The following is a 61,934-nucleotide window of genomic DNA, read 5'->3' as shown; positions in this document are numbered from 1 at the left end:
GCATGCTTTTGATTCTAAGGCGCTTACCTGGCATAATCACATTGAAAAGGTAGCGCTAACAAGTGTAAAAAAAAATCTTATTAATGTAATTAGGTGCTTCGTGTAATAAGGGAGTGGGGAGATATGACTCAAAGAAAAGATTATATGTGGGATTAATTAGGATCCATTGTTGATTTAGGGTGCGTGGCTTATGGGTCTGCTGCAAAGTCTGAATTGAAGAAGCTTGATGTGTTACTCAGAGTTCAACCCTCGGATATGTTCAGGGAGCCATGAGAACCCCCCCCTATATCAAAGCCTTCAGGTTGGAAGTAAAGGAAATGCCATTTGAGTTGAGACGACTGTAAAAATGGCACCATCATATCTTTGTTCATCTAAAAGGACACACGGAAGCACCATCAAACTAAAAGTGTCCCCATTTCAACACTGGGAGTTGAAATGTTAGGGTTAGGCAGGCAAAAAAGGAAAAACAGAGAGTGTAGTGCAAGTATACATGAAAAAGGTAAAGGAGCGGCTGTAGAACATTTCACAACTTCATCCACTTGAAGTCTATCCATCGCACCCGCCGTGGCTGCTACACTGTAAAATATTACAGACCCATTAGTTATTCCACTTCATTCTTATTTTTAACTGAACGAGCTTATAGCAAGTTGTGATTTTGAACCCAACTTTGTGAGTTTTTGAAAGTTAAACTTGCATTTATTCGATAAGTTGACCATTTAAAAAATGTATGGTTGGATTGAACTTAGTGGGTTAAGATATCAACCAACTGGTAGTCAGACTGCAACTGGTTCATTGGCGGCCAGTTCCCAGATGAACGGAAATGAAGTTTTGTTGGAAAATTTGTTGAAAACGTGTAGTTTGTTCGAAATACAAAGTAACTTTATGAATAAGTTTATTAAAATGTGTTGTAGGAATGTAGGTGTGTGGATTATCATGTGGGGTACAGTAACAAGAGTTAGGTACGACATTTGATAAGAAGAGCTGAGCATTACAGTGTTAGACATTGAGCAGTAAAGGGTTTCTTCAGCCATTAATCTGTGGCGTGTCACTTCAACTAGGGGCCACTTTGACGTCAAGTGACACAAGATCAGCAGAGAGGTTGTTATTTTGCATCGGGTCGTAAGGGCCCACCCACGGTATCTCTGCTATAGATGGTTGATGTTGTTTTAACTTGAAAGTGGAGCTTGAAATAAAGAAGAAAGGTATGTCTGTTATACTTAGGCAAGGAAGATTTCCTTGCATTATTAAAGAAAATAAATGATTTTGTTGAACTTAAAGTATGAAGTTAAACCAAGTAATAACAAAGTTAAATCAACTAAAAGAACAACTTTAACAAAACTAGAATCACTGTAGTTACATCAACTTCATTAACTTTAATTTCTAAGTTGAAACAAAGGCAGTCTTCAAGTTGGAGGAATCCTTGCATTATCAAGGAGCAAGGGAACTTGCATTTCAGTTAAACTAACATGAAATTTATTCCAGATGCTGGATATAACTTTGCATGAAAAGATAAAAAATTATATGGGAAGGGGATAAAATGGGTATGAGGTATGTGAATAACTATAGGTATAGTGTGCAATCCTTACTGATGGGTCAAAGCAACCAGATACAGGGGAAAAGTGGTTAATTGAGGAGTTGAAGCTATTGTGATGGCATTGCAGGGGTAGAGCAAAGCTAAACCGCTAAGAGTAGCTATATGCTCAGACTCGCTTGTCAGCCTTAGAACATTTTTGAAATCAGGTAACTCATGTGAAAGGTCTGATATTGTGTGTGAGATATTAAGGTTGCTGCATAGTATTCAAATGGGGACGTATGTAAAGTTTGTTTGGGTCCCGCCTCATGTAGGTATGGGTTGGTAATGAGTTGGGAGACAAAAGTTTGCTAAACAGGCTTTTGAAAAGCCGGCTAAATACATCTATCCAGTGTAAAATATCAAAATCAGAGGCTAAGTCAATGATTAAAAACATGTTAAAAAGTTGTGGGCAAGATATAAAATGGGACAGGAAGATAAAGGAGTGGATTTTGCACATTGTAAATCCAGAGGTTCGGTAGGGTCGCCGTAGTATTAAGGTGTCGAAAAAGAAGAGGGAATTTCTATAGCGGAATGAGACTAGGGGGATACCTAGACTAAACAAAACATTACAGTTAATAGGAAAAGAACATAACTCAGGAAATTGTGAGATTTTGTAACGCACAGAAAGAGGGAAACATGTCTCTTTACTGATATGGGAAAATTTAATAGAGAAAAGGGTTTTTCGGCAAAAGGAAAATAGGAGGGCAGGGGGGGAAAGTTTATCCTTAGAGATCTTTTGTTCAAGGGTCCCATCATAGAGTAATAAAGCATATGATTGAATTTTTAAAGAACACTGGACTCATTGACAGAATATAGGCTTTTATTTGTATTTATTTTGTTCTTTGTTTGTTTGGTTTGTTTATTTTTGTAGCTTGCAGGCTACTAGCATTCTCAAGAGGGCTTTAGCAGTGATGATCATGCGCAATTTATCTGGAGGGTGGCGGTAGTGCGCTAAGTTAGTCCGGCATCCGCCGTTAAACAAGCAACTGGAAGAAGAAGAAATGTTTGAACGGCAGAGGCGGCGGCGCGGTCTTCTCTCTCTTCTCCCGCTGACGTTACAGCCCCACGCATCGCGGGCGTAAGTGAAGAGGCGAAGATGATGGCGGTGGTGCTGGAGCGAAGCTTCATTGAGATCTGCGGATTCGAGAGGGAAACTCTCCACCGGTTCAGAGACGTTTTCATATGCAGGACCTCGGTAAGAGATCCGCCTCCGTTTGCAGCGCTCTGCTCTCCGCCTCCTCTGCTTTATTTCTATATCTAACAATGGTTTATACGCTTGTGGTTAGCAATAATAAGCTTAACAAACAGCTAGCACGCTGTTTGACGTTAGCGGTGTTTAGCTAATGTAGCTAATGTACCTGCCAACGCTGTCATTAAAACATCCAGTGGTGGAAGAAGTATTCAGATTACTTTTACTGCGTAAAAGTTCTAATACGCACACTGTACGAAACACTCAGTTACAGTAAAGTTCAGTCTCATTTCTGATAAAACATCAGATGTAATAAAATACATGCGTGTTTAGGGTTTAGTAAATCTTAATGTGTAAAGTAATCCAAAGTAACTAAAGCTGCAGAGTAAGTAGTGAGGGAAGAACAAACGAGATCGCTTAATGTCCAAAATATCACACTACAAGTTAACCTTAAACGATCCTAAATGGATCTCTGGATCTCTGTGTCCACAACTCTCTCGTCCGTCTGTCGTCGTCTGTGTGTGTGTGTGTGTGTGTGGTGGGTATTTATCTGGGTCGTGCACGCATTACAGAAGTCTTTTCTGTCCAGTGAAACCTCATGCAAAGGTGTTTTCTCGTCTAGTGAAACATCATAAAGTATGGCTTCGTCTTCAGTGAAACATCATAAGGTGTGTTGTCTAATGAAACATCATAAAGTGTGTTTTCTGTCTAAGAAACATCATAAGGTGTGTTTTCGTCTAATGAAACATCATAAAGTGTGTTTCTGTCTAGTGAAACCTCATAAAGTGTGTTTTCGTCTAGTGAAACCTCATAAAGAAAAGTGGTTTTCGTGGTTTAGGTAAAACATCATAAGGTGTGTTTTCTGTCTATGAAACATCATAAGGTGTGTTTTCGTCTATGAAACATCATAAGGTGTGTTTTCTGTGTACAGGTGTGAGTGCTCTCCTGGCGGAGTAAAAGTTTCCGACAGCGGTACCCAGACATGGCTAGAAGTGGAAGCTGCTGTCTGTCACCAGCAACACATTAATTCACTGGTCAGTCACACCTCCTCTAATACACACTGGAAACACCTAACCCTAACCCCCCTAACCCTAACCCTCCTCTATCACACAATTGGAAACACATGGAGTCCTCTAATACACACTGGAAACACTTGGAGTCCCTCTAATGCACACTGAAACACATTAGGGAGTCCCTAATACACACTGAAAACACATGGAGTCCCTTCATCACACACTGGAAACACATGGAGTCCCCTAATGCAATAATTATAAAACACATAGGAGTCCTTATACACACTATAAACACATGGAGTCCCTCTAATACACTATAAACACATGGAGTCCCTCTATACACACTATAAAACACATGGAGTCCTCTTATACACACTATAAACACACATGGAGTCCTCTTTTATACACACTATAAACACATGGAGTCCTCTTATACACACTATAAAACACATGGAGTCCTCTTTATATACAATAATATAAACACATGGAGTCCTCTTTATACAATAATTATAAACACATGGAGTCCTTTAATACACACTGGAAACACATGGAGTCCTCTTTATACACACTCATGCAAACACATGGAGTCCTCTTAATACACACTGGAAACACATGGAGTCCCTAATGCACACTATAAACACATGGGAGTCCTCTTATACACACTATAAAAACACATGGAGTCCTCTAATACACACTCGGAAACACATGGAGTCCTCTAACACAAACTATAAACACATGGAGTCCCTCTATAATACACACTATAAAACACATGGAGTCCCTCTAATACACACTGGAAACACATGGAGTCCCTCTTAATGCACACTATAAAACACATGGAGTCCCTTAATGCACACTATAAACACATGGAGTCCCTAATACTAGATACACTAATAAACACATGGAGTCCTCTACACACACTATAAACACATGGACTCCACTACCGGCCAACACAGACATTCCTTTCTTTACGTCAACATTTATCACATGGAACACAAACTGCATTTAAAATCTGTCTGTCTGTCGGTCTGTCTGTCTGTGTGTCTGTCTGTAGGTGTACGTCCGGGACTCGGTGCAGCTGGTGGAGAGTCTCTGACACCAACCTGCTGAACAATGCGTGAGATCCTCGCTGAGTCACTGCAGTAGTTCTGCCCGAGGAGTCCACATCCAGGAGACGCCAACAATGTGGTCATCCTCATCTCCACCAATCAGAGCGTCCACAGGCTGCTGCTGCCGCACCCGTCACGCATGTACCGCAGCGTGAGTAAACATGAACCCAAACTCAGTCTGTGGATGCTTTTACAGTCTCCAGCAGTGAGATGAGTTTGAGTTGGAGACGCGTTAACATTTAAGTTTTTAATTTGTTGAAAATCTGCAGAAATCTGAAAACTCGCGAAAAGCAGCAGCTGCAGTCCTCCTTTAAATAACGCTGGCTCTAACCGGTTCTTCCGCTGGTTCCAGGATCTGGTGACGGAGTTGCACATGCAGTCGGCTTCAATCGAGCTTATGTTGAGCCTGCAGGACGCTGCTCACAGCGCCGTCATCCCCGGCTCGCTGAGTCCGACCACCGGCACCGCCTGGCTCAGTCTATCTGGAGAGGCTCACTACGCCCTGGCTGCACCGGCCGGAGGCATCGTGGTGCTCTCTCTGCCGCCGTACGGCACGCAAGGTACACACCGGCTAATGTCTGAATATCTGCCACCGCAAGGTACGCAAGGTACAAAACCGGCTAAGTCTCAATATCTGCCACCGCAAGGTACGCAAGGTACAGACCGGCTAATGTCTGAATCTCTGCCACCGCACGGCACGCAAGGTACAGACCGGCTAATGTCTGAGTCTCTGCCACCGCAAGGCACGCAAGGTACAGACCGGCTAATGTCTGAATCTCTGCCACCGTACGGCACACAAGGTACAGACCGGCTAATGTCTGAATCTCTGCCACCGCACGGCACGCAAGGTACAGACCGGCTAATGTCTGAATCTCTGCCACCGTACGATAATAAGGTACAGACCGGCTAATGTCTGAGTCTCTACACCGCAAGGTACGGCGGTACAGACCGCTAATGTCTGAGTTCTCTGCCACCCACGCAGCAAGGTACAGACCGCTAATGTCTTGAAATCCCGCCACCGTACGGCACGCAAGGTACAGACCGGCTAATGTCTGAGTCTCTGCCACCGCACGGCACGCAAGGTACAGACCGGCTAATGTCTGAGTCTCTGCCACCGCACGGCACGCAAGGTACAGACCGGCTAATGTCTGAGTCTCTGCCACCGCACGGCACGCAAGGTACAGACCGGCTAATGTCTGAGTCTCTGCCACCGCACGGCACGCAAGGTACAGACCGGCTAATGTCTGAGTCTCTGCCACCGCGACGCACGCAAGGTACAGACCGCTAATGTCTGAGTCTCTGCCACCGCATCGCACGCAAGGTACAGACCGCTAATGTCTGAATCTCCCCCACCATTCGCACACAAGGGACAGACCGGCAACGTCTGAGTCTCTGCCACCGCAACGGCACAAGGGACAGACCGCTAATGTCTGATGTCTACGCCTGCCGCCCATTAATACCTGGCATGGACACTGCCGGGTATTAACTTTACTGTTGGACCGGTCCAATACATGTTGGACCAGTCCAATATGACTGTCAGTTGAAATAAACCTTTTGTTGTAAGAAAATGATGAATCTATTTTGATGCGTTTTCCTGTAACTTTTGTAATTTTACATGTGTTTAAAAATTGTGTGTGTGTGTGTGTGTGTGTGTGTGTGTGTGTGTCTCTTTCTGTCTCTCTCTGTGTTCAGGCAGCGTGTCGGTGGTGGAGCTGAAGAGGAGCTCCATGATGCGGAGGTTTTCCGGCTGGATGCCGACAGCGATCCGTGGAGACCAGAGTCCGTCTGACCGAGCGCTGAGTCTGGCTGTCAGAGAGCTGGAGGAAGACTGTTATCTTCGCTTGTGTCAGGGACCTGCACAAGCTGCGCGATGTGGTCCTTCACGGTGAGAAACTCCACGAAGCTTCATACCGCATATAGACCGAACATACCGGTTCTCCACAGGGCTTCTGCACTCGTAACAGGTCTAAAGTAGTCTAAAAGTCCAAAATCAAAGTTTCAAATCAAAATGTTTGACAGCTGGCTTACTAACTAACCCTAGAACTACCCCTAACCGCTTGACATGAAACGATACTGAAGAATTTTACCACAATTGAATTTTGTTTCTTGTTGTAGTTTCGAAACATTGATGTAATTGATTGCTGAGTGTTAATATTCTGAGTACTGCAGCATTCATGAAACTAGTTTTTAGATGCTTTGAAGCTTTTGGCTTATTTTTTGACATCTTTTTGTTTTGAGTTTTTTTATGTTGAAACATAAGACTTTGTAACTTATAAAAGGCTGAGAGGGCGGTCTGGTGTCTGCCGCTCGGTCTTTTCTCTTGTTGTCTTGATGGTTTTTTTCTCTTTTTCAAGGTGTTTTGTGATTATTTTTCAACAATTTTGCAGTTTTTTCCAGCAATTGTTGTGTTGTAATCGGCCTAGGGCTGGGTACACCGAACGCTGATACTTTTATGGTATCGGAAAAATACTCCAATCCTACGATGTATCGAAAAAACCTTTTATCTTTCGTGCCAAATTTCAGTTCCAAAGCGTCTGAGCCGTAAGCGAAAGTTTATCTGTCCTCTCTGCATATTCAATACAGAGCAGAGCTCGACCGACGCAAACGGAGAGGTGGTGGACGGAGTAAACTCGTTTGCAGTTTTGTTGAAGTCTCCAGAGAGTTCTCGGTTGGTTTCGGAGTGTGGTTACAGTTTTTAAAACTTCACGCAGACAGCGTTTGCTGCGATGTGATATTAATGGCGAGGTGATATTAATGGCGAGGTGAAAGCGGTCGCGGTGCTGCTGACGTTACACTTCCTCTTACAAGCAGCCACAACGGTGGTTTCTTCTTCCCTGATGACTGACTGACAGGCTGAGCTTGCAAGGCACTTTTATTAATGTTACTGAGTGAGCAGTTTTACCAGAATTTTTTAATTTTGATAACGGGTTTTGATTTGACAATTAAGGTGGAAAATAAAAAGCTTTTGTGTTTAATGTATTTTTGTTGATGTTGGAAATGGATTTTAAAACATATGGTATCGAAATAAGTATCGTTAGGAATCGGTATTGAAACTGAGGTATCAAAATTGGCACCGGATCGAAAGATTCTGAACGATACCCAGCCCTAAATCGGCCTCTTGTGATTCTTGTTACTGCAGCGTTATTGTGTGTGTGTGTGTGTGTGTGTGTGTGTGTGTGTGTGTGTGTGTGTGTGTGTGTGTGTGTGTGTGTGTGTGTGTGTGTGTGTGTGTGTGGAGCAGGCTATATGTGTTAGAGGCCAAGATGTTGGACATATGTAGATATTATTATTATTATTATTATTATTATTATTATTATTATAATAATAAATAATATATATAATAATATAAGTTTTCTGTGTGTGTTTGTGTGCTGGAGGCTGACATGTTGGACTACATGTAGATATAATTATTATTATTATTATCAATAAATAATATAAGTTTTGTGTGTGTTTAGGAGCAGGCGTAGTGCTGGAGGCCGATATGTTGGACTACATGCCGCCTGTAAAGGCGCTGAAGCGAACCCTGGTAACGCCAACGGCGCGCCTGGCGCTCTCCCCAACATCGGTCTGTGTCTCTGCGTCTACCTCGCCGCCCTCAGAGGGGACAGTTCAGATGCTGCAACTGGTCACCGCAACCAGCTACAGCCTCAACACATCTCCTCCCTCTTCACCACACAGGTAGTGGTGTCACTTCCTGTCTCTCATCTAGCCTTAAAACACCTCCACATACACAACATTAAATATCTGATCAGATTATCACCAAGGATTTACTGAATCAATTCTGTGTTCCCTGAAAAATGTTAAACTCTTTTTTATTTTTTTTTTATTTTTTTTTTTTCTTCAGCAAAATATTTGACTTTTTCCTTAAAAAATATTGGCCTTTTCAACCAGCACCAGAACCTGGACCAGGCCTCTGTTCTGACTCTCGGTTGTTTTATGAGATAAACCGCTTTTAATGACTTTGTCAATAGGAGACTCTTGGTGGATTTCTCTCTGGCCCCCGGACAGACATCTGGGGTGTCTGGTGGACAAATCCAACACCGCCAGCTGCCAAATACATCAACTTTGAGGAGTGAGTCTCAGAGTTTATGTCTGTCATCATTACAGCTTTTACATCTGGGCGAAGTTTATCCGGGCTCTCTACTTTAAAATACAAGTTCAAGCAGAGGTTTCCCTGGTGTCTGTCTAGTTTTGTAGTGTTTGACGCCTCCAGGAAGTTTGCTAAAGATATTTGTCTAAATGTAGTATTGTAGTCTCAGTATACAGAGTTGTGCAGTGTGAAGGCTCAGTATACAGAGTTGTGCAGTGTGTGAAGCTCAGTGTGTGAAGCTCAGTATACAGAGTTGTGCAGTGTAGAAGCTCCAGTATAACGGAGTTGTGCAGTGTGTGAAGCTCAGTATACGGGAGTTGTGCAGTGTGTGGGAGACATCTCTCAGCTGATTGGATCAGAATGAGAAGCAGAACATGCCGACCTTCTGACTCTCTGATGATCATTATGGGCTCTGATCCTGGTTCTGTGTTTCAGTAACTCGGCAGGTCAGTGGAACCAGGTGTTTGTTCAGCCTCCGCCTGAAGAAGAAGTTCACATCGGAGCAGACCAGGACCCCAGAGTAAGACCTGATACTCTGAACCCCTAACCCTCTGACTATAAGATACACATACTCAATATACAAGAAATAATAAATACAAGAGAATACAATAAAAACTATTCAAAAATATACACTGGAACCAATGTACAAACATAAATACAGGTGGCGCACACATGCACGCTCACACAGACAGAGACACACACCCACACACACACACACCAAGACACGCACACTGAGACACACACACACACACACACACACACACGTGTGCTGTTTGGATTAATAACTGACAGAGAAACTGTTTAAATAAAGGTCTGTTTGTGCGTTAACAGGAAACGTACCTGGAGGTTCTCTCTCCGGCCCGGCCACAGCTTCAGCCATCGTTAAAGCTCTACAGGTGAGAAACTAACGCTGTAGTTAGAGCTCTACAGGTGAGAAACTAACGGTGTAGTTAGAGCTCTACAGGTGATAAACTAACGCTGTAGTTAGAGCTCTACAGGTGAGAAACTAACGCTGTAGTTAAAGCTCTACAGGTGATAAACTAAAGCTGTAGTTAGAGCTCTACAGGTGAGAAACTAACGCTGTAGTTAAAGCTCTACAGGTGATAAACTAACGCTGTAGTTAGAGCTCTACAGGTGATAAACTATAGCTGTGGTTAGAGCTCTACAGGTGATAAACTAACGCTGTGGTTAGAGCTCTACAGGTGAGAAACTAACGCTGTGGTTAGAGCTCTACAGGTGAGAAACTAATGCTGTAGTTAGAGCTCTACAGGTGAGAAACTAACGCTGTGGTTAGGGCTCTACAGGTGATAAACTAACGCTGTAGTTAGAGCTCTACAGGTGATAAACTAACGCTGTAGTTAGAGCTCTACAGGTGATAAACTAACGCTGTAGTTAGAGCTCTACAGGTGAGAAACTAACGCTGTGGTTAGAGCTCTACAGGTGAGAAACTAATGCTGTAGTTAGAGCTCTACAGGTGAGAAACTAACGCTGTGGTTAGGGCTCTACAGGTGATAAACTAACGCTGTAGTTAGAGCTCTACAGGTGATAAACTAACGCTGTAGTTAGAGCTCTACAGGTGATAAACTAACGCTGTAGTTAGAGCTCTACAGGTGATAAACTAACGCTGTAGTTAACGCTCTACAGGTGAGAAACTAACGCTGTAGTTAGAGCTCTACAGGTGATAAACTAACGCTGTAGTTAACGCTCTACAGGTGAGAAACTAACGCTGTGGTTAGAGCTCTACAGGTAAAGTTGGTTGTATCTGAAGAAGTGTGTGTGTTTCAGATCTTCCGGCGAGGCTCGGAGAGGATCTCTGATCTGTCCTGGGACAGTCTGAAGAAGGAGGTGACTGTTGCCGTGGAGACCGAGGTAATTTACTGTCTGTTGAAATATAAATACGCTCTGTCTGATCTCGGATCCTGTGCTGGGTGATAGGATATACGGTATAAGAGACGGTATGATAACCTTCAGCCAAAACATCACTTTGTGTCGTTGCTGACTCATAAGAACAGCTCCTACCCCAGGAACTGACCCTAAAGTCTGAAGCCCCGTTTACACGAAGGGAAGACGCAGATATTTTCCTGCGGTTTGGCCTCTCATTTACACAAAAACACAGTTTTTATATCACAGAAAACGATTATTTCTAAAAACTCCGGCCAAAGTGGAGATTTTGGAAAACCTCGTTTTCACGTTTGCATGTAAACTGAGACAAACCGCTGAGAGACAGAAAGAGGTAGTGATTGGTTGCTGTAGTTGCTATTGTCGGGATTCTGATTGGCTAACGTGGGCTTGAGCTTCTCGTTACACCGCCACCTACAGGTGCTACGTGCTCTTAACTGCATTGACGGCATTTATACACGGGTACATATAAACGAACACTTTTCTGAAAACGGAGAGGTTGAAATGTCCGTTTATGAAAATAGCCGGCCACGTGTAAACGTAGCATGATTCATGGATCAGGGGAGGCTCCACGCAGAGCTCTCGCCGTAGTGGCCTGAATTAAAATTACAGAACACGACAGACCTGTTATACTCCAGTGTGTGTGTGTGTGTGTGTGGTAGAGCGAGTGAGAGAGTGGTTATCTTCAGAGTGAGTAGTGACTCTAGAGTCATAGTGAGAGAACCAAAGAGTCTCCCCTGTTCTTTCTGACCAGGAGAAGTTACCCCTCTCCTTGATCTCATGGTGTTGATGGAGAAGGAGAACCAGGAGAAGTTAACCCTCTCCTTGATCTCATGGTGCTATGGAGAAGGAGAACCAGGAAATGAGTCATGTAGTTAAATGTTTCCAGGGGTGAGGTCAGGCTACGGCGTAGGGTCGGGATCTCGTACCTACGCACCGTGGCCATGATTTAACACCAAAGCATAAATCACGCTTAACCCTGTAGAGCTTTAGAAAGGGTCCGATTAGGTCAGACCAGACGGTGACCGTGGCTTCATTTGGTTACATTCAGACCTGGCTAACCAAACCAAAACCAGATAAATGGGTTAGGGTCATTCAGACCTGGCTAACCAAACCAAAACCAGATAAATGGGTTAGGGTCATTCAGACCTGGCTAACCAAACTAAAACCAGATAAATGGGTTAGGGTCATTCAGACCTGGCTAACCAAACCAAAACCAGATAAATGGGTTAGGGTCATTCAGACCTGGCTAACCAAACTAAAACCAGATAAATGCTTTTAAAACATGACTTAATCATCTTAATCAATCTACTTTCTGTTTCCTCTCCTCCTTTCTTTCTTCCCGTTGCAATAGGAAACGTTGATGTGGACTTCATCTTTGAAACATTCTTGATATCGAGATATTTTTGTGCTGTGATTTAAAATATTTCAGTCTGTTAAACAAGGACAGAGCAGATGGTAATGTTTCTTTCTCTCTCCCTCTGTTCTTCCCCCTCTTTTAGCTGCAGAGCAGCGTTACAGAGTTTGAGTTTTCTCAGGAGGATTACCGCCAGCTGCAGGTGGAGTTCTGGTCCCGGTTCTACGCCTGCTGTCTGCAGTACCAGGAGTCTCTGTCAGAACCGCTGGGTCTCACTGTCAGCCCAAACACACACATGGCCTGTCTGCTGAAGAAGGTTAGGCTCTTATTCTGAAAATATTCACACACATGGCCTGTCTGCTGAAGAAGGTTAGGCTCTTATTCTGAAAATATTCACACACATGGCCTGTCTGCTGAAGAAGGTTAGGCTCTTATTCTGAAAATATTCACACACATGGCCTGTCTGCTGAAGGTTAGGCTCTTATTCCTTAACTCTTCATAGATTAGTTTGAATCAGCAAATCAATGTTTTTAACGGAGTCCTGGTGTGGAAACAGACAACTAGAGCCCAAACTAAGGAAATAAGAAACTTAGTTGGTGTGTTTGTGTTTCAGGGCTTTGTGTCGTTCCTGCTGCCTTGTTTTGCTGTGGATCACCTGTACCTGTCCTATGACGAGTACCTGTTCTCAGAGGAGGAGACGCCGCTCACCGAAGGTAACTACACCTTTAACCAACCGACCCCAAACTTTAGCTGTACCTTTTAATCTTTAACCAACCGACCCCAAACTTTACCTGTACCTTTAAGCAACTGACCCCAAACTTTAGCTGTACCATTAAGCTTCATACATTGGATGCCGACTTTAACTTTGCTTTTTCTGCGCTTTTGACCTGATTTTTTTTGTGCTTTTTCTGAAGTTTTTGACCCATTTAGACAGACAGCTGACAGGGTTTCTGTGTTCTTATGTTCCTAGACCCTGAGGTTGGGCGGGACGTCCTGCAGCTGGTGCAGTGCCTGCGTCTGGTCAGTGATGCTGTTTCTGGAGAGATGGCATACGAGATGGAGAAAGCTCTGGAACACCTTCAGTCACCGGAGAGGGCGGCAGAACTCGTCCTGGAGAACATGCTGTCCAACGACAGGTATGTCACGCTTAACGCCATTCATATTATATTATTATGTGAGCTTTTATTAAGCTAAGAGGGAATATACAGTGGTGCTCATACATGACCCCATGCTAAAGTTGACTAAAAAGAGGAATAAAAAAATCATCTTTTGGAAATTGATCTTAATGCCTTAATTAAAAAATGAGGGAAAATACAACCTTTTAAGGTCACCAATTTCTTAGTGAATGAATAATGTATCATAAATAAATAAATGTTCTTCCCTAAAATACAGGGGGCATGAGTCAGTACCCCCCTATGTTAGATTCCCATAGAGGCAGCAGATGGTTATTATAAAGGCCCCCCATCATCGCATACCCTTCACCATACCCCCCATCATCGATACCTTCACCATACCCCCATCATCACATACTTTTCACCATAACCCCACACATCACATACCTTCACCATACCCCCATCATCCATACCCTTCACCATACCCCCACATCACATACCCTCTACCATACCCCACACATAACTTCACCATAACCCCCACACACAAACCTTCAAACCCCCACACAAACTCACCATACCCATCACACAACCTTCACCAAACCCCACAAACCCTTCACCATACCCCCCACACACAACTTCACCAACCCCCACACATCACATACCTTCACCAACCCCCACACACACAACCCTTCACCATACCCCCACATCATCACATACCCTTCACCATACCCCCACATCACATACCCTTCACTATACCCCCATCATCACATACCCTTTCACCATACCCCCACACATCACATACCCTTCACCATACCCCCACATCATCACATACCCTTCACCAACCCCACACACATACCCCACCATACCCCCACACATCACATACCCTTCACCATACCCCCACATCATCACATACCCCTCTCATCATACCCCACACACACAACCTTCTACCACCCCCACACATCACACAACCCTTCACCATACCCCCCCACAACTTTCACCAACCCCCCATCACACAACCCCACCATACCCCCCACCACAACCTCACCACCCCACACACCTCCCCCACACACACACACAACTTCACCAACCCCCACACACACAACTCACCAACCCCCACAACCAACCCTTCACCAACCCCCACACACACATACCCTTACCATACCCCCACATCATCACATACCCTTCACATACCCCATACATCACATACCCTTCACCATACCCCCACACATCATCACATACCTCAACCATACCCACACACATCACATACCTTCACCTACCCCCACATCACATACCCTTCACCACCCCACATCACATACCCTACCATACCCCACACACACATACCCTTCACCATACCCCCCACATCACATACCCTTCACCATACCCCCATCACACATACCCTTACCATACCCCCACCACACAACCACCATACCCCCCACACATCACAACCCTACTACCCCACACATCACAAACCCTTCACCATACCCACACACACATACCCTTCACCAACCCACACACACAACCACCCCACATCACAACTCACCAACAAACACCACACCCACATCACACATACCCTACCATACCCCCCACATACAACCCTTCACCATACCCCACACACATCACATACCCCCACATACCCACATCATCACATACCCTTACCATACCCCCACAACATCACATACCCTTACCTACCCCCACATCATCACATACCCTACCATACCCCCACATCACATACCCTTACCATACCCACAACACACTCCACCCACACACACATACCCTTCACCATACCCCCCACATCACATACCCTTCACCATACCCACCACATCACATACCCTTCACCATACCCCACCACATACCCACACCCAACATCACATACCCTTCACCATACCCCACAACATACCTACCATACACCACCACATACCCACCATACCCCACACATACCCTTACCATACCCCCATCACACAACCTTACCAACCCCCCAACACAACCCTCACCATACCCACACACAACCCTCACCTACCCCACACACAACCACCAACCCCCCACATCACAAACCTTCACCAACCCCCCACACACACATACCCTTCACCAACCCCCACACACACATCCCTTCACCATACCCCCCACATCACATACCCTTCACCAACCCCATCATCACATACCTTCACCATACCCCCCTACACATCACATACCCTTCACCATACCCCCATCAACACATACCCTTACCATACCCCCACCATCACATACCCTTCACCATACCCCCCACACATCACATACCCCTCACCAACCCCCATCACACATACCCTTCACCATACCCCCACATCATCACATACCTTCAACCTACCCCACCATCACATACCTTCACCAACCCCCACATCATCACATACCCCCTTCACCATACCCCCACACATCACAACCCTTCACCATAACCCCCCACATCACATACCCTTCACTACCCCACACATCACATACCCTTCACCATACCCCACACATCACATAACCTTCACTATACCCCCCACATCACATACCCTTCACAACCCCCCACATCACATACCCTTCATCATACCCCCACATCATCACACAACCTCCACCATACCCCCACATCATCACATACCCTCACATACCCCCTACATCATCACATACCCTTTCACCATACCCCCACATCATCACATACCCTTCACCATACCCCCACACATCACATACCCTTTACCATACCCCCATCATCACATACCCTTTCACATACCCCCACATCACATACCCCCACAACCCCACACATCACAACCCACCACCCCCACACACACATACCCTTCACCAACCCCCATCATCACACATACCCTTCACCAACCCCCCCACATCATCACATACCCTTCACCAACCCCCACAATTAACCCCCACACACATACCCAACCCACCCACCCCTCACCATACCCCCCACACATCACATACCCTCACCATACCCCACACACATAACCTACCATACCCCCACATCACAAACCCTTTCACCAACCCCCCCATCACATCACATACCCTTCACCATACCCCACACATCACATACCCTTCACCATACCCCCATCATCACATACCCTTCAACTATACCCCCATCATCACATACCCTTCACCATACCCCCATCATCACATACCCTTCACCATATACCCCCATCATCACACATACCCTTCACCATACCCCATCATCACATACCCCTTTACCATACCCCCATCATCACATACCCCTTCACCATACCCCCATCATCACATACCCTTCACCATACCCCACATCATCACATACCCTTCACCATACCCACATCATCACATACCCTTCACCTATACCCCCACACATCACATACCCTTCACCATACCCCCATCATCATCACATACCTCTTCAACCATACCCCCATATCACATACCCTCACCATACCCCCAAATCATCACATACCCTTCACCATACCCCCACATCATCATCACATACCCTTCACCATACCCCCCAGATCACATACCCTTCACCATAACCCCCATCATCACATACCCTTCACTATACCCCCACATCATCACATACTCTTCACCATACCCCCAAATCATCACATACCCTTCACCATACCCCCAGATCACATACCCTTCACCATAACCCCCATCATCACATACCCCTTCACTATACCCCCCATCATCACAACCCACACATACCCCCACATCACACATACCCTCACCATACCCCCACATCATCACATACCCCTTCACCATACTCCCCATCATCACATACCCTTCACCATAACCCCCATCATCACATACCCTTCAGATACCCCCACATCATCACATACCCCACCATACACCCCATCATCACATACCCTTCACCATACCCCCACATCATCACATACCCTTCACCATACTCCCCCATCATCACATACCCTTCACCATACCCCCCCATCATCACATACCCTTCACCATACAAACAACTCACAACACACACACACACACAGTAGCCTAAGAACAGAATAGCTTACTTATTATTATTTTTATTATGATCATTTCTCGTGCGCCCTGCTTTATTTCCCTATCCAAGTAATGGTCTTTATAACGTGGATCAAGTACAGTCGCGATGAAGTGCAGAGGATCCGAATAGATCTCACTGAAACGTGTGCGGACAGACTTTAAGAGCACTTTTCATTGTTTTCACTCCGTGGTCCGTCTCAACCTCGTTGCCTAGGAGACGCTCTGCAGGTGGACCGGATTGGGTACGGACACACGTGCAGGTCGCGGTTTCTGTTTGCATCATCACAACATTTCGGCCGTATTGTTTCGGTGATAAAAGTATTCTGGCCGAAAACCGAAAATGCCCTTTTGGGCCATTTCATTTTCGGTGGCCGAATATTCGGTGCATCCCTAATGAAGTTGAATGACTCTGAGAGAGGGAATGTGTTCTGCAGTGATAATGTGATCGAGGACATCCAGAACAAACTGCAGGACATCCGTAACCCGCTGGCAGCCATGATGGTTCTGCTGAGAGAGATGGACCTGGAGACGGACTCGGAGGTCGGAGGAGACGCACACCTCACACCTGGTGGGGAGAGAAACAAGAACACACACACACACACACTGTCCTGGTTCTGATACGTAGACCCAGGAAATATTAGGTCCTTTTTCTTGAAATATTACAAATTGTATTTGCCTATGTGGACTCTTGTTTTTGACCCTTCCTGATTTTTTGTGTGTGTGTCTGGCAGGTGCGAGTGTGAACACGAGGATCAGCCTGTCTCAGCTGTACGGCAGCAGCTCGGCTGTTTCTGTCGTCTGTCAGGCCGTCTGTCACATGACCATGACCAGAGCGCTGTTCTGCAGAGACCTGCTGATCCTGCAGAAACTCTACCTGCGCTTCGGAGACAACGTACTCTCTCACTCACACACACACACACGCAGAGACACATACAGACACACACAAGCTGATATACATACACACACACACACGCAGTGACACATATACACACACTCACGCAGAGACATATACACTCACACACAGAGACACATACACACATACACACACACACACACACACACACACACAGAGACCCATACAGACACACACACACGCAGAGACACATACAGACGCATACATTAGAGCTGGGCAATATATCAATATCTATCGATATCGTGATATGAGACTAGACATCGTCTTAGATTTTGGATATCGTAATATCATAATATGACATAAGTGTCTGTTCCTGGTTGTAAAGGCTGCTTTACAGTAAAGTGATGTCATGTTCTGACTAGGGGTGGGAATCACCACAGGCCTCACGATACGATATCATCACGATACTTATGTCACGATACAATATTATTGCGATTTTAAACATATTGCAATATTCTGCGATATATTGCAATTTACCTTTTTTTCCAACTCTAAAGGACAATTTTGTCAACATTTGTTTTATCTAAAAAGATAAATTTCTCTGTTTGTTCCTCTCACTTCAATTTTATTGCTGCAGACTGACCAACACATATATCATAAAAGATCGATACTTGGCGTCTGTGTATCGATACAGTATTGCCACGAAAAATATCGCGATACTATGCTGTATCGATATTTTTCCCCCACCCCTAGTTCTGACCTTACCAGACTGTCGTAGCTGTTCTATTATTCACCTTTACCCACTTAGTCATTATATCCACATTACTGGTGATTATTTATCTAAACTCTCATTGTGTAAATATTTTGTGAAAGCACCGATGGTCAACTCTACAATATCGTTACGGTATCGATATCGAGGTCATTGGTCAAAAATATCATGGTATTTGATTTTCTCCGTATCGCCCAGCCCTAACACACATATACACTCAACTAAAGGATTATTAGGAACACCCTACTAATACCGTGTTTGACCCCCTTTCTCCTTCAGAACTGCCTTAATTCTTGGTGGCATTGATTCAACAAGGTGCTGGAAGCATTCTTTAGAAATGTTGGCCCATATTGAGAGGATGGCATCTTGCAGTTGATGGAGATTTTGGGGAGGCACATCCAGGGCACAAAGCTCCCGTTCCACAACATCCCAAAGATGTTCTATTGGGTTGAGATCTGGTGACTGTGGGGGCCATTTTAGTACAGTGAACTCATTGTCATGTTCAATAAACCAATTTGAAATGATTGGAGCTTTGTGACATGGTGCATTATCCTGCTGGAAGTAGCCATCAGAGGATGGGTACATGGTGGTCATAAAGGGATGGACGTGGTCAGAAACAATGCTCAGGTAGGCTGGGGCATTTAAATGATGCCCAATTGGTATTAAGGGGCTTAAAGTGTGCCAAGAAAAACATCCACCACACCATTACACCACCACCAGGATTGCAGCATACTGATGTTTTTCCTTTTTCAGACCATTCTTTGTAAACCCTAGAAATGGTTGGTGGGTGAGAATCCCAGTAACTGAGCAGACCAGCCCGCTCTGGCAGCAACAACCATGCCATGCTCAAAGTTGCTTAGATCACCTTCTTTCCCATTCTGACATTCAGTTTGGAGTTCAGGAGATTGTCTTAGACCTGGACCACACCCCTAAATGCATTGAAGCAGCTGCCATGTGATTGGCTGATTAGGTAATTGCATTAACGTAAAAATCTTACAGGTGTTCCTAATAATCCTTTAGGTGAGTGTATACCCAGATTGTTCGCCATGATGTAAAGTTGAAGATAAGTGCACCCTCTGCTGGACTTCATGTTAAACTACTTCAAAGACTGAAGGAGGGATTCACCACACTTACTCCTGATTTCCACTAGATGCATAACGTTGATCGGCCTCGGCCATGCTGTTCGCTGCTCGTCCCGCCCATCCAACACCCACCAGGTCCGATTTGTCGCAATTCACATAAGAATAGAAACCACCAAACCACCAGCAGTTAGTTTCCATCCAGAGGAGGAGAGGGGGAACAGCTCTGTACTAGGTGTAGTGCAGGGAGATATGATCCAATCGCGGAGCACGCTGGATTTTATTTAGAAAATTAACCGGATGTTTTATTTTGCTTCTGTGCTCCACTTCCTGTCCTGCGTTGATTGCCGCGGAGCTCTCTGGAGTCCCGCAAAATAGAAGCTCTGCCTATCTGTTCCAGAGGGCCGCGGACCGGAGCAGTGCTGGAGTCGGAACGCAGCCGCTATGCAGCCAGTGGAAATGCACACATTATACACACAATGCACAATAACTAACCCTAACCCTACCGTATAGTACCCTGTAAGTGTTAACTCTGTACCCTGTTAGTGTTAACGCTTCGGTAACGCTGAATACAGTTAGTGTTAACGCTTGCCCCGTTAGTGTTAACGCTGTACCCTGTTAGTGTTAACGCTGTACCTCGTTAGTGTTAACGGTGTACCCCCCGCTAGTGTTAACACTGTACCGTTAGTGTTAACGCTGTACCCCGTTAGTGTTAACGCTATACCCTTAAGTGTTAACTCTGTACCCTGTTAGTGTTAACGCTTGTAACCTGTTAGTGTTAACTCTGTACCCGTTAGTGTTAACGCTGTACCTCGCTAGTGTTAAGCCTAAACCCTGTTAGTGTTAACTCTGTACCCTGTATGTTAACGCTGTAAAAACTCGTTAGTGTTAACGCTTACCCGTAGTGTTAACGCTGTACCCGTTAGTGTTAAGCTGTACCCTCGTAGTGTTAACGTGTACCGTAAGTGTTAACACTGTACCTGTTAGTGTTAACACTGTACCCCTGTTAGTGTTAACGCTGTACCCTGGTGTAACACTGTACCCGTTAGGTTAACGCTGTCCCGTTAGTGTTAATCTATACCCGTTAGTGTTAACCTGTACCCGTTAGTGTTAACGCTTATACCCCTGTTAGTGTTAACTGTACCTCGATAGTGTTAACGTAACCCTGTTAGTGTTAACGCTGTACCCTGTTAGTGTTAACACTGTACCCTGTTAGTGTTAACGCGTACCCGAGCTGTACCCGTTAGTGTAACGTAAACCCCACCTGTACCCTTTAGTGTTAACACTGTACCCGTTAGTGTTAACGTAATTCCCGTAAGTGTTAACGTGTAAACCCTGTTAGTTTTGAGTGTACCCTGTTAGTGTTAAACCCTGTTAGTGTTAACCTAAAACTCGTTAGTGTTAAGTGTCCGTGTTAACTATACCCTGTTAGTGAATGTACCCTGTTAGTGTAAACCCGTTAGATACCTAAGTGTAATTACCCTTTAGTGTTAACTAATGATGTACCGTTAGTGTTAATCCCGTTAGTGTTAACCTGTACCCGTTAGTGTTAACGCTGTACCCCGTTATGTAACCAATAGTTAACTCTGTACCCTGTTAGTGTTAACGCTGTACCCCGTTAGTGTTAACGCTGAACAATCTAGTTAAGCTACACCCGCTAGTGTTAACGCTGTACCTGTAGGTGTTAACGCTTGCACTCGTTAGTGTTAACGGTGTACCCCGTTAGTGTTAACACTGTACCCTGTTAGTGTTAACGCTGTACCCTGTTAGTGTTAACGCTATACCCTGTAAGTGTTAACGCTGTACCCTGTTAGTGTTAACGCTGTACCCTGTTAGTGTTAACTCTGTACCCCGTTAGTGTTAACGCTGTACCCGTTAGTGTTAACGCTGTACCCTGTTAGTGTTAACTCTGTACCCCGTTAGTGTTAACGCTGTACCCTGTTAGTGTTAACGCTGTACCCTGTTAGTGTTAACGCTGTACCCCGTTAGTGTTAACGCTGTACCCTGTTAGTGTTAACGCTATACCCTGTTAGTGTTAACTGTACCCTGTTAGTGTTAACGCTGTACCCTGTTACTGTTAACGCTATACCCTGTTAGTGTTAACGCTGTACCCTGTTAGTGTTAACGCTATACCCTGTTAGTGTTAACGCTGTACCCTGTTAGTGTTAACGCTGTACCCTCTTAGTATAACGCTTATACCCTGTTAGTGTTAACTCTATACCCTGTTAGTGTTAACTCTGTACCCTGTTAGTGTTAACACTGTACCCTGTTAGTGTTAACTGTACCCCGTTAGTGTTAACGCTGTACCCTGTTAGTGTTAACGCTATACCCTGTTAGTGTTAACGCTGTACCCTGTTAGTGTTAACGCTATACCCTGTTAGTGTTAACTCTATACCCTGTTAGTGTTAACTCTGTACCCTGTTAGTGTTAACTGTACCCTGTTAGTGTTAACGCTTACCCCGTTAGTGTTAACCTTATACCCTGTTAGTGTTAACTGTACCCCTAAGTGTTAAGCTTGTACCCTGTTAGTGTTATGTAACCGTTAGTGTTAAGCTTGTACCCTGTTAGTGTTAACGCTATACCCTGTAAGTGTTAACTCTGTACCCTTTAGTGTTAACGCTGTACCCTGTTAGTGTTAACTCTTTACCCCGTTAGTGTTAACGCTTGCACCCGTTAGTGTTAACGCAAACCCTGTAGTGTTAACTCTGTACCCCGTTAGTGTTAACTCTGTACCCGTTAGTGTTAACTGTACCCCGTTAGTGTTAACGCTTGTACCCTGTTAGTGTTAACGCTTATACCCTGTTAGTGTTAAGCTTACACTGCTTAGTGTTTACCTGTACCCTGTTAGTGTAACCTGTACCCTGTTAGTGTTAACTGTACCCGTTAGTGTTAACGCTGTACCCCGTTAGTGTTAACGCTTACAACCGTATTAGTGTTAACGTGTACCCTGTTAGTGTTAAGCTTGTACCCTGTTAGTGTTAACGTATACCCTCTGTGTTAACTCTATACCCCGTTAGTGTTAATCTGTACCCTGTTAGTGTTAACTGTACCCCGTTAGTGTTAACGGTACCCCGTTAGTGTTTAGCTTGTACCCGTTAGTGTTAACGTAAACCTAGTGTTAACGTTAAACCCGTTAGTGTATGTACCCTGTTAGTGTTAACGCTGTACCCTGTTAGTGTTAACGCTTATACCCCGTAAGTGTTAACTCTGCAACCTTTAGGTTACGCTGTACCCTGTTAGTGTTAATTACCCTTAGTGTTAAGCTGTACCTAGTGTTAAGCTTAAACCCTGTTAGTGTTTACTCTGTACCCCGTTAGTGTTAACGCTGCACTCCGAGTTAACGCGAACCCGCTAGTTTAACGACCCGTTAGTGTCAACGCTGTACCCTGTAAGTGTTAAGCTTACCCTCGCTAGTGTTAACGTGTACCCTAGTGTTAACACTGTACCCTGTTAGTGTTAACTTCCCGTAGTGTTAACATACCCTGTAAGTGTTAACTCTGTACCCTGTTAGTGTTAAGCTTAACTCCTGTTAGTGTTAACTCTGTACTCGTTAGTGTTAACGCTGTACCTCGTTAGTGTTAACGCTGTACCCTGTTAGTGTTAACTCTGTACCCTTTAGTGTTAACGTTACCCTGTTAGTGTTAACCTGTACCCTGTTAGTGTTAACTGATACCCCGTTAGTGTTAACTTGTACCCCGTTAGTGTAACCTGTACCCCGTTAGTGTTAACACCCTGTTAGGTTAACTGTAACCCCGTTAGTGTTAACGTTACCCGTTACTGTTAACCTTATACCCGATTAGTGTTAACGCTGTACCCTGTTAGTGTTAACGCTTATACCCTGTTAGTGTTAACGCTGTACCCTGTTAGTGTTAACGCGCAACCCTGTTAGTGTTAACGCTTACCCGTTAGTGTTAATTATACCTTTAGACTTGTACCCTGAGTGTTAACTGTACCCCGTTAGTGTTAACTTACCCTGTTATGTTAACGCTGTCCCGTTAGTGCATACCCTGTTAGTGTTAACGTTGTACCCTGTTAGTGTTAATCTTTGTACTCCGTTAGGTAACGCTTATACCCCGTAGTGTTAACTCTATACCCTGTTAGTGTTAACTCTGTACCCTGTTAGTGTTAACTGTACCGTTAGTGTTAACGCACCCTGTTAGTGTTAACGCTTATACCCTGTTAGTGTTAACCACCCGTAGTGTTAACGCTGTTAGAACCCTGTTAGTGTTAAGCTGTACCCGTTATGTTAATATACCCTGTAAGGAATGACCTTTCTCCTAGTTAACTCTGTAAAATTAGTGTTAACGCTTACACCTTAGTGTTAAGCTGTACCCTGTTAGTGTTTACTCTGTACCCCTGTTAGTGTTAAGCTTGTACCCCGCTAGTGTTAACGCTGAACCCTAACTAACGTGCCCCTAGTGTTAACGCTGAACTGTTAGTGAACGCCACCCCGTTAGTGTTAACGCTGTACCACGTAGGTTAACACTGTACCCGTTAGTGTTAACGCTGTACTCCGTTAGTGTTAACGCTTATACCCTGTAAGTGTTAACTCTGTACCCTGTTAGTGTTAACGCTGCCCTGTTAGTGTTAACCTGTACCCCGTTAGTGTTAACACGTACCCTGTTAGTGTTAACGCTAAAACCCCGTTAGTGTTAACGCTATACCCTGTAAGTGTTAACTCTGTACCCTGTTAGTGTTAACGCTGTAAACCCTGTTAGTGTTAACTCTGTACCTCGTTAGTGTTAACGCTGTACCCTTCGCGTTAACGCTTGTACCCTGTTAGTGTTAACGCTTGTACCCCGTTAGTGTTAACTATACCCTGTTAGTGTTAACTCTGAACCCTGTTAGTGTTAACTGTACCCCGTTAGTGTTAAAACCCTGTTAGTAAACGCTTCACCCTGTTAGTGTTAACGCTATACCCTGTTAGTGTTAACGCTGTACCCTGTTAGTGTTAACGCTGTACCCCGTTAGTGTTAACTCTATACCCTGTTAGTGTTAACTCTGTACCCCGTTAGTGTTAACTGTACCCTGTTAGTGTTAACGCTTGTACCCTGTTAGTGTTAACGCCATACCCCGTTAGTGTTAACGCTTGTACCTAGTGGCAACCACCCTGTTAGTGTTGAAAATCCCTGTTAGTGTTAAGCGAACCCTGTTAGTGTTAACGTATACCCCGTAAGTGTTAACCCTGTACCCTTTTAGTGTTAACGCTGTACCCCGTTAGTGTTAACCTGTACCCGTTAGTGTTAACGCTGCACTCGTTAGTGTTAACGCTATACCCTGTTAGTGTTACACTGTACCCGTTAGTGTTAACGCTTATACCCGTTAGTGTTAACGAACCCTTAGTGTTAACGTGCACCGCTTAGTGTTAACGCGCACCCTGTAAGTGTTAACGGTTCCCCGCAGTTAACGTGTACCCCGTTAGTGTTAACACTGTACCCATTAGTGTTAACGCTGCACTCGCTAGTGTTAACGTTGACCCGTAGTGTTAACGCTGTACCCCGTTAGTGTTAACGCTGTACCCTGTAAGTGTTAACGCTGTACCCCGTTAGTGTTAACGGTGTACCCCGTTAGTGTTAACACTGTACCCCATTAGTGTTAACGCTGTACCCCGTTAGTGTTAACGCTGTACCCCGTAAGTGTTAACACTGTACCCCGTTAGTGTTAACGCTGTACCCTGTTAGTGTTAACACTGTACCCTGTTAGTGTTAACGCTGTACCCTGTTAGTGTTAACTCTATACCCTGTTAGTGTTAACTCTGTACCCTGTTAGTGTTAACGCTGTACCCTGTTACTGTTAACGCTATACCCTGTTAGTGTTAACGCTGTACCCTGTTAGTGTTAACGCTGTACCCTGTTAGTGTTAACGCTGTACCCTGTTAGTGTTAACTGTACCCTGTTAGTGTTAACGCTGTACCCTGTTAGTGTTAACGCTATACCCTGTTAGTGTTAACGCTGTACCCTGTTAGTGTTAACGCTGTACCCTGTTAGTGTTAACGCTATACCCTGTTAGTGTTAACTCTATACCCTGTTAGTGTTAACTCTGTACCCTGTTAGTGTTAACTGTACCCTGTTAGTGTTAACGCTGTACCCTGTTAGTGTTAACGCTATACCCTGTTAGTGTTAACGCTGTACCCCGTAAGTGTTAACGCTGTACCCTGTTAGTGTTAAGTGTACCCTGTTAGTGTTAACGCTGTACCCTGTTAGTGTTAACGCTATACCCTGTTAGTGTTAACTCTGTACCCTTTAGTGTTAACGCTGTACCCCTGTTACGTTAACGCTATACCCTGTTAGTGTTAACGCTATACCCCGTTAGTGTTAACGCTTATACCCTGAGTGTTAACGCTGTACCCCGTTAGTGTTAACGCTGTATCCCGTTAGTGTTAACGCTGTACCCCGTTAGTGTTAACTCTATACCCTGTTAGTGTTAACTCTGTACCCTGTTAGTGTTAACTGTACCCCGTTAGTGTTAACTGTACCCTGTTAGTGTTAACGCTTGTACCCGTTAGTGTTAACGCTATACCCTGTTAGTGTTAACGCTGTACCCTGTTAGTGACCCTGTACCCTGTTAGTGTTAACGCTATACCCTGTTAGTGTTAACTCTATACCCTGTTAGTGTTAACTCTGTACCCTGTTAGTGTTAACTGTACCCTGTTAGTGTTAACGCTGTACCCTGTTAGTGTTAACGCTATACCCTGTTAGTGTTAACGCTGTACCCCGTAAGTGTTAACGTTGTACCCTGTTAGTGTTAAGTGTACCCTGTTAGTGTTAACGCTGTACCCTGTTAGTGTTAACGCTATACCCTGTAAGTGTTAACTCTGTACCCTTTAGTGTTAACGCTGTACCCTGTTAGTGTTAACTCTGTACCCCGTTAGTGTTAACGCTGTACCCCGTTAGTGTTAACGCTGTACCCTGTTAGTGTTTACTCTGTACCCTGTTAGTGTTAACGCTGTACCCCGTTAGTGTTAACGCTGAACCCCGTTAGTGTTAACGCTGTACCCCGTTAGTGTTAACACTGTACCCTGTAAGTGTTAACGCTGTACCCCGTTAGTGTTAACGCTGTACCCCGTTAGTGTTAACACTGTACCCTGTTAGTGTTAACGCTGTACCCTGTTAGTGTTAACACTGTACCCTGTTAGTGTTAACGCTGTACCCTGTTAGTGTTAACTCTATACCCTGTTAGTGTTAACTCTGTACCCTGTTAGTGTTAACGCTATACCCTGTTAGTGTTAACTGTACCCCGTTAGTGTTAACGCTGTACCCTGTTAGTGTTAACTCTGTACCCTGTTAGTGTTAACACTGTACCCCGTTAGTGTTAACGCTTGCACTCGTAAGTGTTAACGTGTACCCGTTAGTTTTGAGTGTACCCTGTTAGTGTTAACGCTTGTACCCTTTAGTGTTAACGCTTATACCCTGTAAGTGTAACTCTGTACCCCGTTAGTGTTAACGCTTATACCTTTAGTGTTAACGCTAAAACTCGTTAGTGTTAACGCTGAACCCTCAAGTATGTTAACGCTGTACCCCGCTAGTGTTAACGCTGTACCCTGTAAGTAAACACCTGTACCCTCGTTAGTGTTAACGGTATACCTCGCTAGTGTTAACACTGTACCCCGTTAGTGTTAACGCTGTACCCTGTTAGTGTTAACGCTGTGAAACCCTGTTAGTGTTAACGCTTATACCCTGTTAGTAGGCTCGCTCGAGATGAACCGCCCTGTAAAGTAAGAGTGCGCAGCAGCCGGGCGGGACAAAAGTCCGCCCAAGTCGGACAGTTTTCCAGTTGACTCCAGCAGCCTTCAGGCTGAACAAGAAGTGACACAAACACTGGGAAACCGCTCCGGGTCCGATTCCGATTTAATAAAATGTTATCAGACCCATATATCAGCTCCTACACAGTCTCCAGTTGGTTTTATTATGACAGAGTAGCTGTCAGAATGCTCTACATGCGATCTGTTGCTGATTTTAATTAACAGACTGTAGATGATCTGTAATCTGAACAGATTCAGTCTCTCTGACTTCTAAACATCACTATCAGCCTCACAACATGTGTTCTGTTCAGAATAAGCCTTAAAATCAGACAAATAGCAGTTAAAACTCTCCTCGACCAAAAATCAAAAAAAGTTTATATAAAACGCCATCATGTTGAGTCGATTCTGAACCAATCAGCTGTTCGAACAGCTGAGAGGTCCGCGCTTCCCAGCATGCACTGGGTCCACCTAGCGCCCTTCGGCTCTTGCAGTTGGAGAAAGCAACCGCGCTTCGCTCGGGCCCTCAGAACTGCGTCGCCTTGGTCTCGCTGGAGATTATCGCGCTCACGCAGTGCATGACGCCAGAGCAAGTCGACAAAAGTCGGACACAAATCTAACCAGCATGCATTGGGCCAACGCCGGTGATCGATTCTGCAGATCTGGCTCATCTCGAACGTAGCCTAGTGTTAACGCTTATACCCTGTTAGTGTTAACGCTGTACCCTGTTAGTGTTAACGCTTATACCCCCGTTAGTGTTAACGCTTATACCCTGTTAGTGTTAACTCTGTACCCTGTTAGTGTTAACGCTTGTACCCTGTTAGTGTTAACTCTGTACCCTGTTAGTGTTAACTCTAGAACCCCTAGTGTTACGCAACTTGTACCCTGTTAGTGTTAACTCTGGTACCCCGTTAGTGTTAACTCTGTACCCTGTTAGTGTTAACGCTTAGCCCTGTTAGTGTTAACTCTGTACCCTGTTAGTGTTAACGCTTGTACCCTGTTAGTGTTAACGCTAACACCCCATTAGTGTTAACTTGTACCCTTTAGTGTTAACTGTACCCCTGTTAGTGTTAACTCTGTACCCTGTTAGTGTTAACGCTAGCACCCTGTTAGTGTTAACGCTTGTAACCCTGTTAGTGTTAACGCTTATACCCATAGTGTTAACTCTATAACTCCTTAGTGTTAACTCTGTACCCTGTTAGTGTTAACTGTACCCCGTTAGTGTTAACGCTTATACCCTGTTAGTGTTAACTGTACCCCGCTAGTGTTAACGTGCACTTCGTAGCGTTAACACTGTACCCCGCGTTAACGCTGTACCCTGTTAGTGTTAACGCTGTACCCTGTTAGTGTTAACTCTATACCCTGTTAGTGTTAACTCTGTATTCCCGTTAGTGTTAACACTGTACCCTGTTAGTGTTAACTGTACCCTGTTAGTAACGCTATACCCTGTTATGTTAACTGTACCCGTTAGTGTTAACGCTGTACCCCGTTAGTGTTAACGCTGTACCCTGTTAGTGTTAACTCTGTACCCTGTTAGTGTTAACGCTGTACCCTGTTAGTGTTAACTCTGTACCCGTTAGTGTTAACGCTGTACCCTGTTAGTGTTAACTCTGTACCCGTTAGTGTTAACACTGTACCCCGTTAGTGTTAACGCTGTACCCTGTTAGTGTTAACGCTGTACCCTGTTAGTGTTAACTCTGTACCCCGTTAGTGTTAACGCTGTACCCTGTTAGTGTTAACACTGTACCCTGTTAGTGTTAACTCTGTACCCTGTTAGTGTTAACGCTATACCCTGTTAGTGTTAACTCTGTACCCTGTTAGTGTTAACTCTGTACCCTGTTAGTGTTAACGCTGTACCCTGTTAGTGTTAACTCTGTACCCTGTTAGTGTTAACGCTGTACCCTGTTAGTGTTAACGCTGTACCCCGTTAGTGTTAACGCTGTACCCCGTTAGTGTTAACGCTGTACCCCGTTAGTGTTAACTCTGTACCCTGTTAGTGTTAACGCTGTACCCTGTTAGTGTTAACGCTATACCCAGTTAGTGTTAACTCTATACCCTGTTAGTGTTAACTCTGTACCCTGTTAGTGTTAACTGTACCCTGTTAGTGTTAACGCTATACCCTGTTAGTGTTAACTGTACCCCGTTAGTGTTAACGCTGTACCCCGTAAGTGTTAACACTGTACCCTGTAAGTGTTAACGCTGTACCCTGTTAGTGTTAACGCTGTACCCTGTTAGTGTTAACTCTATACCCTGTTAGTGTTAACTCTGTACCCTGTTAGTGTTAACGCTGTACCCTGTTAGTGTTAACTCTGTACCCTGTTAGTGTTAACACTGTACCCTGTTAGTGTTAACGCTGTACCCTGTTAGTGTTAACTCTGTACCCTGTTAGTGTTAATGCTGTACCCCGTTAGTGTTTCACATACAAAGATTTCATCTGATTCCTCAGAGGTGGAACCGCTCAGATGTAATGTTATTCACTGTCAAAGTGACGCCAGAATGAATGGCAGTCAATGGGATGCTAACGGGAGGTGATAGCTTGTTAGAACAAATCTCCCGTGGAGGTACACTTTCTGAGGCCGCTGACCCCTTGGTCTGAACACACATGCTGTTGGTGGTCATAGTATAATACTATGCTGGGTCATAGATATATATCTATGGTGGCGGGTAACAAGTGTGTCCGTCTCTTAAATGTAGAACTGACTTTTTCTGTTGAGTTCAAAATCTGATAACGCCAGAAAAGGAAAAGGAAGGTCAATTATGGATCCAGTTATTAAATTGAGAGTGATATAAGAAAGTTCCAAGTGGTAAAGAAGTAGTAGCTGCTATATTTTTGATATGGAAAAACCATATGATATGCTTTGAAAGGATGGTGTGTTAATTAAAATTCGAAGCCTTGGAATACATGGGAAAATGTATTGCTGGATTAAAGAATTTTAAGCAATAGGCAAATTCAGGTGAGGATAAATAGTAGCTTCTCTGATTGTGTTTTTGTGGAAAAACGGTGAACCCCAAGGAAGTGTTATTTCAACCAATTTTGTTCTCTATTATGATAAATGATATATATGATACACTTGATTATGGTATAGGTAAATCATATGTTTGCAGAGACGGCGCTTCTGGAAAAGGGGTAAAAATGTTCAATTCATTGTTAAAAATTTGCAAAAAGCTATCGACTGTGTAGAAGAATGGGCTGGGAAATGGGGATTCAGGTTCTCTGTTGAGAAAACCAAGGTAGTGTTTTTCTTGTTTAAAAAAATTGAAGAAAGGTTTACATTGCAATTGTATGGTAGAGATTTAGAAAGAGTAAAATGTGTGAGATCTTTAGGTATGCTTTTTGATTCTAAGCTTACCTGGCATAATCACATTGAAAAGGTAGTTAACAAGTGTAAAAAATTCATTAATGTAATTAGGTGCTTGTGTAATAAGGAGTGGGGAGATATGACTTCAAAGAAAAGATTATATGTGGGATTAATTAGATCTATTGTTGATTTAGGGTGCGTGGCTTATGGGTCTGCTGCAAAGTCTGAATTAAAGAAGCTTGATGTTATTCAGAGTTCAGCCCTCCGGATATGTTCAGGAGCCATGAGAACCTCCCCTATATCAGCGCTTCAGGTTGAAGTAGGGGAAATGCCATTTGAGTTGAGACGACTGCAAATGGCACTATCATATTTTGTTCATCTAAAAGGACACATGGAAGACCATCAAACTAAAAGTGTCCTCATTTCAACATGGGAGCAGCGTTAGGGTTAGGCAGGCAAAAAGTAAAACAGAGACGTTTAGTGCAAGTATACATGAAAAGGTAAAGCGAGCGGCTGTAGAACATTTCAAATTTGGTCCATCTGTAGTCTATCCATCGCACCCGCCGTGGCTGCTACACTGTAAAATATTACAGACCCATTTAGTTATGTCCACTTATTTCTTATTTTTAACTGAACGAGCTTATACAAGTTGTCGATTTTGAACTCAACTTTATGAGTTTTTGAAAGTTAAACTTGCATTTATTCGTTGGGTTGACTATTTAAAAAAATGTATGCGTTGATTGAACTTAGGTATGTAAGTTAAGATATCAACCAATTGCAGTCAGGACTGCAACTGGTTCATTGGCTGGCCAGTTCCCATGATGCAAGGCGGTAAATCGAGTTTTGTTAAAATTTGTTGAAAACTTTGCAGTTTGTTCGAAATACAAATGTAACTTTATGAATTAAGTTTATTAAACGTGTGTTTAGAATGTAGTGTTTTGTTGCCTGGTAATTATCATTGTTGTGCTGGTTTACATTTGTAACCATGAGTTAAGTGACTGTTACATTTGATAAGAAGAGCTGGAGTATTACAGTGTTAGACATTGAGCAGTAAAGGGCTTCCTTCAGCCATTAATCTGTGGCGTGTCACTTCACTAGTGGCCATTTTATGTCAAGTGACACAAGATCAGCAGAGAGGCTGCTATTTTGCACGGGGCCCTGGGGTGGCCCCACCCACGGTATCTCTGCTATAGATGTGGTTATGTTGTTTTAACTTGAAAGTGTGAGTTGAAATAAAGAAGAAAGGTATGTCTGTTATACTAGGCAAGGAAGATTTCTTGCATTATTAAAGAAAATAAATGATTTGTTTGAACTTAAAGTATGAAGTTAAACCAAGTAATACAAAGTTAAATCAACTAAAAGAACAACTTTAACAAAACTAGAACACTGTAGTTACATCAACTTCATTAACTTTAATTTCTAAGTTGAAACAAAGGCAGTCTTCAAGTTGAGTGAACTTCGATTATCAAGGCAGCAAGGGAACTTGCATTTCCAAGTTAAACGAACATGAAATTTATTCCAGATGCTGATATAACTTTGCATGAAAAGATAAAAAATTATAAGGGGGATAGTGGACAAATGGCTATGAGGTATGTGGATAACTATTATGGGTATGTGCAAATCTTTACTGATGGGTCAAAGCAACCAGATACAGGGAAAGTGGCAATTGAGAGTTGATAGCTATTGTGATGGCATTGCAGTGGGTAGAGCAAAGTAAACCGCTAAGAGTAGCTATATGCTCAGACTCGTTGTCAGCCTTAGAACATTTTAAATCAGGTAACTCATGTGAAAGGTCTGATATTGTGTGTGAGATATTGACGTTGCTGCATAGTATTCAAATGGGGGGACGCATGTAAAGTTTGTTTGGGTTCCGCTCATGTAGGTATGGTTGGTAATGAGTTGGGAGACAAGTTTGCAAACAGGCTTTGAAAGCCACAAATATATCTATTCAGTGTAAAATATCAAAATCAGAGGCTAAGTCAATGATTAAAAACATGTTAAAAAGTTGTGGCAAGATAAATGGGACAGGGAAGATAAAGGGAGGGATTTTTACATTGTAAATCCAGAGGTTGGTCAGGGTCGCTAGTATTAAGGTGTCGGAAAAGAAGAGGGAATTTATAATGCAGAATGAGACTAGGGCATACCAGACTAAACAAAAACATTACAGTTAATAGGAAAACATAATTCAGGAAATTGTGAGATTTGTAACGTGCCACAAAGAGTGGAACATGCTTCATGATATGTGAGGAAATTTAATAGAGAAAGGGGTTTTATGAAAAGGAAAATAGAGGGTAGGGGGGAAAGTTTTATCCTTAGAGATCTCTTTGTTAATAACCGCATCATAGAGTAATAAAGTATATGATTGAATTTTTTTAAAGAACACTGGACTCATTGACAGAATATAGTTTTTATTTGTATTTATTTTGTTTTGTTTTGTTTGTTTGTTTATTTTTGTAGCTTGCAGGCTACAGTATTCTCAAGGATGTGCTTCATAGTGATGATCATGCGCAATTTATCTGGAGGGGGTAGTGCGCTAAGTTAGTCCGCATCCGCCGTTAAACAAGCAACTGAAGAAGAAGAAATGTTTGAACGGGCAGCGCGGTGGCGGCGCGGCCTCTTCTCCCGCTGACGTCACAGCCCCATGCAGCGGGGTGAAGACGGCGAAGATGGCGGCGGCGGTGCTGGAGCGAAGCTTCATTGAGATCTGCGGATTCGAGAGGGAAACTCTCCACCGGTTCAGAGACGTTACAGTAGACCTCGGTAAGAGATCCGCCCGTTACAGCGCTCTGCTCTCCGCCTTCTCTGCTTTATATTTCCTATATCTATCATGGTTTATACGCTTTGTGGTTAGCACACCGCTTAACAACAGCTAGCATCGCTGTTTGACGTTAGCGGTGTTTAGCTAATGAAGCTAATGTACCTGCTAACGCTGTCATTAAAACATCCAGTGGTGGAAGAAGTATTCAGATTACTTTACTGCAGTAAAAGTTCTAATAGCACACTGTAGAAATACTCAGTTACAGTAAAAGTTCAGTTTCATTTCTGATAAAACATCAGATGTAATAAAATACATGTGTTTAGTGTTTAGTAATCTTAATGTGTAAAGTAACTAAAGTAACTAAAGCTGTCAGAGTAATGTAGTGGAGGAAGAATCAGATCGCTTAATGTCCAAAATACTAATAATTACAAGTTAACTTTAAACGATCTAAATGGATTCTGGGATCTCTGTGTCCACAACTCTTCGTCCGTCTGTCTGTCTGTCTGTGTGTGTGTGTGTGTGTGTGTGTGTGTGTGTGTGTCTGTGTCACGCATTACAGTGTCTTTTCTGTCTAGTGAAACCTCATAAAGTGTGTTTTCTGTCTAGTGAAACATCATAAAGTGTGTTTTCTGTCTAGTGAAACATCATAAGGTGTGTTTTCTGTCTAATGAAACATCATAAAGTGTGTTTTCTGTCTAGTGAAACATCATAAGGTGTGTTTTCTGTCTAATGAAACATCATAAAGTGTGTTTTCTGTCTAGTGAAACCTCATAAAGTGTGTTTTCTGTCTAGTGAAACCTCATAAAGTGTGTTTTCTGTCTAGTGAAACATCATAAGGTGTGTTTTCTGTCTATGAAACATCATAAGGTGTGTTTTCTGTCTATGAAACATCATAAGGTGTGTTTTCTGTGTACAGGTGTGAGTGCTCTCCCTGGCGGAGTAAAGCTTCCCGACAGCCGAGCATTCCATTATGGCGAGAGCGTGGAAGCTGCTGTCTGTCACCAGCAACCGATAATTCACTGGTCAGTCACATCCTCCTCTAATACACACTGGAAACACCTAACCCAACCCCAACCCTTAACCCTCCCTCTAATACAAACGGAAACACATGGAGTCCTCTAATACACACTGGAAACACTTGGAGTCCCCTAATGCACACTGGAAACAACATGGAGTCCCTAATACACACTGAAAAACACATGGAGTCCCTAATACACACTGGAAACACATGGAGTCCCCCTAATGCACACCATATAAACACATGGAGTCCTCTTTATACACACTATAAACACATGGAGTCCCTCTAATACACACTATAAAACACATGGAGTCCCTCTTTATACACACACTATAAACACATGGAGTCCCTTTATACACACTATAAACACATGGAGTCCCTCTTTATACACACTATAAAACACATGGAGTCCTCTTTATACACACTATAAACACATGGAGTCCCTCTTTATACACACTATAAACACATGGAGTCCTCTTTTATACACACTATAAACACATGGAGTCCTTTAATACACATTGGAAACACATGGAGTCCTCTTTATACACACTATAAAACACATGGAGTCCCTCTAATACACACTGGAAACACATGGAGTCCCTCTAATGCACACTATAAAACACATGGAGTCCCTCTTATACACACTATAAACACATGGAGTCCTCTAATACACACTGGAAACACATGGAGTCCCTCTAATACAAACTATAAAACACATGGAGTCCTCTAATACACACTATAAAACACATGGAGTCCCTCTAATACACACTGGAAACACATGGAGTCCTTCTAATGCACACTATAAACACATGGAGTCCTCTAATACACACTATAAACACATGGAGTCCCTCTAATACACACTATAAACACATGGACTCCACTACCGTCAACACAAGACTTTCTTTACTGTCAACATTTATCACATTATGACACAAACTGCATTTAAAATCTGTCTGTCTGTCGGTCTGTCTGTCTGTGTGTCTGTCTGTAGGTGTACGTCCGGGGACTCGGTGCAGCTGGTGGAGCAGTCTCTGGACACCAACCTGCTGAACAATGCGGTGAGACTTCGGCTGAGTCACTGCAGTGTTCTGCCCGGAGGAGTCCACATCCAGGAGACGCTCAACAATGTGGTCATCCTCATCTCCACCAATCAGAGCGTCCACAGGCTGCTGCTGCCGCACCCGTCACGCATGTACCGCAGCGTGAGTAAACATGAACCCAAACTCAGTCTGTGGATGCTTTTACAGTCTCCAGCAGTGAGATGAGTTTGAGTTGGAGACGTGTTAACATTTAAGTTTTTAATTTGTTGAAAATCTGCAGAAATCTGAAAACTCGCGAAAAGCAGCAGCTGCAGTCCTCCTTTAAATAACGTTTGCTCTAACCGTGTCTTCCCGTTGGTTCCAGGATCTGGTGACGGAGCTGCACATGCAGTCGGTCTTGACCGACGTTGGCAAGCTGAGCCTGCAGGACGCTGCTCACAGCGCCGTCATCCCCGGCTCGCTGAGTCCGACCACCGGCACCGCCTGGCTCAGTCTATCTGGAGAGGCTCACTACGCCCTGGCTGCACCGGCCGGAGGCATCGTGGTGCTCTCTCTGCCGCCGTACGGCACGCAAGGTACACACCGGCTAATGTCTGAATATCTGCCACCGCAAGGTACGCAAGGTACACACCGGCTAATGTCTGAATATCTGCCACCGCAAGGTACGCAAGGTACAGACCGGCTAATGTCTGAATCTCTGCCACCGCACGGCACGCAAGGTACAGACCGGCTAATGTCTGAGTCTCTGCCACCGCAAGGTACGCAAGGTACAGACCGGCTAATGTCTGAATCTCTGCCACCGTATCGTACACACAAGGTACAGACCGGCCAATGTCTGAATCTCTGCCACCGCGATGGCACGCAAGGTACAGACCGCTAATGTCTGAATCTCTGCCACCTACGGCACACAAGGTACAGACCGTTAATGTCTGAGTCTCTGCCACCGCAAGGTACGCAAGGTACAGACCGCTAATGTCTGAGTTTCTGCCACCGCGACGGCACGCAAGGTACAGACCGCTAATGTCTGAATCTCTGCCACCGTAACGTACGCAAGGTACAGAGTAATGTGAGTCTGCCACCATCGCAGCAAAAGGTAACGTCTGAGTCTCTGCCACCGCACGGCACGCAGGTACAGACCGCTAACGTCTGAGTCTCTGCCACCGCAACGCACGCAAGGACAGACCGAAGTCTGAGTCTTCCGCACCCCGCACGCAAGGTACAGACCGTTAATGTCTGAGTCTCTGCCACCGCACGCACGCAAGGTACAGACCGCTAATGTCTGAGTCTCTGCCACCGCGACGCACGCAAGGTACAGACCGGGCTAATGTCTGAATCTCTGCCACCGCAACGGCACGCGCGTACAGACCGCTAATGTCTGAATCTCTGCCACCATTCGCACACAAGGGACAGACCGTTAATGTCTGAGTCTCTGCCACCGCGGCGCACACAAGGGACAGACCGCTAATGTCTGATCTGGTTCACGCCCGCCGTCCATTAATACCTGGCGATGGACCCTCGCCCGGCATTAACTCCTATATGTTGGACCGTCCAATACATGTTGACGAGTCCAATATGACTGTCAGTTGAAATAAACCTTTTGTTGTAAGAAAATGATGAATCTATTTTGATGCGCTTCCTGTAACTTTTGTAATTTTACATGTGTTTAAAAATTGTGTGTGTGGGTCTCTTTCGTCTCTCTCTGTGTTCAGGCAGCGCGGTCGGTGGTGGAGCTGAAGAGGAGCTCCATGATGCGGAGGTTTTCCGCTGGATGCCGATAGCGCATCCGTGGAGACCAGAGTCCGGCCTGACCGAAGCGCTGAGTCTGGCTGTCAGAGAGCTGGAGGAAGACTGCTTCATCTTCGCTTTGTGTCAGGGACCACACGCTGCCATGTGGTCCTTCACGGTGAGAAACTCCACGAAGCTTCACATCGCATATGAGACCGAACATACCGTTCTCCACAGGGCTTCTGCACTCGTGAATAGGTCTAAAGTAGTCTAAAAGTCCAAAATCAAAGTTTCAAATCAAAATGTTTGACAGCTGGCTTAAACTAACTAACCCTAGAACTACCCCTAACCGCTTGACATGAAACGATACTGAAGATTTTACCACAATTGAATTTGTTTCTTGTTGCAGTTTTCGAAGTCATTGATGTAATTGATTGCTCGGAGTGTTAATACTCTGAGTACCCGCAGCATTCATGAAACTAGTTTTTAGATGCTTTTGAAGCTTTTTGCTTATTTTTTGACATCTTTTTGTTTTGAGTTTTTTTATGTTGAACATAAGACTTTGTAACTTATAAAAGGCTGAGAGGGCGGTCTGGCGTTTGGCTTGCCCTGGGTCTTCTTCTCTTGTTGTCTTGATGGTTTTTTCTTTTTCAGGTTTTGTGGGCTATTTTTCCAACAATTTTGCAGTTTTTTCCAGCAATTGTTGTGTTGTAATCGGCCTAGGGCTGGGTACCGAACGCTGATACTTTATGGTATCGAAAAAATACTCCAATCCTACGAGTATCAAAAATTCCTTTATCTTTCGGTGCCAAATTTCAGTCCCAAAGCGTCTGAGCGCTGTAGGCGCAAGCTTATCTGTCCCTCTGCATATTCATACAGAGCAGAGTCTGGACCGACGCACACGGAGAGGTGCGGACGGAGTAAACTGGTTTGCAGTTTTGTTGAAGTCTCAGAGAGTCTCGGTTGGTTTCCAAGTGTGGTTACAGTTTTTTAAAACTTCACGCAGACAGCGTTTGCTGCGATGTGATATTAATGGCGAGGTGATATTAATGGCGAGGTGAAAGCGGTCGCGGTGCTGCTTGACGTTAACACTTCCTCTTACAAGCAGCCACAACGGTGGTTTCTCTTCCCTGATGACTGACTGACAGGCTGAGCTTGCAAGGCACTTTTATTAATGTTACTGAGTGAGCAGTTTTACCAGAATTTTTTAATTTTGATAACGGTTTTGATTTGACAATTAAGGTGGAAAATAAAAGCTTTTGTGTTTAATGTATTTTTGTTGATGTTGAAATGGATTTTAAAACATATGGTATCGAAATAAGTATCGTTAGGAATCGGTATTGAAACTGAGGTATCGAAATTGGCACCGGATCGAAAGATTCTGAACGATACCCAGCCCTAAATCGGCCTCTTGTGATTCTTGTTACTGCAGCGTTATTTGTGTGTGTGTGTGTGTGTGTGTGTGTGTGTGTGTGTGTGTGTGTGTGTGTGTGTGTGTGTGTGTGTGTGAGCAGGCATATGTGTTAGAGGCCAAGATGTTGGACTATATGTAGATATTATTATTATTATTATTATTATTATTATTATTATTATAATAATAAATAATATATATAATAATATAAGTTTTCTGTGTGTGTTTGTGTGCTGGAGGCTGACATGTTGGACTACATGTAGATATAATTTATTATTATTATCATCACTAATAATATAAGTTTTGTGTGTGTTTAGGAGCAGGCGTGTGTGCTGGAGGCCCATATGTTGGACTACATGCCGCCTGTAAAGGCGCAGCGTGAACTCCTGGTAACGCCACCGGCGGCGCTTCTGGCGTCTCCCCAACATCGGTCTGTGTCTCTGCGGCCTACCTCGGCCAGTCCCCTCAGAGGGGACAGTTCACAGTGCTGCAACTGGTCGCCGCGCAACCAGCTTACAGCCTCAACACATCTCCTCCCTCTCACCACACACAGGTAGTGGTGTCACTTCCTGTCTCTCATCTAGCCTAAAAACACCTCGACATAACGACACATTAAATATCTGATCAGATTATCACCAAGGATTTACTGAATCAATTCTGTGTTCTCCCTGAAAATGTTAAACTTTTTTATTTTTTTTTATTTATTTTTTTTTCTTCAGCAAAATATTTGACTTTTTCCTTAAAAATATTAGCCTTTTCAACCAGCACCAGAACCTGACCAGGCCTCTGTTCTGACTCGTGTTGTTTTATGAGATAAACCGCTTTAATGACTTTGTCAATAGGAGACTCCTGGTGGATTTCTCTCTGACCCCGACAGACATCTGGGGTGTCTGGGTGGATGTAATCCAACGCCCCGCCAAATACATCAACTTTGAGGAGTGAGTCTCTAGAGTTTATGTCTGTCATCATTACAGCTTTACATCTGCGAAGTTTATCCGCTCTCTTTACTTTAAATACAAGTTCAAGCAGAGGTTTCCCTGGTGTCTGTCTAGTTTTGTAGTGTTTGACGCCCCCAGGAAGTTTGCTAAAGATATTTGTCTAAATGTAGCATTGTAGTCTCAGTATACAGAGTTGTGCAGTGTGTGAAGCTCAGTATACAGAGTTGTGCAGTGTGTGAAGCTCAGTGTGTGAAGCTCAGTATACAGAGTTGTGCAGTGTGTAGAGCTCAGTATACGGAGTTGTGCAGTGTGTGAAGCTCAGTATACGGAGTTGTGCAGTGTGTGGAGACATCTCTCAGCTGATTGGATCAGAATGAGAAGCAGAACATGCCGACCTTCTGACTCTCTGATGATCATTATGGGCTCTGATCCTGGTTCTGTGTTTCAGTAACTCGGCAGGTCAGTGGAACCAGGTGTTTGTTCAGCCTCCGCCTGAAGAAGAAGTTCACATCGGAGCAGACCAGGACCCCAGAGTAAGACCTGATACTCTGAACCCCTAACCCTCTGACTATAAGATACACATACTCAATATACAAGAAATAATAAATACAAGAGAATACAATAAAAACTATTCAAAAATATACACTGGAACCAATGTACAAACATAAATACAGGTGGCGCACACATGCACGCTCACACAGACAGAGACACACACCCACACACACACACACCAAGACACGCACACTGAGACACACACACACACACACACACACACACGTGTGCTGTTTGGATTAATAACTGACAGAGAAACTGTTTAAATAAAGGTCTGTTTGTGCTAACAGGAAACGCATCTGGAGGTTCTCTCTCCGCCTCCGCTTCACAGCCTTCAACCACGCAAAGCTCACAGGTGAGAAACTAACGCTGCAGTTAGAGCTCTACAGGTGAGAAACTAAGCGTGTAGTTAGAGCTCTACAGGTGATAAACTAACGCTGTAGTTAGAGCTCTACAGGTGAGAAAACTAACGCTGTAGTTAAAGCTCTACAGGTGATAAACTAAAGCTGTAGTTAGAGCTCTACAGGTGAGAAACAACGCTGTAGTTAAAGCTCTACAGGTGATAAACTAACGCCGTAGTTAGAGCCTACAGGTGATAAACTATAGCTGTAGAGCTGAGCTACAGGTGATAAACTAACGCTGTGGTTAGAGCCTACAGGTGAGAAACTAACGCCGTGGTTAGAGCTCTACAGGTGAGAAACTAATGCCGAAGTTAGAGCTCTACAGGTGAGAAACTAACGCTGTGGTTAGGGCTCTACAGGTGATAAACTAACGGTAGTTAGAGCTCTACAGGTGATAAACTAACGCTGTAGTTAGAGCTCTACAGGTGATAAACTAACGCTGTAGTTAGAGCCTACAGTGAGAAACTAACGCTGTGGTTAGAGCTACAGGTGGAGAAACTAACGCTGTAGTTAGAGCTCTTACAGGTGAGAAACTAACGCCTGTGGTTAGGGCTCTACAGGTGATAAACTAACGCTTGTAGTTAGAGCTCTACAGGTGATAAACTAACGCTTCGTAGTTAGAGCTCTACAGGTGATAAACTAACGCTCGTAGTTAGAGCTCTACAGGTGATAAACTAACGCTGTAGTTAACGCCACAGGTGAGAAACTAACGCCAGTTAGAGCTCTACAGGTGATAAACTAACGCTCGTAGTTAACGCCTCACAGGTGAGAAACTAACGCTGTGGTTAGAGCCTTACAGGTAAAGTTGGTTGTATCTGAAGAAGTGTGTGTGTTTCAGATCTTCCCGGCAGGCTCGAGAGGATCTCTGATCTGTCCTGGGACAAAGGTCTGAAGAAGGAGGTGACTGCTGCCGTGGAGACCGAGGTAATTTACTGTCTGTTGAAATATAAATACGCTTCTGTCTGATCTCGGATCCTGTGCTGGGTGTGATAAAGTGGATAAGAGAGGTATGATAACCTTCAGCCAAAACATCACTTTGTGTCGCTAAGTTGACTCATAAGAACAGCTCCTACCCCAGAACTGACCCTAAAGTCTGAAGCCCCGCTTAACGGGGGGAAGAGCGAGATTTTCCGCGGCTGGCCTCTCATTTACACAAAAACACAGTTTTAATATCACAGAAAACGCATTATTTCTAAAACCCGCCAAAGTGGGAGATTTTGAAACCCTCGCTTTCACGCTTGCATGTAAACTGAGACAAACCGCTGAGAGAAAGAAAGAGGTAGTGATTGGTTGCTGTAGTTGCTATCGGGATTCTGATTGGCTAACGGGCTTGAGCTTCTCGCTACACCGCCACCTACAGGTGCTACGTGCTCTTAACTGCATTGACGGCATTTATACACGGGCGGTATTATAAACGCAACACTTTTCTGAAAACGGAGAGGTTGAAATGTCCGCTATGAAAATAGCCGCCATCGGTAAACGAAAGCATGATTCATGGATCAGGGAGGCTCCACAGAGCTCTCACTGTAGTGGCCTGGAATTAAAATTTACAAGAACACCTACAGACCTGTTATACCCAGTGTGTGTGTGTGTGTGTGTGGTAGAGCGAAAGTGAGAGAGTGGTTATCTTCAGAGTGAGTAGTGACTCTAGAGCAATAGTGAGAGAACCAAAGAGTCTCCCCTGTTCTTCTGACCAGGAGAAGTTACTCCCTCTCCTTAATCTCATGGTGTTGATGGAGAAGGAGAACCAGGAGAAGTTAACCCTCTCCTTGATCTCATGGTGCTAGTGGAGAAGGAGAACCAGGAAATGAGTCATGTAGTTAAATGTTTCCAGGGGTGAGGTCAGGCTACGGCAGTAGGGTCGGGATCTCGCATCTACGCACGGAGGGCCATGATTTAACACCAAAAGCATAAATCACGCTTAACCCTGTAGAGCTTTAGAAAGGGTCCGATTAGGTCAGACTCAGACGCTGACCGGTGGGCTTCATTTGGTTACATTCAGACCTGGCTAACCAAACCAAAACCAGATAAATGGGTTAGGGTCATTCAGACCTGGCTAACCAAACCAAAACTAGATAAATGGGTTAGGGTCATTCAGACCTGGCTAACCAAAACTAAAAACCAGATAAATGGGTTAGGGTCATTCAGACCTGGCTAACCAAACCAAAACCAGATAAATGGGTTAGGTCATTCAGACTGGCATAACCAAACTAAAACCAGATAAATGCTTTTAAAACATGACTTAATCATCTTAATCAATCTACTTTCTGCTTCCTCTCCTCCCTTTCTTTCTTCCAGCAGTAATAGGGAAACGCGATATGGACTTCATCTTTGAAACATTCTTGATATCGGAGATATTTTGTGCTGTGATTTAAAAATATTTCAGCTCCGTTAAACAAGGACAGAGCAGATGGTAATGTTCTCTCCCTTTCTTCCCCTCTTTAGCTGCAGAGCAGCCGCTACAGAGTTTGAGTTTTCAGGAGGATACCGCCAGCCGCAGGTGGAGCCCTGGTCCCGCTCCCACGCCTTGCTGTCTGCAAAGTACCAGAGCCTCGTCAGAACCGCTGGGTCTCACTGTCATTCAAACACACACATGGCCTGTCTGCTGAAGAAGGTTAGGCTCTTATTCTGAAAAATATTCACCACACATGGCCTGGTCTGCTGAAGAAGGTTAGGCTTCATTCTGAAAATATTCTCACACATGGCCTGTCTGCTGAAGAAGGCTGGGGCTCTTATTCTGAAAATATTCACACATGGCCTGTCTGCTGAAGGTTAGCTCTTATTCCTCCTTAACTCTTCATAGATTAGTTTGAATCAGCAAATCACTTTTAACGAGTCCTGGTGTGGAAAACAGACAACTAGAGCTCCAAACTAAGGAAATAAGAAATCCATTGGTGTTTGTGTTTCAGGCTTTGTGTCGCTTCCTGCTGCCTTTGTTTTAAGTTGTGGATCACCCCGTACCGTCCCATGACGAAGTACCTGTTCTCAGAGGAGGAGACGCCACAATCGGGCTAAATTAATCTTTAACCAACCGAATCTCCAAACTTTAGCTGTACCTTAATTTTTAACCAACCGGGTGGCTACGTAATATAGACAGGCCATGTGTGTGTTGGGCTGACAGTGAGACCCAGCGGTTCTGACAGAGACTCTGGTACCGGAGACAGCAGGCGAGAACCGGGACCAGAACTCCACCTGCAGCTGGCGGTAATCCTCCTGAGAAAAACTCAACTTCTGTAACGCTGCTCTGCAGCTAAAAAGAGAGGGGAAAAAAACAGAGGGAGAGAGAAAGAAAACATTACCATCTGCTCTGTCCTTGTTTAACAGACTGGAAATATTTTAAATCACAGCACAAAAATATCTCGCATATCAAGAATGTTTCAAAGATGAAGTCCACATCAACGCTTTCTATTGCAAACGGGAAGAAAGAAAGGAGGAGAGGGAAACAGAAAGTAGATTGATTAAGATGATTAAGTCATGTTTTAAAAGCATTTATCTGGTTTTAGTTTGGTTAGCCAGGTCTGAAATGACCCTAACCCATTTATCTGGTTTTGGTTTGGTTAGCCAGGTCTGAATGACCCTAACCCATTTATCTGGTTTTAGTTTGGTTAGCCAGGTCTGAATGACCCTAACCCATTTATCTGGTTTTGGTTTTGGTTAGCCAGGTCTGAATGACCCTAACCCATTTATCTGGTTTCCGGGGTTTGGTAGCCAGGTCTGAATGTAACCAAATGAAGCCACGGTCACCGCCTGGTCTGACCTAATCGGACCCCTTTCTAAAGCTCTACAGGGTTAAGCTGCGATTTATGCTTTGGCTAAATCATACACGTGTGCGTAGGTAATGATCCCGAATCTCTACGCCGTAGCCTGACCTCACCCCTGGAAACATTTAACTACATGACTCATTTCCTGGTTCTCCTTCTCCATACACACCATGAGATCAAGGGAGAGGGTTAACTTCTCCTGGTTCTCCTTCTCTCCATCAACACCATGAGATCAAGGAGAGGGGTAAATTCTCCTGGTCAGAAAGAACAGGGGAGACTCTTTGGTTCTCTCTTACTATGACTCTAGAGTCACTACTCACCTTGAAGATAACCACTCTCTCACTCGCTTCTACCACACACACAACAACACACACACACTGGAGTATAACAGGTCTGTCGTGTTCTGTAATTTTAATTCAGGCCACTCAACGGCGTAGAGCTCTGCGTGGAGCCTCCCCTGATCCATGAATCATGCTACGCTTACATCGCGGTCGCTATTTTCATAAACGGACATTTCAACCCTTCCGCTTTCAGAAAAGTGTTCGTTTATATGTACCCGCGTATAAATGCCGCCAATGCAGTTAAGAGCACGTAAGCACCTGTAGGTGGCGGTGTAACGGAAGCTCAAGCCCACGCTAGCCAATCAGAACTCCGACAATAGCAACTACAGCAACCAATCACTACTCTCTTCTGTCTCTCAGCGGTTTGTCTCAGTTTACATACAAACGTGAAACGTAGGTTTTCCAAAAATCTCCACTTTGGCCGGAGTTTTAGAAATAATCGCTTTTCTGTGATATAAAAACTGTGTTTTTGTGTAAATGAGAGGCCAAACCGCAGGAAAATAACTCGCGCTTCCCTTCGTGTAAACGGGCTTCAGACTTTAGGGTCAGTTCCTGGGTAGGAGCTGTTCTGTTGAGTCAGCAACGACATAAAGTGATGTTTTGGCTGAAGGTTATCATAACCGCTCTCTTATACCGTATATCCTATCACCCAGCACAGGATCCGAGATCAGACAGAGCCGCATTTATATTTCCAACAGACAGTAAATTACCTCGGTCTCCACGGCAACAGTCACCTCCTTCTTCAGACTGTCCCAGGACAGATCAAGAGATCCTCTCCGAGCTCTCGGCCGGAAGATCTGAAACACACACACTTCTTCAGATACAACCAACTTTACCTGTAGAGCTCTAACCACAGCGTGCTAGTTTCTCACCTGTAGAGCTGCTAACTACAGCTGCTAGTTTATCACCTGTAGAGCTCTAACTACAGCGGCTAGTTTCTCACCCGTAGAGCTGCTAACTACAGCTGCTAGTTTATCACCTGTAGAGCTCTCTAACTACAGCGTTAGTTTATCACCTGTAGAGCTCTAACTACGCGGCTAGTTTATCACCTGTAGAGCTCTAACTACAGCTTAGTTTATCACCTGTAGAGCCCTAACCACAGCTGCTAGTTTCTCACCTGTAGAGCTCTAACTACAGCATTAGTTTCTCACCTGTAGAGCTCTAACCACAGCTGCTAGTTTCTCACCTGTAGAGCTCTCTTAACTACAGCGTAGTTTATCACCTTGTAGAGCTCTTAACTACAGCTGCTAGTTTATCACCTGTAGAGCTCTAACTACAGCTCTAGTTTATCACCTGTAGAGCCCTAACCACAGCGTCTAGTTTCTCACCTGTAGAGCCCTCTAACTACAGCATTAGTTTCTCACCTGTAGAGCTCTTAACCACAGCAGCTAGTTTCTCACCTGTAGAGCTCTAACCACAGCGTTAGTTTATCACCTGTAGAGCTCTAACCACAGCTATAGTTTATCACCTGTAGAGCTCTAACTACAGCTGCTAGTTTATCACCTGTAGAGCTTTAACTACAGCTGCTAGTTTCTCACCCGTAGAGCTCTAACTACAGCTTTAGTTTATCACCTGTAGAGCTTTAACTACAGCGTTAGTTTCTCACCTGTAGAGCTCTAACTACAGCGTTAGTTTATCACCTGTAGAGCTCTAACTACACCGCTAGTTTCTCACCTGTAGAGCTCTAACTACAGCGTTAGTTTCTCACCTGTAGAGCTTTAACGATGGCTGAAGCTGTGAAGCGGAGCGGAGAGAAGAGAACCTCCAGGTACGTTTCCTGTTAACGCACAAACAGACCTTTATTTAAACAGTTTCTCTGTCAGTTATTAATCCAAACAGCACACGTGTGTGTGTGTGTGTGTGTGTGTGTGTGTGCCCCAGTGTGCGGTCTTGGTGTGTGTGTGTGTGTGTGGGTGTGTGTCTCTGTCTGTGTGAGCGCATGTGTGCCACCTCGTATTTATGTTTGTACATTGGTTCCAGTGTATATTTTGAATAGTTTTTATTGTATTCTCTGTATTTATTATTTCTTGTATATTGAGTATGTGTATCTTATAGTCAGAGGGTTAGGGTTCAGAGTATCAGGTCTTACTCTGGGGTCCTGGTCTGCCCGGATGTGAACTTCTTCAGCGCGGAGGCTGAACAAACACCTGGTTCCACTGACCTGCCGAGTTACTGAAACACAGAACCAGGATCAGAGCCCATAATGATCATCAGAGAGTCAGAAGGTCGGCATGTTCTGCTTCTCATTCTGATCCAATCAGCTGAGAGATGTCTCCACACACTGCACAACTCCGTATACTGAGCTCTACACACTGCACAACTCCGTATACTGAGCTTCACACACTGCACAACTCTGCACAACTCTGTATACTGAGACTACAATGCTACATTTAGACAAATATCTTTAGCAAACTTCCTGGGGGCGTCAAACACTACAAAACTAGACAGACACCAGGGAAACCTCTGCTTGAACTTGTATTTAAAGTAAGAGACGGATAAACTCGCAGATGTAAAAGCTGTAATGATGACAGACATAAACTCTGAGACTCACTCCTCAAAGTTGATGTATTTGACGACGGCGGCGTTGGATTCGTCCACCCAGACACCCCAGATGTCTGTCGGGGTCAGAGAGAAATCCACCAGAGTCTCCTATTGACAAAGTCATTAAAACGGTTTATCTCATAAAACAACACGAGTCAGAACAGAGGCCTGGTCCAGGTTCTGGTGCTGGTTGAAAAGGCTAATATTTTTAAGGAAAAAAGTCAAATATTTTGCTGAAGAAAAAAAAAAAAAAAGAGTTTAACATTTTCAGGGAGAACACAGAATTGATTCAGTAAATCCTTGGTGATAATCTGATCAGATATTTAATGTGTCGTTATGTCGAGGTGTTTTTAGGCTAGATGAGAGACAGGAAGTGACACCACTACCTGTGTGGTGAAGAGGGAGGAGATGTGTTCGAGGCTGTAGCGCTGGTTGCCGGCGGCGACCAGTTGCAGCACTGTGAACTGTCCCCTCTGAGGGACGGCGAGGTAGACGCAGAGACACAGACCCGTGTTCGGGGAGAACGCCAGGCGCAGCCGGTGGCCGTTACCAGGGTTACGCTTCACGCCTTTACAGGCCGGCATGTAGTCCAACATATCGGCCTCCAGCACACACGCCTGCTCCTAAACACACACAAAACTTATATTAATAATGATGATAATAATAATAATAATTATATCTACATGTAGTCCAACATGTCAGCCTCCAGCACACAAACACACACAGAAAACTTATATTATTATATATATTATTTATTATTATAATAATAATAATAATAATAATAATAATAATAATAATATCTACATATAGTCCAACATCTTGGCCTCTAACAACATATGCCTGCTCCCACACATAATACACACACACACACACAATAATACACACACACACACACACACACACACACACACACACACAATAACGCTTGCAGTAACAAGAATCACAAGAGGCCGATTTAGGGCTGGGATCGCTCAGAATCTTCGATCCGGTGCCAATTTCGATACCCTGTTTCAATACCGATTCCTAACGATACTTATTTCGATACCATATGTTTTAAAATCCATTTCAACATCAACAAAAATACATTAAACACAAAAGCTTTTATTTTCCACCTTAATTGTCAAATCAAAACCGTTATCAAAATTAAAAAATTCTGGTAAAACTGCTCACTCAGTAACATTAATAAAAGTGCCTTGCAAGCTCAGCCTGTCAGTCAGTCATCAGGGAAGAGAAACCACCGTTGTGGCTGCTTGTAAGAGGAAGTGTAACGTCAGCAGCACCGCGACCGCTTTCACCTCGCCATTAATATCACCTCGCCATTAATATCACATCGCAGCAAACGCTGTCTGCGTGAAGTTTTAAAAAACTGTAACCACACTTGAAACCAACCGAGACTCTCTGAGACTTCAACAAAACTGCAAACAGTTTACTCCGTCCGCACCTCTCCGTGTGCGTCGGTCGGAGCTCTGCTCTGTGTGAATATGCAGAGAGGACAGATAAGCTTGCGCTTACGCGCTCAGACGCTTTTGGAACTGAAATTTGGCACCGAAAGATAAAGAATTTTTCGATACTCGTAGGATTGGAGTATTTTTTCCGATACCATAAAAGTATCAACGTTCGGTACCCAGCCCTAGGCCGATTACAACACAACAATTGCTGGAAAAAAACTGCAAAATTGTTGAAAAATAGCCACAAAAACCTTGAAAAAGAGAAAAAAAACCATCAAGACAACAAGAGAAGAAGACCGAGCCGGCAAACACCAGACCGCCCTCTCAGCCTTTTATAAGTTACAAAGTCTTATGTTCAACATAAAAAAAACTCAAAACAAAAAGATGTCAAAAAAAATTAGCAAAAAGCTTCAAAAGCATCTAAAAAACTAGTTTCATGAATGCTGCAGTACTCAGAATATTAACACTCAGCAATCAATTACATCAATGACTCGAAAACTGCAACAAGAAACAAATTCAATTGTGGTAAAATCTTCAGTATGCGTTTCATGTCAAACGGTTAGGGGTAGTTCTAGGGTTAGTTAGTAAGCCAGCTGTCAAACATTTTGATTTGAAACTTTGATTTTGGACTTTTAGACTACTTTAGACCTGTTACGAGTGCAGAAGCCCTGTGGAGAACCGGTATGTTCCGGTCTCATGTACGTGTGAAGCTCGTGGAGTTTCTCACCGTGAAGGACCACATGCGCAGCTTGTGGTCCTGACACAGAGCGAAGATGAAGCAGTCTTCCTCCAGCTCTCTGACAGCCAGACTCAGCGCTCGGTCAGACGGACTCTGGTCTCCACGGATCGCTGTCGGCATCCAGCCGGAAAACCTCCGCATCATGGAGCTCCTCTTCAGCTCCACCACCGACACGCTGCCTGAACACAGAGAGAGACAGAAAGAGACACACACACAATTTTTAAACACATGTAAAATTACAAAAGTTACAGGAAAACGCATCAAAATAGATTCATCATTTTCTTACAACAAAAGGTTTATTTCAACTGACAGTCATATTGACTGGTCCAACATGTATTGGACCGGTCCAACATGTAAGGGTTAATGCCCGACGAGGTGTCCATCGCCAGGTATTAATGGACGACGGCGAGGCGTGAACCAGATCCAGACATTAGCCGGTCTGTCCCTTGTGTGCCGTGCGGTGGCAGAGACTCAGACATTAGCCGGTCTGTCCCTTGTGTGCCGTGCGGTGGCAGAGATCAGACATTAGCCGGTCTGTACCTTGCGTGCCGTGCGGTGGCAGAGACTCAGACATTAGCCGGTCTGTACCTTGCGCGTACGTGGCCGTGGCAGAGACTCAGACATTAGCCGGTCTGTACCTTGCGTGCCGTGCGGTGGCAGAGACTCAGACATTAGCCGGTCTGTACCTTGCGCGTCGCGGCGGTGGTAGAGACTCAGACATTAGCCGGGTCTGTACCTTTGCGTGCGTAGCGTGGCAGAGACTCAGACATTAGCCGGTCTGTACCTTGCGTGCCGTGCGGTGGCAGAGACTCAGACATTAGCCGGTCTGTACCTTGCGTGCCGTGCGGTGGCAGAGACTCAGACATTAGCCGGTCTGTACCTTGCGTGCCGTACGGTGGCAGAGATTCAGACATTAGCCGGTCTGTACCTTGCGTACGCGCGTGGTAGGCGAGACTCGACATTAGCCGGGTCTGTACCTTGCGTACTTTGGCGGTGGCAGAGACTCAGACATTAGCCGGTCTGTACCTTGTGCCGCACGGTGGCAGAGATTCAGACATTAGCCGGTTCTGTATTCTGTGCTGTGGCGGCCGTGGCAGAGATTCAGACATTAGCCGGTTCTGTACCTTGTGTGCCGTGACGGTGGCAGAGATTCAGACATTGCCGGTCTGTACCTTTGGCGTATCTTTGGCGTGGCAGAGACTCAGACATTAGCCGGCTCTGTACCTTGCGCTCGCGCCGTGGTGCAGAGATTCACACATTAGCCGGTCTGTAACCTTAGCGCACCTTGGCGCCGTGGCAGATATTCAGACATTAGCCGTTGTGTACTTGTGACCTTTGCGGTGGCAGATATTCTAACATTAGCCGTGGTGTACCTTGGCGTGCGTCGTACGGGCGGCAGAGAGAGCACCACGATGCCTCCGGCCGGTGCAGCCAGGGCGTAGTGAGCCTCTCCAGATAGACTGAGCCAGGCGGTGCCGGTGGTCGGACTCAGCGAGCCGGGGATGACGGCGCTGTGAGCAGCGTCCTGCAGGCTCAGCTTGCCAACGTCGGTCAAGACCGACTGCATGTGCAGCTCCGTCACCAGATCCTGGAACCAACGGGAAGACACGGTTAGAGCCAACGTTATTTAAAGGAGGACTGCAGCTGCTGCTTTTCGCGAGTTTTCAGATTTCTGCAGATTTTCAACAAATTAAAAACTTAAATGTTAACACGTCTCCAACTCAAACTCATCTCACTGCTGGAGACTGTAAAAGCATCCACAGACTGAGTTTGGGTTCATAAGTTTACTCACGCCGCGGTACATGTATGCGACGGCCAGCAGCAGCCTGTGGACGTCTGATTGGTGGAGATGAGGATGACCACATTGTTGAGCCGCCTCCTGATGTGGATTCTCCTCCGGGCAGAACACTGCAGTGACTCAGCCGAAGTCTCACCGCATTGTTCAGCAGGTTGGTGTCCAGAGACTGCTCCACCAGCTGCACCGAGTCCCCGGACGTACACCTACAGACAGACACACAGACAGACAGACCGACAGACAGACAGATTTTAAATGCAGTTTGTGTCATAATGTGATAAATGTTGACAGTAAAGAGAAAGTCTTGTGTTGACGGTAGTGGAGTCCATGTGTTTATAGTGTGTATTAGAGGACTCCATGTGTTTATAGTGTGTATTAGAGGACTCCATGTGTTTATAGTGTGCATTAGAGGACTCCATGTGTTTCCAGTGTGTATTAGAGGACTCCATGTGTTTATAGTGTGTATTAGAGGACTCCATGTGTTTATAGTTTGTATTAGAGGACTCCATGTGTTTCCAGTGTGTATTAGAGGACTCCATGTGTTTATAGTGTGTATAAGAGGACTCCATGTGTTTATAGTGTGCATTAGAGGACTCCATGTGTTTCCAGTGTGTATTAGAGGACTCCATGTGTTTATAGTGTGTATAAGAGGACTCCATGTGTTTCCAGTGTGTATTAAAGGACTCCATGTGTTTATAGTGTGTATAAGAGGACTCCATGTGTTTATAGTGTGTATAAGAGGACTCCATGTGTTTATAGTGTGTATAAGAGGACTCCATGTGTTTATAGTGTGTATAAGAGGACTCCATGTGTTTATAGTGTGTATAAGAGGACTCCATGTGTTTATAGTGTGTATAAGAGGACTCCATGTGTTTATAGTGTGTATTAGAGGACTCCATGTGTTTATAGTGTGTATAAGAGGACTCCATGTGTTTATAGTGTGCATTAGGGGACTCCATGTGTTTCCAGTGTGTATTAGAGGACTCCATGTGTTTTCAGTGTGTATTAGAGGACTCCATGTGTTTCCAGTGTGCATTAGAGGACTCCAAGTGTTTCCAGTGTGTATTAGAGGACTCCATGTGTTTCCAGTGTGTATTAGAGGAGGGTTAGGGTTAGGGGTTGGGGTTAGGTGTTTCCAGTGTGTATTAGAGGAGGATGTGACTGACCAGTGAATTAATCGGTTGCTGGTGACAGACAGCAGCTTCCCGCTCTCGCCATAATGGAATGCCCCGGCGCTGTCGGGAAACTTTACTCCGCCAGGGAGAGCACTCACACCTGTACACAGAAAACACACCTTATGATGTTTCATAGACAGAAAACACACCTTATGATGTTTCATAGACAGAAAACACACCTTATGATGTTTCACTAGACAGAAAACACACTTTATGAGGTTTCACTAGACAGAAAACACACCTTATGATGTTTCATTAGACAGAAAACACACTTTATGATGTTTCATTAGACAGAAAAACACACCTTATGATGTTTCACTAAGACAGAAAAACACACTTTATGATGTTTCATTAGACAGAAAACACACCTTATGATGTTTCACTAGACAGAAAACACACTTTATGATGTTTCACTAGACAGAAAACACACTTTATGAGGTTTCACTAGACAGAAAAGACACTGTAATGCGTGACACAGACAGACAGATAAACACACACACACACACACACACACACACACACACACAGACAGACAGACAGACGGACGAAGAGTTGTGGACACAGAGATCCCAGAATCCATTTAGATCGTTTAAAGTTAACTTGTAATTATTAGTATTTTGGACATTAAGCGATCTGATTCTTTCCTCCACTACATTACTCTGACAGCTTTAGTTACTTTAGTTACTTTACACATTAAGATTACTAAACACTAAACACATGTATTTTATTACATCTGATGTTTTATCAGAAATGAAACTGAACTTTTACTGTAACTGAGTATTTCTACAGTGTGCTATTAGAACTTTTACTGCAGTAAAGTAATCTGAATACTTCTTCCACCACTGGATGTTTTAATGACAGCGTTAGCAGGTACATTAGCTTCATTAGCTAAACACCGCTAACGTCAAACAGCGTGCTAGCTGTTGTTAGCTTGTGTGCTAACCACAAAGCGTATAAACCATGATAGATATAGGAAATATAAAGCAGAGAAGGCGGAGAGCAGAGCGCTGTAACGGGCGGATCTCTTACCGAGGTCTACTGTAACGTCTCTGAACCGGTGGAGAGTTTCCCTCTCGAATCCGCAGATCTCAATGAAGCTTCGCTCCAGCACCGCCGCCGCCATCTTCGCCGTCTTCACCCCGCTGCATGGGGCTGTGACGTCAGCGGGAGAAGAGAGAAGGCCGCGCCGCCGCGCGCTGCCCGTTCAAACATTTCTTCTTCTTCAGTTGCTTGTTTAACGGCGGATGCGGACTAACTTAGCGCACTACCGCCACCCTCCAGATAAATTGCGCATGATCATCACTATGGCTTACATCCTTGAGAATACTGTAGCCTGCAAGCTACAAAAAATAAACAAACAAACAAAACAAAACAAAATAAATACAAATAAAAACTATATTCTGTCAATGAGTCCAGTGTTCTTTAAAAATTCAATCATATACTTTATTACTCTATGATCGGAGCCCTTAGACAAAAGATCTCTAAGGATAAAACTTTCCCCACTGCCCTCTATTTTCCTTTTCATAAAAACCCTTTCTCTATTAAATTTCCTACATATCATAAAGACATGTTCCACTCTTTCTGGCACGTTACAAATCTCACAATTTCCTGAATTATGTTTTCCTATTAACTGTAATGTTTTGTTTAGTCTGGTATGCCCTAGTCTCATTCTCGTATAAATTCCCTCTTCTTTCGCTAACCTTTAATACTAAACGCACCTCTGACCAACCTCTGGATTTACAATGTAAAACTCCTCCCTTTATCTTCCCCTGTCCCATTTATCTTGGCACAACTTTTAACATGTTTTTTAATCATTGACTTAGCCTCTGATTTTGATATTTTACACTGAATAGATATATTTGTCGCTTCAAAGCCTGTTTAGCAAACTTGTCTCCCAACTCATTACCAACCATACCTTACATGAGCGGAACCCAAACAAACTTTTACATGCGCCCCCCATTTGAATACTATGCAGCAACGCCAATATCTCACACAACAATATCAGACCTTCTACATGAGTTACCTTGATTTAAAATGTTCTAAGGCTGACAACGAGTCTGAGCATATAGCTACTCTTAGCGGTTTACTTTGCTCTTCACCCACTGCAATGCCATCACAATAGCTATCAACTCTCAATTGCCACTTTCCCTGTATCTGGTTGCTTTTTGACCCATCAGTAAAGATTTGCACATACCCATAATAGTTATCCACATACCTCATAGCCATTTGTCCACTATCCCCTTATAATTTTTATCTTTTTCATGCAAAGTTATATCAGCATCTGGAATAAATTTCATGTTCGCTTAACTTGGAAATGCAAGTTCCCTTGTTGCCTTGATAATCGAGTTCACTCAACTTGAAGACTGCCTTTGTTTCCAACTTAGAAATTAAAGTTAATGAAGTTGATGTAACTACAGTGTTCTAGTTTTGTTAAAGTTGTTCTTTTAGTTGATTTAACTTTGTATTACTTGGTTTAACTTCATACTTTAAGTTCAAACAAATCATTTATTTTCTTTAATAATGCAAGAAATCTTCCTTTGCCTAGTATAACAGACATACCTTTCTTCTTTATTTCAACTCACACTTTCATAAGTTAAAACAACATAACCACATCTATAGCAGAGATACTGTGGTGGGGCCACCCTAGGCCCCCGTGCAAAATAGCAGCCTCTCTGCTGATCTTGTGTCACTTTGACATAAAATGGCTACTAGTGAAGTGACACGCCACAGATTAATGGCTGAAGGAAGCCCCTTTTACTGCTCAATGTCTAACACTGTAATACTCCAGCTCTTCTTATCAAATGTAACAGTCACTTAACTCATGGTTACAAATGTAAACCAGCACAACAATGATAATTACCAGGCAACAAAACACTACATTCTAAACAACACGCTTAATAAACTTAATTCATAAAGTTACATTTGTATTTCGAACAAACTGCAAAGTTTTCAACAAATTTTTAACAAAACTCGATTTACCACTTTGCATCGGGAACTGCCAGCTATTGAACCAGTTGCAGTCCTTGACTGCAATTGGTTGATATCTTAACTTACATACCTAAGTTCAATCAACGCATACATTTTTTAAATAGTCAACCTAACGAATAAATGCAAGTTTAACTTTCAAAAACTCATAAAGTTGAGTTCAAAATCGAACAACTTGTATAAGCTCGCTCAGTTAAAAAATAAGAAATAAGTGGACATAACTAAATGGGTCTGTAATATTTTACAGTGTAGCACCCCCCGCGCGGTGCCATGGATAGACTACAGATGGACCAAATTTGAATTGTTCTACAGCCGCCACTTACCTTTCATGTATACTTGCACTAAACGCCTCTGTTTTACTTTTGCCTGCCTAACCCTAACGCTGTTCCCATGTTGAAATGAGGACACTTTTAGTTTGATGGTCTTCCATGTGTCCTTTTAGATGAACAAAATATATGATAGTGCCATTTTGCAGTCGCCTCAACTCAAATGGCATTTCCCTACTTCAACCTGAAGCGTGATATAGGGAGGTTCTCATTGCTCCTGAACATATCCGGAGGGCTGAACTCTGAATAACATCAAGCTTCTTTAATTCAGACTTTGCAGCAGACCCATAAGCCACGCACCCTAAATCAACAATAGATCTAATTAATCCCACATATAATCTTTTCTTTGAAGTCATATCTCCCCACTCCTTATTACACAAGCACCTAATTACATTAATGAATTTTTTACACTTGTTAACTACCTTTTCAATATGATTATGCCAGGTAAGCTTAGAATCAAAAAGCATACCTAAAGATCTCACACATTTTACTCTTTCTAAATCTCTACCATACAATTGCAATGTAAACCTTTCTTCAATTTTTTTAAACAAGAAAAACACTACCTTGGTTTTCTCAACAGAGAACCTGAATCCCCATTTCCCAGCCCATTCTTCTACACAGTCGATAGCTTTTTGCAAATTTTTAACAATGAATTGAACATTTTTACCCCTTTTCCAGAGAGCGCCGTCATCTGCAAACAATGATTTACCTATACCATAATCAAGTGTATCATATATATCATTTATCATAATAGAGAACAAAATTGGTGAAATAACACTTCCTTGGGGTACACCGCTTTCCACAAAAACACAATCAGAGAAGCTACCTATTTATCCCTCACCTGAATTTGCTCTATTGCTTAAAAATCCTTAATCCAGCAATACATTTTCCCATGTATTCCAAGGCTTCGAATTTTAATTAACACACCATCCTTCCAAAGCATATCATATGCTTTTTCCATATCAAAAAATATAGCAGCTACTACTTCTTTACACACTTGGAACTTTCTTATATCACTCTCCAATTTAATAACTGGATCCATAATTGACCTTCCTTTCCTTTTTCTGACGTTATCAGATTTTGAGACTCAACAGAAAAAGTCAGTTCAAACATTTAAAGAGACAGGACACACTTGTTACCCGCCACCATAGATATATATCTATGACCCAGCATAGATATATATCTATGACCCGCCCGCAGCAGCATGTGTGTTCAGACCAAGGGGGTCAGCGAGCCTCCAGAAAGTGTACCTCCTACGGGGAGATTCTGATGCTAACAAGCTATCACCTCCCGTTAGCATCCCATTGACTGCCATTCATTCTGGCGTCACTTTGACAGTGAATAACATTACATCTGAAGCGGTTCCACCTCTGAGGAATCAGATGAAATCTTTTATGTAAAGAAACACTAACGGGGTACAGCATTAACACTAACAGGGTACAGAGTTAACACTAACAGGGTACAGCGTTAACACTAACAGGGTACAGTGTTAACACTAACAGGGTACAGAGTTAACACTAACAGGGTACAGCGTTAACACTAACAGGGTACAGAGTTAACACTAACAGGGTATAGAGTTAACACTAACAGGGTACAGCGTTAACACTAACAGGGTACAGCTGCTAACACTTAGGCAAGGTACAGTGTTAACACTTACGGGTACAGCTGCTAACACTAACGGGTACAGATTAACACTAACAGGGTATAGCTGCTAACACTAACAGGGTACAGATTAACACTAACAGGGTACAGAGTTAACACTAACAGGGTATAGAGTTAACACTAACTGGGTATAGGCTAACACTAACAGGGTACAGCGTAAAACACTAACAGGGTACAGAGTTAACACTAACAGGGTACAGCTGCTAACACTAACAGGGTACAGAGTTAACACTAACAGGGTACCAGCTGCTAACACTAACAGGGTACAACGTTAACACTAACAGGGTACAGAGTTAACACTAACAGGGTATAGCGTTAACACTAACAGGGTACAGAGTTAACACTAACAGGGTACACTTTTCTTACAGAGTTAACACTAATAGGGTACAGCTGCTAACACTAACAGGGTACAGAGTTAACACTAACAGGGTACAGAGTTAACACTAACAGGGTACAGCGTTAACACTAACAGGGTACAGAGTTAACACTAACAGGGTACAGCGTTAACACTAACAGGGTACAGCGTTAACACTAACAGGGTACAGTGTTAACACTAACAGGGTACAGAGTTAACACTAACAGGGTACAGAGTTAACACTAACAGGGTACAGAGTTAACACTAACAGGGTACAGCGTTAACACTAACAGGGTACAGCGTTAACACTAACAGGGTACAGCGTTAACACTAACAGGTACCCCCCCCCCCCCCCCCCCCCCCCCCCCCCCCCCACTCGCTCGAGATGAGCCAGATCTGCGCAAATCGATCACCGCGTCGCTTCAATGCATGCTTGGTTAGATTTGTGTCCTACTTGATCCCGACTTGCTCTGACGCCATGCACACGTAGCAACGATAATCTCACGAGACCAAGGCGACCGCAGTTCTGAGACGCAGGCAGCGCAGCGTTTTCCTCCAACTGCAAGAGCTATGCGACGAGGTGGACCCAGTGCATGCTGGGAAACGCCGGCCTCTCAGCTGATCGAACAGCTGATTGGTTCAGAATCGACTCAACATGATGACGTTTTATATAAACTTTTTATTGATTTTGAATCGGAGGGATTTTAACTGCTATTTGTCTGATTTTAAGGCTTATTCTGAACAGAACACATGTTGTGAGGCTGATAGTGATGTTTAGAAGTCAGAGAGACTGAATCTGTTCAGATTACAGATCATCTACAGTCTGTTAATTAAAATCAGCAACAGATCGCATGTAGAGCATTCTGACAGCTACTCTGTCATAATAAAACCAACTGGAGACTGTGTAGGAGCTGATATATGGGTCTGATAACATTTTATTAAATCGGAATCAGACCCGAACGGACCACAGTGTTTGTGTCACTTCCTGTTCAGCCTGAAGGCTGCTGGAGTCAGCTGAAAACTGTCCGACCTGAGAGCGGATTTTTGTCCCCGCCTGCCGCTGCCGTGCTTGCCTCGCTCACTTTACAGGCGAAGCGGTGCCTATCTCTAACCAGCCTACTAACAGGTAAGTATAGCGCTAACACTAACAGGGTACAGCCGCTAACACTAACAGGCACAGCGCTAACACTAACAGGGTACAGTTAACACTAACGGGTACAACAGCTAACACTAACGGGTACAGCGCTAACACTTACAGGGTACAGCTGCTAACACTAACGGGTACAGCGCAACACTAACGGGTTCAGCGCTAACACTAACGGGTACAGCTGCTAACACTAAAAGGTATAGCGCTAACACTAACAGGGCACAGAGTTAACACTTACAGGCATAACAGTTAACACACAGCGGGTACACCCGCTAACACTCAACAGGCTACACTCAAAACTAACAGAGGTACAACGCTAACACTTACGGCACAGCCGCTAACACTAACGTGCAGCGTTAACACTAACAGGGTACAGAGTTAACACTAACAGGGTACAGCGCTAACACTAACGGGCACAGTTAACACTAACAGGGTATAGCCGCTAACACTAACAGGGGTACAGAGTTAACACTAACAGGGTATAGAGTTAACACTAACGCGTGACAAGCTGCTAACACTAACAGGCACCGCAGTTAACACTAACAGGCAGCTGCCGCTAACACACAGGCACAGTGTTAACACTTTACGTACAGCGCAACATAACGGGTACAGCCGCTAACACTAACGGGGTACAGCGTTAACACTAACGGGTACACCGCTAACACTAACGGTACGCCGCTAACACTATACAAGCGCGTTAACACTAACGGGTACAGCGCTAACACTAACGGGTCGCCGCTAACACTAACGGGCACAGCCGCTAACACTAACAGGGCACAGTAAACACTAACAGGGCACAGCCGCTACAAACGCTACAACGCTAACACTAACGGCACGAGTTAACACTAACAGGTACAGCCGCTAACACTAAAAGGGTACAGAGTTAACACTTACAGGGCATAGCCGCTACCACTAACAGGCACAGCCGCTAACACCAACAGGGCACACTCTAACACCAACAGGCACAACGCTAACACTACGGGCACAGCCGCTAACACTAACAGGCATAGCCGCTAACACTAACAGGGACAGCCGCTAACACTAACAGGCGCAGTGCTAACACTCAACAGGGCACAGAGTTAACACCAACAGGGCATAGAGTTAACACTAACAAGGCATAGCCGCTAACACTAACAGGGTACAGCCGCTAACACTAACAGGCACAGCCGCTAACACTAACAGGTATACGCTAACACTAACAGGGCACGACACACTAACAGGCGTTAACACTAACAGGCACAGCTAACACCAACAGGCACAATACACTAACAGGCATAGAGCTAACACTAACAGGCATACGCTAACACTAACGAGGCCGCTAACACTAACAGGGACAGCCGCTAACACTAACAGGCACAGCCGCTAACACCCAAGGCCAGCCGCTAACACTAACAGGGCATAGCCGCTAACAGCAACAGGGCACAGCCGCTAACACTAAAACGCGCAATAGAGCTAACACTTTACAGGTATAGCCGCTAACACTAACAGGGCAGCCGCTAACACCAACAGGGCACACTTAACACTAACAGGCACAACGCTAACACTACGGGTACAGCCGCTAACACTAACAGGGCATACGCGCTAACACTAACAGGCACAGCCGCTAACACTAACAGGCACAGCTAACACCACGGTACAGCGCTAACACCATAACAGGGTATAGAGCTAACACTAACAAGGTATAGCCGCTAACACTAACAGGTACACCCCGCTAACACTAACAGGGTACAGCGCTAACACTAACAGGGCATAGCCGCTAACACTAACAGGCACAGCCGCTAACACTAACAGGACAACAGTTAACACTAACAGGCACAGCCGCTAACACTAACAAGGCACAGCGCTAACACTAACAGGCACATCAACAGGGCATCGTAACAGCAACAGGTACAGCCGCTAACACTAACAGGGCACAGAGCTAACACTAACAGGCATAGAGCTAACACTAACAGGAGCTTAACACTAACAGGCACAGCGTTAACACCAACAGGCACAGCGGCTAACACTAACAGGGTAAGCGTAAAACACACAAGGCAGTGCCGCTAACACTAACGGCACAGCGCTAACACTAACGGGTAAGTGAAACGGCGCTAACACTAACGGTAACAGCCGCTAACAACTACAGGCACAGCCGCTAACACTAACGCAAGCGTTAACACTTACGGGTACAGCCGACTAACGGCAACACGCATAACTAATGGGCGTACTGTTAACCACTAGCGCAAGTACACCGCTAACACTAACGGGAACAGCCGCTAACACTTAAGGGGCAAGGCTAACACTAACGGCGCCGCTAAACTAACGGGTCCGGCGCTAACACTAACGGGTACAGCCGCTAACACTACACAGGGCACAGAGCAAACACTAACAGGCACCGCTAAAACGCTACACGCAACACTCAACGCGCAAACAGTTAACACTAACAGGCACAGCGCTAACACCAAAAGGGCACAGAGCTAACACTTACACAGGTATACGCTAACACTAACATGCACAGCCGCTAACACCAACAGACACACTAACACTAACAGGGCACAACGCTAACACTTACGTAGCGGCACAGCCGCTAACACTAACAGGCAATGCTAACACTAACAGGCACAGCCGCTAACACTAACAGGCCACAGCTAACACCAACAGGCACAGAGTTAACACAACAGGCATGACAACATAAGGTACAGCCGCTAACACTAACAGCTACAGCCGCTAACACTAACAGGGTATAGCCGCTAACACACAACAGCCGCTAACACACAAG

The 61,934-nt window shown here is 44.2% G+C and overlaps 3 protein-coding genes across 3 annotated transcripts; 2 read left to right on the top strand and 1 right to left on the bottom strand.

Annotated features, from left to right (window-relative positions):
* The first annotated feature begins 5,254 nt into the window (after positions 1-5,254).
* LOC120563696 (nuclear pore complex protein Nup160-like) lies at positions 5,255-19,255 on the top strand. The gene is made up of 13 exons (XM_039808053.1): positions 5,255-5,441; positions 6,574-6,766; positions 8,337-8,559; positions 8,853-8,953; positions 9,407-9,417; positions 9,803-9,867; positions 10,757-10,840; positions 12,373-12,543; positions 12,841-12,940; positions 13,198-13,363; positions 17,755-17,888; positions 18,052-18,212; positions 19,222-19,255. Exons 1-13 carry the CDS (start codon positions 5,255-5,257, stop codon positions 19,246-19,248), a joined length of 1,623 nt encoding a protein of 540 aa, XP_039663987.1. The 3' UTR covers positions 19,249-19,255.
* A 15,531-nt stretch (positions 19,256-34,786) lies between these two features.
* Positions 34,787-39,567, top strand: LOC120563695 (nuclear pore complex protein Nup160-like). The gene is made up of 5 exons (XM_039808052.1): positions 34,787-34,809; positions 35,826-36,036; positions 36,239-36,632; positions 37,584-37,777; positions 39,328-39,567. Exons 1-5 carry the CDS (start codon positions 34,787-34,789, stop codon positions 39,565-39,567), a joined length of 1,062 nt encoding a protein of 353 aa, XP_039663986.1.
* Positions 39,568-46,640: 7,073 nt separating this feature from the next.
* On the bottom strand, positions 46,641-50,305 carry LOC120563694 (nuclear pore complex protein Nup160-like). Its single transcript, XM_039808050.1, has 6 exons — positions 50,272-50,305; positions 49,720-49,910; positions 47,931-48,167; positions 47,555-47,652; positions 47,093-47,175; positions 46,641-46,780 (listed from the first exon to the last, which is right to left on the bottom strand). The coding sequence occupies exons 1-5, from the start codon at positions 50,303-50,305 to the stop codon at positions 47,127-47,129; spliced, it is 609 nt and encodes a 202-aa protein (XP_039663984.1). The 3' UTR covers positions 46,641-46,780; positions 47,093-47,126.
* Positions 50,306-61,934: the final 11,629 nt, after the last annotated feature.

Source organism: Perca fluviatilis, chromosome 8 (genome assembly GCF_010015445.1).
Source record: "Perca fluviatilis chromosome 8, GENO_Pfluv_1.0, whole genome shotgun sequence".
Taxonomy (NCBI): domain Eukaryota; kingdom Metazoa; phylum Chordata; class Actinopteri; order Perciformes; family Percidae; genus Perca; species Perca fluviatilis.
Note: the sequence above shows the minus strand (reverse complement) of the source record. Positions and strands in the feature narration are given on the sequence as shown.

Coding starts and splice junctions, on each gene's coding strand:
- LOC120563694 (XM_039808050.1), bottom strand. CDS start 50,305: ATGTCTGAGTCTCTGCCACCGCACGGCACGCAAG. Junction 47,653..47,930: donor CCTCCCTCTTCACCACACAG/GTAGTGGTGTCA, acceptor CTTTGTCAATAG/GAGACTCTGGTGGATTTCTC. Junction 47,176..47,554: donor AAATACATCAACTTTGAGGA/GTGAGTCTCAGA, acceptor TCTGTGTTTCAG/TAACTCGGCAGGTCAGTGGA.
- LOC120563696 (XM_039808053.1), top strand. CDS start 5,255: ATGCAGTCGGCTTCAATCGAGCTTATGTTGAGCCTGCAGGACGCTGCT. Junction 12,544..12,840: donor TGGCCTGTCTGCTGAAGAAG/GTTAGGCTCTTA, acceptor TTTGTGTTTCAG/GGCTTTGTGTCGTTCCTGCT. Junction 13,364..17,754: donor AACATGCTGTCCAACGACAG/GTATGTCACGCT, acceptor TGTGTTCTGCAG/TGATAATGTGATCGAGGACA.
- LOC120563695 (XM_039808052.1), top strand. CDS start 34,787: ATGGCGAGAGCGTGGAAGCTGCT. Junction 36,037..36,238: donor CGTCACGCATGTACCGCAGC/GTGAGTAAACAT, acceptor CGTTGGTTCCAG/GATCTGGTGACGGAGCTGCA. Junction 37,778..39,327: donor CTGCCATGTGGTCCTTCACG/GTGAGAAACTCC, acceptor GTGTGTGTTTAG/GAGCAGGCGTGTGTGCTGGA.